Raw genomic sequence first — 72,089 nt, 5'->3', positions numbered from 1 at the left:
AATTCTCCAGGCCAGAAAACTGGAGTGGGAAATCTTTCCCTTCTCCAGGGATCTCCCCAGCCCAGGAATCGAACTCAGGTCTTTTGCATTGCAAGAAGATTCTTTACCAACTGAGACACAAGGTAAACCCTAGACAAACCTAGACAGCATATTAAAAAGCAGAGACATTACTTTGCTGACAAAGGTCTGTATAGTCAAAGCTATTGTATTTCCAGTAGTCATGTATGGATGGGAGAGCTGGACCAAAAAGAAGGTTGAGCCACAAAGAACTGATGCTTTTGAACTGTGGTGTTGGAGAAGACTCTTGAGAGTCCCTTGGACTGCAAGGAGATCAAACCAGTCCATCCTAAAGGAAATCAGTCCTGAATATTCATTGGACGGACTGATGCTGAAGCTCCAATACTTTGGCTACTTGATGCGAAGAACTGACTCATTGGAAAAGACCCTGGTGTTGGGCAATATTGAAGTCAGGAGAAGGGGACGACAGAGGATGAGATGGTTGTATAGCATCACCAACTCGACGCCCATGAGTTTGGGCAAGCTCTGGGAGTTGGTGATGGATAAAGAACCCTGGCATTCTGTAGTCCATGGGATTGCAAATAGTTGGACATGACTGAGCAACAGTTGCCAAAGTATTGAAGTTTCAGCTTAATCATCAGTCCTTCCAATGAATATTCAGGGCTGATTTGCTTTAGGATTGACTAATTTGATCTCCTTGCAGTCCAAGGGACTCTCAAGAGTTTTCTCCAACACCACAGTTCAAAAGCATCAATTCTTTGGTGCTCAGCTATCTATATAGTCCAAATCTTACATTCATATATGACTCACATCATCTAACTACAAATGGTAAAGGAAAAACAAATTATTGGTAAGATGAGAAGTAGGAAGCTCTAAGAAAATACACGTGTTAAACCTCTTCATTTTAGAGAGAAAGAGAAAAAGTGTGAGACAAATAGTGAATTTTCTTTAAACTTTACATACGTAGAGTCTGACATTTGTGAATCCAGAGATATAGAACTCTCAAGAATTCTCTCAGAGGTTATGTGACTTATTGGAAGTTATGAGTCTAGAAACAATGTCCTAATTTTCTTAATTTTATTTTTTCCTTTTTGGCCCTCATATGCAGACACATATCATCATTGGCTTTGACAAGGTCTTTATTTTGTTACCTTATTTCATATGATTCATCTTTCTACCTAAATCCCTCTACCACTTTCACATATGCACTTAATCTGCACTTTCCTTTCTAGCGTTTTTATTCATGTCACTGTGTATGTATTTTTTTAAAATATAGTATTATTTTGATATTTTAAAATATGTAAATGGTATTGGACATTGGATCTCTAATTTGTACTTTTAATAATCAATATTGTGTTTTAATAATTATTCTTGATCCTATACTTTAGAAGTTCTTAAGTGTTTTTGCTCTGGAGATGATTCTACAGTCTAGACTCCTCAGAATAATCTTTCATGGAACACTACAGACCATAATGTCTTTAATACTTGTGGTAGGTATACGCAAGTACAGTGGATTACAAAATAGACCAATTACACTGAAATATACTTAACAAAATAACAAAACAACAAATGTGTGGCATAGCAATATATGAGCTTACATATTAATACATTAAAGCAATACAATCTAGCAGCCAGTTTCATAACTACCAGCATTTCATTATGGTGACTAGGACATACAATATTTTAAGATGCCTGATATAAGTAATATAAAAATAAATGTGACTTCTGTTAGTGATAAGGTCAGTTCAGTTCAGTTCAGTTCAGTCATTCAGTCGTATCCGACTTTTTGAGACCCGATGAATTGCAACAGCCAGGCCTCCATGTCCATCACCAACTCCCAGAGTTTACTCAAATTCATGTCCATTGAGTCAATGATGCCACCCAACCATGTTTTTCTCTGTTGTCCCCTTCTTCCACCATCAATCTTTCCCAACATCAGGGTCTTTCAAATGAGTCAGTTCTTTGCATCAGGTAGCCAAAGTATTGGGGTTCCAACTTCAACATCAGTCCTTCCAATGAACACTCAAGACTAATTTCCTTTAGGATGGACTGGTTGGATCTCCTTGCAGTCCAAGGGACTCTCAAGAGTCTTCTCCAACATCACAGTTCAAAAGCATCAATTATTTGGTGCTCAGCTTTCTTTATAGTCCAAATCTCACATCTATACTCGACTACTGGAAAAATCATAGCCTTGACTAGATGGACCTTTGTTGGCAAAGTAATGTCTCTGATTTTTTAATATGCTGTGTAAGGTTGGTCATAAGTTTCCTTCCATGGAGTAACCATCTTTTATTTCATGGCTGCAGTCACCATCTGCAGTGATTTTGGAGCCCCACAAAATGGCCTGCCAGTTTCCACTGTTTATCCATCTATTTGCCATGAAGTGATGGGACCAGATACCATGATCATAGTTTTCTGAATGTTGAGCTTTAAGCCAACTTGTTCACTTTCCTCTTTCACTTTCATCAAGAAGCACTTTAGTTCTTCTTCTCTTTCTGCCATAAGGGTGGTGTCATCTGCATATCTGAGGTTATAGATGTTTCTCGTGGCAATCTTGATTGCAGCTTGTGCCTCATCCAGCCCAGTGGTTCTCATGATGCATATAAGTTAAATAAGCAGGATGACAATATACAGCCTTGATGTACTCCATTTCCTATTTGGACCAGTGTGTTGTTCCATGTCCAGTTCTAACTGTTGCTTCCTGACCAGCACACAGATTTCTCAAGAGGCAGGTCAGGTGGTCTGGTATTCCTATCTCTTTCAGAATTTTCCACAGTTTATTATAATCCACACAGTCAAAGACTTTGGCATACTCAATAAAATATAAATAGATGCTTTTCTGGAATTACCTTGCTTTTTCAATGATCCAGCAGATGTTGGCAATTTGATCTCTGTTTCCTCTACATTTTCTAAAACCAGCTTGAACATTGGAAGTTCATGGTTCACATACTGTTGAAGCCTGGCTTGGAGAATTTTGAGCATTACTTTATTAGCATGTGAGATGAATTCAATTGTGTGGTAGTTTGAGCATTGCCTTTCTTTGGGATTGGAATGAAAACTGACCTTTTCCAGTTCTGTGGCCTCCGCTGAGCTTTCCAAATTTGCTGGCATATTGAGTGAAGCACTTTCATAGTATCATCTTTTAAGATTTGAATTAGCTCAACTGGAATTCCATCACCTTCACTAGTTTTTTTCATAGTAATGCTTCCTAAAGCCCACTTGACTTCACGCTCCAGGATGTCTGACTCTAGGTGAGTGATCACACCACTATGATTATCTGGTTCGTGAAGACCTTTTTTGTATAGGTCTTCTGTGTATTCTTGCCACCTCTTCTTAATATCTTCTGCTTCGGTTAGTTCCATACCATTTCTGTCCTTTATTGAGCCCATCTGCATGAAATATTCCCTTGATATCTCTAATTTTCTTGAAGAGATCTCTAGTCTTTCCCACTCTAGTTTTCCACTATTTCTTTGCATTGGTCACTGAGGAAGAAGCCGTTCTTATCTCCCCTTGCTATTCTTTGAAGCTCTGCATTCAAACGGGTATATCTTTCCTTTTGTCCTGTGCTTTTCACATCTCTTCTTTTCACAGCTATTTGTCAGTCCTCCTCAACCAGCCACTTTGCTTTATTGCATTTCTTTTTCTTGAGGATGGTCTTGATCCTTGTCTCCTGTACAATGTCACGAACCTCCATCCATAGTTCATCAGGCACTCTATCTATCAGATCTAGTCCCTTAAATCTCTTTCTCATTTCCACTGTATAATCATAAGGGATTTGATTTAGGTCATACCTGAATGGTCTAGAGGTTTTCCCTACTTTCTTCCATTTAAGTCTGAGTTTGGCAATAAGGAGTTCATGATCTGAGCCACAGTCAGCTCCCAGCCTTATCTTTGCTGACTGTATAAAGCCTCTCCATCTTTGGCTGCAAAGAATATAATCAATCTGATTTCGGTGTTGACCATCTGGTGATGTCCATGTGTAGCGTCTTCTCTTGCATTGTTGGAAGAGGGTGTTTGTTATGACCAGTGAGTTCTCTTGGCAGAACTCTATTAGCCTTTACCCTGCTTCATTCTGTACTCCAAGGCCAAATTTACCTGTTACTCCAGTTGTTTCTTAATTCCTACTTTTGCATTCCAGTCGCCTATAATGAAAAGGACATCTTTTTTGGGTGTTAGTTCTAAAAGGTCTTGTAGGTCTTCATAGAAGCGTTCAACTTCAGCTTCTTCAGCATTACTGGTTGGGGCATAGACTTGGATTACTGTGGTATTGAATGGTTTTCCTTGGGAACGAACCAAGATCATTCTGTCATTTTTGAGGTTGCATCCAAGTATTGCATTTTGGACTGTTTTATTGACTATGATGGCGAGTGATAAGGTCAAGATACTGCTAACAGAGCTGTGATTTTTTGTCTTCATTGTCAGTTAAATGAAATACTAAAATCAGATATTTTTGAATTTGAAAATATAATTTTTCCCAGTTTAATTTCATTGACTCTCTGAAATCCCCCTGATTTTTAGTCAAGGTTAACAACTACTGCTCTAGTTTACAGGGTTTCTTTGCATACACCCCTTTTACTTTTTCATTCCCTTAGTGATGGACAAATAGGTTGCTTCTGACTTTTTGATTCCACAAGTAATACTAGATTTTATTCTTCATAGTTAAAAATGTAGTTAAATATTGAATTATGTAATGATCATTTATGTCACACTCAGAGGTTTGGGGTAAATTAAATAGGATGATATAGAGTAATGTTGTTGAATTGGATTAAAATGTGTAAATGGTTTATAAAATATAAAATGTTATATACAAGTAGGAAAATATCACTTCCTTTCCTCAAGTGTCAAGGTTTATTCAGTTAACCATATTGAATTCTTCTAGAAAACAGAAAAAAAAATACTTTTAATATAGTCATCATGCAATCTCTATTAAAGTTTTATATTGTCTCTTATAGATGATTTTCTTGAGATTTGCATATGTTGTTTACTATGTAACTCTTGCAGATATGAAAACCCAAACTAGAAAATTATAATTTAGGCAACTGCTAGACATAGATAGAATGAAGTATTTTAGAATTGAAACTGACACTGCGACCCTGAGGAAGAGGAAAGGACACTCAGACCTCAGGCATGAATATCACAAAATTCTAACAGTTTGAAAGCAGTGGAGCTGGCATATTGTACACAATAGTGTGCTGATTTTTTAGTATCATAAATACATATAATACTTAAAAATTAAAAATCTTGTCTCTGGAAGCACACCAGAATTTTCCTTTGGTTGAAATTAACAGTTATTAACTTTAAAATATACTAGAATAGGCAATTTTTGTATACCTAAGTTATATATCTCTAACTGGAAACTTCAGGAAACAGTTAGTTGTAAGACTATTCTATACACTACCATTAAAATATCATGGTAATAGAACTTGATAATTTTTATTTGGTAAAACTGAAACTTTCATTTTACCTATTTAAAACCCCAAGATTAGCAAATCGTGGGCAATAATTGAAAGCATGTGTGCCTAGTCACTCAGTCATGCCCAACTCTTTGTGACTGAATGGACTCTCTATGGATTTCTCCAGGCAAGAATACTGGAGTGGGTAGCCATTTCCTTCTCCAAGGGATCTTCCCAGCCCAGGGATCAAACCCACATCCCCTACGTTGCAGGCAGAGTTTTAACTGTCTGAGCTACCAGGAAGCCTTGGAATAATTGAATATCTATATGCAAACAAATAATAAAACTTTATAGCTCACACTAAACACAAAATATTAACTGTGTGTTTTCAACATCTACTACTATTAAAAAATGAAAAGACATGGATGCAACATGGATGAAACTAGAGATTATCATACTAAGTGAAATAAGTCAGAAAGTGAAAGACAAATACCATGCAATGCCATGTATATGTATATGTAGAATCTAAAATATGACAGAAATGAACCTGTCTATGAAACAGAATGAGAAGCCCTGACTTAGTGAATAGACTGGTGGTTGCCAAGTGGTGGGGGAGGTGGGAAAGGAATGGACTGGGAGTTTAAGATTAGCAGATGCAAACTGGTATATATAGAATATGTGCCGAAGCGAGCACATATATAGAATGGATAAACAACACAGTCTTACAACGCAGCATAAAGAACTGTATTCAATATCCTATCATAAACCATAATGGAAAATATTATGAAAAATAATGTATATATATGCCTGGAAAATCCCATGGACGGAGGAGCCCGGTAGGCTGCAGTCTGTGGTGTTGCTCAGAGTCAGACAGGACTGAGCGACTTCACCTTCACTTTTCACCTTCATGCATTGGAGAAGGAAATGGCAACCCACTCCAGTGTTCTTGTCTGGAGAATCCCAGGGATGGGGGAGCCTGTGGGCTGCCGTCTATGGGGTCGCACAGAGTCGGACACGACTGAAGTGACTTAGCAGTAGGAGCAGTAGTGTGTGTATAACTGAGTCACTTTGCTCTACAGCAGTGATTAGCACAACACTGTAATTTAACTATAAAAATAAATAACTCATAAAAGAACAAAATGAAAAGACCACTCACAGCCACAAAGATCATAATATGTAAAGAATCTATGTTATATATGTATGTATAACTTTCAAAGCTCAAGTAAACAATACATTTTTTAAATGGCAAAAGATCAGAATCAATATTTTACCCAACAACATATATATTTATGGCAAATAAGCACAGAAAAATATGATTAATATCATTAGTCATTGGGAAATGCAAATTAAAACCATAATGGGATACTGCTACCCACCTATTAGAATGGCAAACATTTAAATAGGTGATCACTTAAAATATGACAATGATGTGGAGTATTTGAAGCATGCAGACACTGCTGATGAAAATGTGTTATACTCACTTTGATAAAACATTTTGACAGATTCTTAAAAACTTAATATTTACCTACCATATGATCCAACCATTCCATTCATACATATTAAACCAAAGAAAATAAAGCATATATTCACACACACACACACACACAAAGCACTTATGACTGAATACTCACTAAGGCTTTATTTGTAATAGCAGAGAACAGGGAACAACTCAAATGTCTTTCAGAGGTTAATGAATAAACAAATTTTGGAATATCCATGTAAATCTAATCAGAAATCAAAACAAACTCCCACTATACATAACAGCTTAAATGTAACTTAAAGTGAAAATGTTGAATAAGAGAAGCCAAGACAAAAAAAAAAAAAAAATACATATGGTATTATGTTGCTACAAAACTCTAGAAAATGCATACTAATCTATAGTGACAGAGAAATGCATTAATGTTGGGAGGGCACTTTTTTGCACACCAGTAATCAGGGAGGCCTGGCATGCTGCGATTCATGGCATCACAAAGAGTCGGACACGACTGAGCGACTAACTGAACTGAACTGAACTGAATCTCACTAGTCTGATTAAGAGTACAGACAGGAATAGATTCAGCCTACTTTGAAGTAATTAGTACAATAAATCTCTTTCCTTTCCCTAATCATCTTTCTAATCCCTGATTCTTCTATGATCAAAAGGTCAGGAAAACACTTTATTTACAAGAACAAAGTATTTGTTGATTCCTCTATCAGTGCCTCAGATGAGAGATGAGCAAAAGCTTACTATTAAGCCCAATTTTCTAAACATCAGTGGAACCAAACAACTTATTTTTGGACATGGGAAATAGATGGGGAAACAGTGGAAACAGTGTCAGACTTTATTTTTGGGGGCTCCAAAATCACTACAGATGGTGACTGCAGCCATGAAATTAAAAGACACTCCTTGGAAGGAAAGTTATGACCAACCCAGATAGCATATTCAAAACCAGAGACATTACTTTGCCAACAAAGGTCCGTCTAGTCAAGGTTATGGTTTTTCCTGTGCTCATGTATGGATGTGAGAGTTGGACTGTGAAGAAGGCTGAGCGCCGAAGAATTGATGCTTTTGAACTGTGGTATTGGAGAAGACTCTTGAGAGTCCCTTGGACTGCAAGCAGATCCAATCAGTCCATTCTAAAGGAGATCAGCCCTGGGGTTTCTTAGGAAGGAATGATGCTAAAGCTGAAACTCCAGTCCTTTGGCCACCTCATGCGAAGAGTTGACTCATTGGAAAAAACTCTGATGCTGGGAGGGATTGAGGGCAGGAGGAGAAGGGGACGGCAGAGGATGAGATGGCTGGATGGCATCACTGACTCGATGGACGTGAGTCTGAGTGAACTCTGGGAGTTGGTGATGGACAGGGAGGCCTGGCGTGCTGCAATTCATGGGGTTGCAAAGAGTTGGACATGATTGAGCGACTGAACTGAACTGAGAATTTGCTTAATCTGAGTCTGGGTTTACACGCAAAATATTAAAGTGATAAATAATGACATTCACATTAAGAAGAAGGTTAAAATATATTTACTTTTAGAAACACAAACTGGAATCAAGGTTGCCGGGAGAAATGTCAATAACCTCAGATATGCAGATGACACCACCCTTATGGCAGAAAGTGAAGAGGAACTAAAAAGCCTCTTGATGAAGGTGAAAGTCAAGAGTGAAAAAGTTGGCTTAAAGCTCAACATTCAGAAAACGAAAATCATGGCATCCGGTCCCACCACTTCATGGGAAATAGATGGGGAAACAGTGGAAACAGTGTCAGACTTTATTTTTCTGGGCTCCAAAATCACTACAGATGGTGACTGCAGCCATGAAATTAAAAGACACTTACTCCTTGGAAAGAAAGTTATGACCAACCCAGATAGCATATTCAAAAGCAGAGACATTACTTTGCCAACAAAGGTTCGTCTAGTCAAGGCTATGGTTTTTCCTGTGGTCATGTATGGATGTGAGAGTTGGACTGTGAAGAAGGCTGAGCGCCGAAGAATTGATGCTTTTGAACTGTGGTGTTGGAGAAGACTCTTGAGAGTCCCTTGGCCTGCAAGGAGATCCAATCAGTCCATTCTGAAGGAGATCAGCCCTGGAATTTCTTTGGAAGGAATGATGCTAAAGCTGAAACTCCAGTCCTTTGGCCACCTCATGCGAAGAGTTGACTCATTGGAAAAGACTCTGATGCTGGGATGGATTGGGGGCAGGAGGAGAAGGGGACGCCAGAGGATGAGATGGCTGGATGGCATCACTGACTCGATGGACGTGAGTCTGAGTGAACTCTGGGAGTTGGTGATGGACAGGGAGGCCTGGCGTACTGTGATTCATGGGGTCACAAAGAGTTGGACACGACTGAGCGACTGATCTGGTCTGATCTGATCTGAAGTTGCTTCAGTCGTGTCCAACTCTTTGAGACCCCATGGACTGTAGCCCACTGGGCTCCTCTGTCCATGGGATTTTCCAGGCAAACATACTGGAATAGGTTGCCATTTTCTCCTCCAGGGGATCTTCCCAATCCAGAGATCAGACATATGCAAAATAAGTCATCAATGCTGATGTAGGAAAAGAGAGTAATCAGGGTGAATCCTTCTGCTCTAACTTAATGTTGACCTCATCATCCCAAGTTGGGTTCAGTGGCATCATACTGCTGGCTTTGGGGAGAAAGATAAACAGAAAAGGAAAAGCAAAGTTTCGGAAAATGAAAACTAGATCTCCATACTATCTGCTCCATCTATTCCTGACTGAGTCTTTACTTACCTCAAAGGGGTGGTGACAGGGAAAGGCTCAGAGACTCCCGAACTACTGAAATGGAACACTAGACCTCTGTAAGGTCTTCTGCTTGTAACACACAAGCCAGTTGCCCCTAAAAGTGGGGGCAGGGGTGATCGTTGAAGTCAATAAAGCACTCACCGTGGAAATTATTTTCCAACAGCATTGCCACCTCCTGGGAGAAAATCCTAAATGCTGTTGTTGATCCCAGACCAGCTGCTTCCTTAGTCCTTTCTTCTCTACCTGTGTAACCTTGGAACGTACATTGATTTAATGCTCCACATTATCCCCCTTACCCCTCTCTCTCCTTGCTGTCTTTCTTAATGAGAATCTACTACTTATTTAATACTTCTAAGCTTGAGCAGAGCCCTACATACCTGGCTTATTTGACTTTAACTTCTCTTAGGAGTATCACCAGGACTTCCCTGGTGGCTCAGATGGTAAAGCGTCTGTCTACAATGTTCGGGAGACCTGGGTTCTATCCCTGGGTTGGGAAGATCCCCTGGAGAAGGAAATGGCAATCCACTTCAGGACTATTGCCTGGAAAATCCCATGGACAAAGGAGCCTGGTAGGCTACAGTCCATGGGGTCGCAAAGAGTCGGACACGACTGAATGACTTCACTTTCACTTTTCTTTTCTCTTAGCAGTATAGGACTTGTTGGGCCCCTTTGAGATGGTTGACTGGCATCACTGATTCAAGGGATGTGAGTCTAAGAAAACTTCAGGAGATAGTGAAGGACAGGGAAGCCTGGTGTACTGCAGTCCATGGGGTAGCAAAGAATTGGACACGACTGAGCGATTGAACAACTAGAAGATGCTTAAGGATGCAAATAAATGGCATAAAAGGTAGAGGAATCTATGTGTTTTTGTGAACTAAAAATTCAGATGCATTGTTATAGTCTGATATTACTTCATACTGGATCCTTTGGGGTATGGTAGAGGATGCTGTGAAAGTGCTACATGAAATATGCCAGCAAACTTGGAAAACTTATCAGTGGCCACAGGACTGGAAAACATCAGTTTTCATTCCAATCTCAAAGAAAGACAATGCCAAAGAATGTTCAAACTGCCCCACAACTACACTCATTTCACATGCTAGCAAAGTACTACTGAAAATTCTCCAAGCTAGGCTTCAAAAGTATGTGAATTGAGAACTCTCAGATGTTCAAATTGGATTTAGAAAAGGCAGAGGAACCAGAGATCAAATTGCCAATATCTGCTAGATCACAGAAAAAGCAAGAGAATTCCAGAAACAAACAAACAATACAAAATGTTTGTTTCATTGACTATCTTAAAGCCTTTGACTGTGTGGATCACAACAAGCTATGGAAAATTCTTCAAGAGATGGGAATATTCTACCACTTTACCTGCCTCCTGTGAAACCTGTATGCAGGTCAAGAAGCAACATTTAGAACCGGAAAAGGAACAGTGGACTGGTGCCACATTGAGAAAGAAGTACGTCAGGGCTGTATATTGTCACCATGCTTATTTAATTTATAGGCAGAGTACATCATGCAAAATGCCGGGATGGATGAAGCACAAGCTGGAATCAAGACTGCCAGAAGAAATATTAGTAACTTCAGATATGTAGATGACACCACCTTTAGGGCAGAAAGTGAAGAGGCACTAAAGATCCTCTTGATAAAAGTGAAAGAGGAGAGTGAAAGAGTTGGCTTAAAACTCAACATTCAGAAAATGAAGATCATGGCATCTAGTCCCATCACTTCATGGGAAATAGAGAAACAATGGAAACAGTGAGAGACTTTATTTTCATGGGCTGAAAAATCACTGCAGATGCTGACTGCAGCCATGAAATTAAAAGATGCTTGCTCCTTGGAAAAAAAGCTAACAAACCTACAAGTGTATTAAAAAGCAAATACACTACTTTGTCGACAAAGGTCCGTATAGTCAAAGCTATGGTAATTTTTTAATGTATGGATGTGACAGTTAGACCATAAAGAAGGCTGATTACCAAAGAATTGATGCTTTTGAACTGTGGTGTTAGAGAAGACTCTTGAGAGTCCCTTGGACAGCAAGGAGTTCAAACCAATAAATCCTAATGGAGATCAATCCTGAATATTCATTGGAAATACTGATGCTGAAACTGAAGCTCCAATACTTTGGCCACCTGATGGGAAGAGCTGACTCATACAGAGTGAAGTAAGCCAGAAAGAAAAACACCAATACAGCATATTAACACATATATATGGAATTTAGAAAGATAGTAACAATAACCCTGTATACGAGACAGCAAAAAAGACACTGATGTGTAGAACAGTCTTTTGGACTCTGTGGGAGAGGGAGAGGGTGGGATGATTTGGGAGAATGGCATTGAAACATGCATAATATCATATATGAAACGAGTTGCCAGTCCAGGTTCGATGCACGATACTGGATGCTTGGGGCTGGTGCACTGGGACGACCCAGAGGGATGGTACAGGGAGGGAGGAAGAAGGAGGGTTCAGGATGGGGAACATGTGTATACCTGTGGCAGATTCATGTTGATATATGGCAAAACCAATTCAATATTGTAAAGTTAAAAAATACAATAAAATTAAAAAAAAAAAAAGAAACGACCCTGATGAAAGATTGAGGGCAGGAGGGGAAGGGGACAACATAGAATGAGATGGCTGAACGGCATCACCAACTCAATGGAGATGAGTTTGAGCAAGTTCTGGGGAGATGGTGAAGGACAGGGAAGCCTGGTGTGCTGCAGTCCATGGGGTAGCAAAGAGTCAGACACGACTGAGTGACTGAACATCAACAAGAGGATGCAACTGGAACAGAAACTCTCCCACCTCATTCTATATTTCAATGAGTTACCTTTGGCTTAGATGTTTTTCTTCAATGGAATCCCTTCCAAACATGAATCAGAAACATAGCTTGGGAAAAGTTCCATTCAAACACGATTTACAAAGAATGGGCTTAGTTCTGATGGGAAGCAGAAATGAGGCCACTCAGTCCCACTTTTTGTATCTTTACTTGCTTTTCATCTTGCTTCCTCCAATAATCATGTTATTAAGTTTTTGAAATGTATAAATGTAGTATATGTTCTTCAGTTGATGTACCTTCAGTCAATATATATACTACAGATGAACCAGACTATACACCACCAGATAACCTTTATCAAAGAAACCAACAACAAAAAAGTTGGTTGTCTTGTATAGGCAAAAAAAAAAAACAACAAACAAACAAAAATGTGTACATTTTTAAAGTCCTAACTCCTTGGCTAGGTATCAGCTTGGTCTGCCCTCATGGCCTCTATTTTTAACTATTTGTCTTTCTACAATCACTAGATAATCTATTTGTTTGATCCTTAACCAAGATAAGGGGATTTTCATTGACCACCTTTCTTGCAATCTACATTTCTTTCTAATTTCCATTTGTTCAATTATGCCTTTTCCCCAAGTAAACAATCTGCTTTTTCACCCTGAAAGACTTACCTATCTTTCAAGGACAAGTGAATTCCTTACATCTGATGTGAGGTCAGCTTAATTCCAGTTTATTTAGAAATTGGTTTTATGAAATTACCAGATATTCATCTTCTATACCAATTGCATTGTCATTAAAAAATACATGAGAGACAGCATGACAAACTGGAAAGGGAAATATCTTAAAAAAAAAAAAAATGTTTCAATTTGAACTCTGTTCAAATGCATGACTTCCTTTTCTTCATCTGAAAACAGGGTAATATCTTAAAACAACAAGAACCTTAGAGCACTATTGTAATTGTTAGATGACATATATATGTAAGCATCTGGCTTGAAGTGGCCTCAATTCTCCTTTCCTCAAAATGTTTTTCAGTTTAGTATCACAATGGTATTGCTATGCATAATTATCAGGCTCTGCTTTGGATTCTTAATTCTGATGTATCATTTTTCAAATCATATTTTAGTATCCTAAGGGTAATAATAACCAGGTTTATTGTTTAATATCTGTTTTATCTAATCCATAATAGTTTCTAATTAAATATTAATGTTCATTACAATATATTATCTATGAATGTCAAAGGGCTATTTGGAATAAAACTATAATTTCTCTACATACAGAAAATCATATGTTGATATTTCTTTTAGTAATTGTTTGATAGGGAATGTGAGTCAAATCTGCTCTTTTTTTCTCAAATCTTATCTCACTGGTCTTATCTTTTTTAAACATTTAAAATCTTTTTTTTTGTGCCTAAATCTGGCATCCCCAATGTTGAGTCATTCTTGGGAAATAGTAAAATGAAGTAGCCATATGGTCAATTCCAGATGTGACAGAGAAATTTGGAGAGGTTCTGATCAGAATTCAGTGAAGATCCTTCAAATTAGTCTGCTAACACTTAGGAAATCTTCTAAAATCACTTCATATATATATATTTCCCACCTTAACTCTCTATCTTTCTAAAGAGCATCTCAATATTGGGTCAGATTATGCATATTAAAGGATCTGCAAAAGCCATGCTAATTTAAGCTTTAAGCACTACGCATTATAAATGACCCACACTACTAAAGCCTCTAAGTCTCCGTGTGGTGACTCATCAACTTCCAGAAAATCAGGTCAGAGACCGCCCATTTTAGCAATTAAGGTTCTGCAATGGAACAATCGCCATGCAGACAGAATGCTTAGCAGAGTCACTGAACTGGACTTAGTATCACTGAACTGCAACAGATTTTAGTACTTGAGTCTTTTCCTCACCTTTCATCTAAAATCTAAGCAAGACAGTTCCTATTGGGTTTTTTTTGATGAATCATCAGAGAACACTTTGCCTCCCACCCTCAGCTTACTATGTATTATTCTGTTATCGAGATAGTTCTATATTCTTTCTTTGATTAATGCTATTAAAATAAATGTCATTAACTAGTGAAAAATCAAGATAAAGTCTGACCTACAGCCTGACATTCAAGGTCTTTGGCAATGGGACCCCAAACATCCTAACAATCAACATTACTTAAATATTTAAGTACATATTACATCCCTACCAGTTGTTCCAAGTTGCTTAGAGTCCAGTGGAAAGGACAGATAAGTACTCAAGAAAGTACAAATGTCAGGGCAAACAAATAGGAGATAAGATTAAAAATAATGTTAAAATAGTCCTGATGAAGGAGCCTAATGGGGGCTAGGGCTTAAAGAAGAGGATTTAAGATAAGATGTCAGCCAAATTGAATTTTGAAAGAATAGGACATCAGAGTGGTAACCGGTTTATATTCCATTCAGAGAGATGAATATATGCAGAGGAAAATATACCAAATATTTTAACTATTTTGGAAATTGTAATTAATTCAACAGAGTTAAAATACAGATTACAATGCCAAATTATCAAACAATGAAACTGTGTGTAAGATTAGCTTCTCCAAAAATAGCACCAGTGGTATTTCTGACTGCAGATACTCTTCCAGACACTTGTTTTTCTCCCATTAAGAACGAGAATCCATTTCCCACTCCTTGAATCTAGGAGGACTCGTAACTAACCCACATAGTGTAGACAGAGTGATCTCACATGACTGGAGGCTACATCCAAAAAGTTCATCACTTCTACTTGGCTCCCTTTTATACCTTGCAATCTTTACACTGTGCTGTCAGAAAGCCAAGTAGAAACTTGGAAAGTCTATGAGTAAATATTTTCACTGTCTGCTCCAATTGTGTGAGTCTTCCCAGCCAACCACCAGCATTGACCATAGATGTGTAAGGGAGTCTGCCCTCAGATGGTTCTAGATCTCAACCTTTGAGCTGCCTCAGCCCATACTGAATGAGCAGCAAAGATTTGTCCTTGCCCAACTCTACACAAGTTGTACTTTTTGAACAAAATAAACAGCTTTGTTGGTTTAAGCCACTAAATTTGGGGATGACTTGTAACACAGAAGTAAATAATTGACTCAGACTGGAAGATGGCTAGGTCCTGAACATTTTTAGGGTGTTAGTGATATGATTGCATTCTCCTTTTAGTACAATTCGTCTAGAAGCAGAATAGAGTCTAAACTAGACAAAAATGAAACGAGTCAGGGAGACCAGTTGTATGATAGTTCAATAATTCAGACTAGAAATATAAAAGTTTGAAATACTTTAGTAATTTTCAGAATGGAAATTTGGAATAGGTACATAATATCTTATAAGCAAAAACATACCAAAAAAGCTTGGCATCTATTACATATGCTGAGATTAATTTCCAATTTCTAATTTTCATGACAGGATGAGTGACAAAGTCACCACTTAGACAAAGAATACTAGATGGTAATCAAGTTTGGTGAGGAAGGTGCATGCTGAGAATAACATGCATTTGAGGTCAAGTCTAAAATTATATGTCAAGTGGAAATATTTCGAGGGAAACTGGATGTATGATCTATAATTCAGAGTATACATGTGGGATGGAAACACAGATCTGAGAAATATTAACATAATGGTTGTAAGTGAAGTCATGGGAATGGAAACAATTTTTGTAAGATATTTTATAAATGGAAAAGAGAAAAGGTCAAAGAAGATTACCGGGGAAACAGCAACTTTAAAAATGTAGAGAGAGAAAGAATATACACAAAAGGAACCAAGAAGCATCCAGAGAATGAGGAACGGGATCAGAAGAGAGTGTTAGGAAATCCAGGTGTAAAGGTTATATCTATTATTTTGTAAACAATAAACCAAGGGTTTAGCCAAAAACAATGCTAAGAATTTGTTATTTCACAATCTGTAGGTAAGGGTTTGGAAACAACTTAGCTGGTTGGTTTTGCTTAGCTCCAGACCTTCTCATGATGTTGCTACCAAGATGTCATCTGGGGCTGCAGTCATCTGGAAGCTTGAAAAGGGCTGGAGGATATGCTCCATAGTTTGCTTGCATTGCTATTGTCAAGAAAGCTTCTTCAAAGAGGAGAGGCACAGTATGGTAGTTATATTTTCTAGGAACAAGTGATCTAAGAAAGCAAAGAAAGAAGCCACAGCACCACTGTGACCTAGTCTCAGAAGTCATGCATTATCATTTCTACAAAATCCTATGAGTTATACACATCAGCTCCATTCAGTGTGTGGGACTGTGAAAGCACAAATATCACAGGATGGTCCATCTTGAAAGATGGCTCCACTCCAAGGAAGGCGACTGTCTACAGAAGAGAGTGGTCTTCAGTATAAAAGAAAAATGTTGTTCTACATGACCACACATGATTTTTCCATTCAAGTAGCTTATCCACTGTCTTAGACTGCATCATGACATTTTTCTGGACTATTATTCTTTTTCTGTTAACAAAAAGTTCTCTTCTTTATCCTCTACTTCCCATCACTAGTCTCTAAATCCTTTTCTACTTCCAGTCCAGCTTGTAAGCAAATCCCTCCTTGTTATTTAACCTAAGAATCCACTATGATCTCTTTTATCTCTGGACCATCCTGGCACTATGCATCTCACTTATCAGACATATACTTACAAATAGTTATTAAGCATTGGCTATATGCCAAGTCGAAATCTAGAAAGTAGATACAACAATAAATAAAAAGAAAGTCCCTCTTCTTGTAGATCTTATATTCTAATGAAGCAGAGGGTAATAGACTCACACAATAATTAAGGTAACCAATTTTTCCTATGATAAAAAAATAAAACAAAGTTATAGGAAATAGCTAGGTAGCAGTGTGTGACTTTAGATAGGATTGTCAGAGAAGATCCCTCTGAGGAGTTAAGTTTGAGAGAAGTCTAAATGAATTTAGAGGAAGAAAAGAATGTAGAAATAATAACAACAAAACAAAATTTGGTGCCATGCTTAGCTATTGCTACCTAATAAGCCACCTCCAAATTTAATGAATTAATATTTCAAATAATATTTTCTTTTCTCAGAGAACTGTAATTTCAGCAAGGCTTATCTGTGCTGTGCTAGTATCAGTTCCAGGAACTTGACTGGGGCTGGAATATCCATTTACAAGATGACTTGCTCATATGGCTGGCAAGCTGGTTCTGCTTGTCAGTTGTACCTTTTGGGTGGGAACCTTAGTTCACTCTACTTGAGCCTATCAGTGAGACTTTTGGGAACCTCTTATAGAAAGATGGATGGTTTCCAAATTCAAGTATTTAAAAAGGAAATGTAAACTTCTTATCTCTTAAAATCCATGCTGGTAAACTATTTAGCAAAGTCACTTCTATTGCATTCTATTGGACAAACAGCCACAAAAGGTACCAAATTCTAAGAGAAGTGATGTTTGGCCACTTAAAAATCTACTGCAACTCATCTTTATATCTTGTTACTTATAATTTCTAATCAGAAATAGTTCCCAAATTAAACTTTAAATATTTTGAAAGTAAACACTCTCTTATATTCTCTTTAAACGAGTACTGAAATAGCTTGGAAATCATATAGGGAATATTTGTTTAAATTAATATGAGTATGTAAGTTTCAAAAGGGTGCATACCTTAAACACGACTGTATTGATGTCAATATTCTTAAAAAGTATTTAGTAATATCTTATTCCAGTTGCACCTTACGGACAAATACAGGAGCATAGCTCCTGACATGCAAGTTCATCTATTAACAAGGTTAGATTCCAGTTACCATAAAAGCATAAACAGGGACTTAAAAACTGGAGATAGATTAGGATACATGCAAGGCATCACTTAAAATTAGTTACAAGGAGGGAATGAGGTCAAGGAAGACAGATTTTGAAAGTATTATTGTTTGTCTATAGTATACCCTATTGAGCTTATGTTGAGCAAAAAATATATATATATGTATGTTTTTTAAAGGGAAATTGTAGCTATGTAGACACAAAATATCTCTCCTGAATCTGTCTTTATTTTTCAAGCAAAAGATTCCTGAACTATGTTTTCTCAAAGTAGCACTATATTCGAGTTCTTAAACAACTTTTAAGGCTCCTTTAGCTTTAAATGAATTGTGAGATTTGTGTTCAAATCTTGATAATGATATTTACAATATCTGAGATATGGTAAAAATCCTTTAATTCATTGTTTTATAATTTTTGATCTGTGAGGTAAAAATTATGAGTCCTATCTTAGGGAATGAGAAAAGAAACAGAATGGTTAAACAGTGTGACTATTCTTCTAATCAACACTTCCTTTAGTCTTTAGGTTCATCTTCCCCAACAAGTCACATGTATGCTAATTGACTGAGCATGAAATTAAGTGCAGAATTCCCAAGCTGGTCAGGGTTCTTCCCAGGTTGACTCAATCCTACCTACACAACCTACAACCACAACATTCTCAAATTGAATGCTTCATTGTGTTTAGCCATCCTGTGCACCTGTGATGATAGCCTTTTTGAATCTAAAATGTTACACTATACAATTTAATTCTTAATTATCAGCAGTTGAAAAATTTAAAATTGAAAAGGTCCACAGAGATCTTTGTCATTTTCTCCCTATATTTTACAAATCAAGACAGCAAACAGTCTTATGGACTCTGTGGGAGAGGGAGAGGGAGAGGGTGGGAAGATTTGGGAGAATGGCATTGAAACATGTAAAATAGCATGTATGAAACGAGATGCCAGTCCAGGTTCGATGCACGATACTGGATGCTTGGGGCTAGTGCACTGGGACGACCCAGAGGGATGGTATGGGGAGGAGGAAGGAAGGAGGGTTCAGGATGGGGAACACATGTATACCTGTGGTGGATTCATTTTGATATTTGGCAAAACTAATACAATTATGTAAAGTTAAAAAAAAAAAAAGACAGCAAACAAAAATAAGAAGCTCAGATATACTGAGTTTTCCAAGGTCAAAAGTCTAGAATTTAAATCTCTTAATTCCAGAAACAGTGCTTTTTAAAATACAACATGCTGCCAGTCCAGGTTCGATGCACGATGCTGGATGCTTGGGGCTGGTGCACTAGGACGGCCCAGAGGGATGGTATGGGGAGGGAGGAGGGAGGAGGGTTCGGGATGGGGAACACACGTATACCTGTGGCGGATTCATTTTGATATTTGGCAAAACTAATACAAATATGTAAAGTTTAAAAAAAAAAAAAGGATTCAATGAATATTGACACTGCTCAGATGCTAATTATCTTTTTCTGTGTGGAAAAAATAAAAATCCAACCATTCATCCATAATAAATTATGTTTTCTCAAAAAAAAAATAAATAAAAAAAAAAAAAAAATAAATAAATAAATAAAAGAAATGTTAAATAAAAAAAAAATACAACATGCTATTGATCTCTATTTCTTGCTAGGGTTGTATGTAAATCCTTTCAAGTAAAAGTTTTAAAAAGTAAAATAAAATATATTGCCTGACAAATTTCTGTTTGACCTTTTATTTTAGAATCAAGTTTGTGACAAAATTATGGTGAATGATGCTGCAATATTAAACATCTGTACTCATGGCAGCCCCTACTGGTTCACCACCCTTCTTCAAATTATCTTCAAATAATATTGGCCTTTTTTTTTTTTTGCATTCTAGCATGAATATAAGCTGTTGGAATGTGGTACTGGGGAGTTTTGAGAAGGCAAGTTGTATTCTAGGGCTAGACACTTTTCTGAAAAACCCACAGGTACATCACCTGAGTGGCTATATGTTTGATCTCTACAATCTTTTAGTCTTCTAAAATATATTACTTCATTTTGAAGGAATCTCTGTTCCACACTGTGTATTAATATTTTTCCTCAGTCAATGAGGATGTGTGTGTGGTGCACATAAGCCTGGGGAGACTTGGGGGAAAGTTATTCCTGACACATGATCTTCCAGATGTTAAAGGAACCAACGACTAAATATGTAAGTCCTAACTAAACTTAGCTAAAGATAGTGTGCTCTCTCAAAACTGCTCAAGGTTCTTATTTCATCATTACATATTTACAGGCAAAATCATATAGTGCTTGACTTTAAAAATAAATTCTCAATCCTGTGAATGTTAATGAAGAATCAGGGATATGTTTTATAATAACTCACTTCCCCCTGTGGACAGGTACCTCGTTGATGCTGGCATTTCCAATTGCAGTGATTGCATTTATATGTTATTTTTAATCATGTTTTTAACACACTTGCTGCTGTCTTCCCTCCCCTGACATCTGCCATTTTGAAAGCCTCTACTAAAAAAACAATGAAATAGAATATCAGACCTAGAAGTTATGCTAAACATGACCTAATCATTCTTTACATTGTTATTTTTGTTTGTTTAACAGATTATCATATTAAAGACTGAAAAATCCACCTGGCTATGCGAAGTCCCATGGCCAAAATGAGCAGAGGGCAGAGGTGACTAAAAGTCAGGCTTCAAGTCCAAGTTTTCCACCTTTCAAGACAAACTGGAACTGCCTACAGTTTATCATCTGGGTTAATTCAACTTACTTTGCCCTCCTAGTCCTTCTTACTCCAAATAAATTCTATTCCACCTTTTTCAATCAATATGTAATAGTTATAATTATATACCAGACAAGGGAGTTATACCAGTGAACTAACAAGCATGGTCCTTGTTTCTGCGATTAGTAAGATTTCACTTCTGTGTCCTTATGAAGATCAAACAGCAAATCTCATGTTTTCCTGAGACACTCAAATTCATGCAGCCACTCCCTTCACCTTGTTCCTTGTGGCTTCTCCATCATCAGAAGGCCAGCCTCTTGCCTTACCTGCTAAGACACCCGCTCTCTTTCTGTCACTTATACAACCCTCTGTTGGTAGCAGTTGCTGGCAGCATCTTTTGCTCAGTGTATTGTGGTCTGCAGATAAATTAAAAGCATGAAAAAATAAATAAATAAAAGCATGGAAAAGTGCCTTGAGCAATGGTGGCTGCTGTTAAAGTGCTTTGGCAGTTTGTCAAGATTTAGCCACCTGCTTGGAAGTTTTACTCACCAGCGGATTCTCCGCTCCCTGGCACCTCCCTGCTTCGCTTCTCCAAAACTCATACACTTATCAGCAGTGGATCATTTCTGTATTTGTTCATTATAATCTTCATGAAAGTCAAAAGTGTTTGACTCAAAAAGTCACATGGCACAAAACCAGACTTTTACTTTTTTTTTTTTAATCTCCAATTTATTTTCTTCCAGATGACTACTTTCCAGTGTTCCTTCAAACATGGTCTCATCCATTGCCAGAACACCTGATGGTTATGAAAGGGCAAATCCAAGTGCAAACAGAGTCATCTTTTCTAATTCTTCTCTGTTTCCCAATGGAGGCAAAAATAAGTACATAAAAATAAAATCACACTGATGAAAAATAATTAAACCAAATCTCAGGATATTAGAAAGAAATAATTTTGAGTGATGCCAAAAAATTCTCCCATCTTGCCAAATTTCACACAAAAAATTTTGTTTACTTATTTAAAAAAAAATAACAGAGGAGAAGTCTCTTTGTAAAGTTGTTGATATTTGGAGGAAACTATGAAATTTCAAAGAAAAGGACAGATGTGGTTTGAAGCCTGGAACTCTTGGGTTTTATTAAGAGGGAGGTAAACAATGGAGCCCAACACTGGAGAGAAAGGAAAGTAAACATTTTAGAGTTGGACCATTCTGTAACCCTGGAAAATTAATTTGTGCTGTGTAGAAACACAACAAGCGTTCTATGCCAACACCTCTGTACTTAGAGAATCCGTTCATTAGCACAGCTGAACAGGCTGTACCAGCTCCACACTGGGTCATCTACCTCGTGGCCATGGTCTCACTGGGACTAATTTCACAGAGATACGAAAGAGGAACAAGAAAGGTGTAGTTTGAAAAGTATGTTTTGTGGCTTATGCCAGGAATCAAAGAAAGCTAGAGTGGCATTTGAAATCAGACTAGAAAAGAGAAGAAAACAATATTCTCCTTCCTTGAATGTTCAGTTTTAATTGTAATTTTTATCTTGAGATTGTAAATTCTTTGAAAGAAGGAATCACACAATGTGCTCATTTCATAATTCCCAGGTAAGCAGACTAACAATTTCCATGCCCAATATCTGGATGGTGGATCACAATTTTCAGTGTCACACATAAAAGGGCAGAAGTAGAAGGAAGCAAATGGATCCAAGAAGCAACTCCTTTGTTCTACAAGAGAAACCTGGCATGCACAAGGTGAGATTTTTGGCAGAACAAGGACAACCTAGACAACATATTAAAAAGCAGAGGCATTGCTTTGCCAACAAAGGTCAGTCTAGTCAAAGTTATGGTTTTTCCAGTAGCCATGTATGCATGTGGGAGTTGGACTATAAAGAAAGCTGAGCACTGAAGAATCGATGCTTTTGAACTGTGGTGTTAGAGAAGGCTTTAGAGTCCCGTGGACTGCAAGGAGGTCAAACCAGTCAGTCCTAAAGGAAATCAGTCCTGAGTATTCATTGGAAGGACTGATGCTGAAGTTGAAACTCCAATACTTTGGCCACCTGATGCGAATAACTGACTCATGGGAAAAGACCCTGATGCTGGGAAAAGGTTGAAGACCCTGATGTTGAAGGCAGGAGAAGGGGATGACAGAGGATGAGATGATTGGATGGCATTACGGACTCGGTGCACATGAGTTTGAGTGAGCTCCGGGAGTTGGTGATGGACAGAGAGGCCTGGCGTGCTGCAATCCACGGGGTCACAAAGAGTTGGACATGACTGAGCAACTGAACTGAACTGAAGGACAGATATTGATACATAAGTCTGAGGTTCATGCTTGTCCAATGCTAGTTTGAGTCTCTGGGCTGTACTTGACCCTACTCAAATGACATGCTGAATTTTACTAGCTAGTCTACTATTTTAAATGTTTCCCTTTCTGTTCCTATGTTTTCAAATCCTATTCATCTTTTAAAATCCAGGGGAAGCCCAATGTCCTCCCTAAATAATTCCACCATCAACCTCTCTATTCCAGCCATTCTTCACTAAAGCTGGGGGATTGTCCATGCCTCCCTGATAAATACTGCAGCTGCAGAAATTCACATTACCCACTGCTGTTTCCGCAGAGACCGGCTTCTCTTACATCTTGCTTTTCTTTGCCTTTTTATCTTTGCCTGAGAATCCCTCCTAATTCTTGCTGTGATTGGAAAACATTTTAAATATTAAGAAAACATTGCCTTTTGTCTTCCTTTTTGCCTGCTTTCTCCTTTCACTGAACTACTTCTCTGATTCTGCTATTACCATCCTAATGGTGGAAGGATGGAGTAGCCTACAGATATTTCTAAATTCTTAAAAAGTTAAATCTTTCAGAGCAGGTAGAATGTTCTCAAAGATCAAGTGAACGACATAAAAGAAGCACTTAGAAGAAATGTGAAAACAGAATTCACTTGCATCCTTCCCTGTAATAGCATATTTTCCTGAGCTGATTTGGAAAGTGGAGAAACAAAGTTCTGGAAATCCCACAACAAGGAAGATCTGGTCCTTGAAGACTGCAATATTGCTGGTTAATGGCAAGATCCCCCAGTTGGAAAGTCAGCAGAGTTTCTGAGTTCTAAGCACAGAATTCTCAGATTTAATCAAAATTTCCAAGTCCCAAGCATGGATCTGAGACAAGATAGAGCCTGAGAACTTGAAGAGGTCACATGTCTGGGAACCGTGGATGCCTTAGAAGTAACCTATACAGATAGATGATGGGGTTTCAGATATGCCCAAACCTTCAACCCATATGTAAGATCCTAGAATTCTGTATCACCTTAAGGAAATTCCAAGAACAACTAAACTAAAGGTTTGGACACCTGGTAGAATGGGAAACCATATTTAGAAATAAAGCTGACTGACCAATAAGTAAGAAAAAGGTATTTCTTATACAGTAGACTTGAAATTCGGAAATTCATTGCTCCACCTCACCTTGCTATATTTAGAATCAATTCAGACTTGAAGGGCCTGAACAAACTGGGAAAAAAGGGAAGTAATATCCTCTTAACAAGACCTGTGTTAGCAAATGTGTTCTGGTCTCAACACTGGTCTTCTCAGAAGCATTTCTGGGCCTCATGCCTTTGAAGAAACTGTCATCACTTCATTGCCTATGAAGCTCTGAGATCTCAGGTAGTGCCCCTAGTTTTCTCATCTTCTACACAAGAGATACTAATTGTCCTTATAATTTAGGAAGATTAAATGAATTAATCTTCATTTGTGTTGCCTTGTGGCTAAGTCATGTCTGACTGTTTGTAACCCCATGGACTGCAACCCACCAGTCTCCTCTGTCCAAGGCATTTTCAGGCAAGAGTACTAGAGTGGGTTGCCATTTCCTTCTCCAAGGGATATGCCCAGATTAGGGGTCAAACTTGCTCTCTTGCACTGGCAGGCAGATTCTTTACTGCTGAGCCACCTGGGAAGGCCAAATTTAAACCTGCAAATTACCTAAAACTCTAATTGTCACATAGTATAGGATCAGTAATCTGGAGTAGGAAAAGGCAATCCACTCCAGTATTCTTGCCTGGAAAATTCCATGGAGCCTGGTGGGCTACAGTCCATGTGGTCGCAGATAATTAGACACGACTGAAGCAACTGAACACACACATACGATCAATACAGATGAGTTATTTTTTATATTGGGCTTCCCCAGTGGCTCAACAATGAAGAATCTGCCTGGAATGCAGGAGACACAGAGGAAGTGAGTTTGATCCCTGGGTCAGGAAGATCCCCTAGGGGAAGAAATGGCAACCCACTCCAGTATTCTTGCGTGGAGAATCCCATGGATATAGGAGCCTGGAAGGCTATAGTCCATGGGGTCTCAAAGAGTGGGATACAATTTAGGGACTAAACAAACAAACCAAAGAAACAAATTTTTATGAGTTATCCTCTCGATTCTCTCCTTTCCTGGATTGGGATGGTGTGACTGCTTTTGTTCTTTGAAACGGAAATTATCATGTAGAGATATTGGCTTTGTCTATAGAGTCTAAAATACAACATGAAAAAGAACACTGAGGGGAGAGGAGATGGGTATAGAAGTAGAATCTTTTGTTCCACATCTTCCTTGCCTTCATATAAGGAGTTAAAAAGAAATAATCAGACCTTTAAAAATTCTTAAAAGAAGTATGCAGTCCCTTCCAGGATGTGATAAAAGGAGAGAAAAATGTGAGACCAATCCTGGGGAACAGCCAGAAAAAAAACTCATCCTTTCCTTGGAGGACATAAATGAAAACTTGACAGCCAGGAATCAGCCAGCCAGATGGAGCTATCCCCTCAGGGATGAATACAGACTGGTAGCCTCAGTTTCTCAAGAATCCTCACCAACCTGCTGTGACATCTCCCCTTTAAGCCTCAGCACTTACTCCTACATGTCTGCAGGCCCTGCCCTGCTGAATCACTCGAGTACAAATGAAAGGGACTCTGAGGACTTGGAGCTAAGATAACTCCCCTTCCTACATAGCAGCAGAGACCTGATCCTGGAGATGCAAATTTAAATTCTGAATGCATTACCCCATAGGAACATTGCTATGCTTTGTATTTAGTTTCCATACTGTTATTAGGACATTACTGTAGTTCAGCTACATTATGACTTAAATAGGCTTTTGTGAGTAGCTTAGGAAGTAAAACACCATATCTAAAACACATTTCTCTGGGAAAAATGCCTCCCAACTTCAAAAATGGACTTGTAAATCAAACTTCTTTTCAATATATGGAAAGGAAACTATTGGTAGTGTGTGTTTCATTTTTATTTGAATGAGTCTTATATTACAAACTCAACCTAAAATACTAAAAGGCAGATTTCACTAGAGATTCCTTATAACAGTGTACCTACACATATCATCCAAAATTGATACACATGTTCAGCATAGTATTTCTTACATAGATATTCAATTAATACTAGTTAAAACTGACTTCTTAGGCCCTCCAGAGCTGGCTTTTCTGAGCAAATACTCCGAGTCATCAAAGCAAATTTGTTGTTGTTGGCCAGTTGCTAAGTTGTGTCTGACTCTTTTGCGACCCCGTGGACTATATCCTGCAAGCTCCTCTGTCCATGACACTTTCCCAGGCAGATATACTTGTTGCCATTTCCTCCTCCAGGGGATCTTCCTGACCTAGGGATGAACCCGCATCTCCTGCATTGGCAGGTGGATTCTTTACCGCTGAGCCACCAGCAAAGCCCAAAGTATCAGTTCAGTTCAGTTCAGTTCAGTCACTCAGTCATTTCCGACTCTTTGCAACCCCATGAATCACAGCACTCCAGGCCTCCCTGTCCATCACCAACTCCCAGAGTTCACCCATACTCACGTCCATTGAGTCAGTGATGCCATCCAGCCATCTCATCCTCTGTCGTCCCCTTCTCCTCCTGCCCCCAATCCCTCCCAGCATCAGAGTCTTTTCCAATGAGTCAAAGTATAACTGTTAACTAATATGTTTTGACTGAAGTTTGTTTTTCCCAAAAGTTATGCTCTGTATTTCTAATACTCAGATGGAAACAAACAAATGAACACACACAAAAACTGCGCACCATATTTGCTAGGAACTACTTGCTTACAGTAAAGCAAGCACACAGGCAGCAGCAAGTCCTGTGTAATTGACACTGGCTTGTAGAAAAGACCACTAGGAATTATCCCTAATGATATTTCATTTCCTGTTCTTTTCCACAAGAGCAAAATCATCATGGAGGTCACATTAGACACACGTGTTTGTTTTTCCCTTCTCAGTGTTTGTCTCCATGATTGAGACCCAACCTCACCTCATTTCCTCTGCTCAACACCACCTCTCTTCCTCATGCTTCCCCTCCTCCCCTTCCTCTTTTTATTCTCCACCTGCCCCCCTGCCAACTTTGAAAACTCTAATGACTAGAATAAACCAAAATGTCAACATTTGCAATTCTGGAGCTTCATTTAAGCAATAAAAATAATAATTAAAAGGGTAAAACCTTAGAGAAATTCCTTCATTTTATATGGTTTGCCAGTGATGATAGAAACTCAAAAAAGCCAGTAAAAGAATTAATTAGAAACAGCCAAAGCTCGACAAGCTCTGCAAGTTAATGAAGCAGAGAGGAAAATGTCATCTCTGAGACCCAGAGCTGCACTGGCTTGGATAATATCCACTCCTGCCTTACTCTCCTAACTAAACCTCTTTTAATCTCTCCTTGAGAAATCAATGCTAATGACACGGATTTACCAAGAAATGACAGCAGCATAATACGCTGAGAGCTGCTCCTATTTAATGTAAGTTAGTTCTGATGGGAACACTCAGAGTTTCATTCTGACAGCAAGTTGTTGTTTTGCAGGCTCCTTATGGGACTCAAAATAATGAAAGAGTTTCAGTCTATTTTATTTTGATTCTTTCCATTGTGCGTTTGCTTCTTGTATTGCTCCCTCTAACCCTCTTTCCAAAGCAGATTTCTCTTCTCCAGCCATAAGACTCCCCTCCCTGCCATTCCCATCCACATTCTACAATCCAGTCTTACTTCCTCTATCTTTTTTCAGAATAGTTCTCTTAAGGCCACAGGTGGCATTGTTGTGTGCAGTTTTTTCTCCATGTCTCCCCTACAAAAGATAATTTATGTACCTACATCTACTTATTCATTTCTATTTCATTTGCTATTTGTGTGGTTGCTGTGGTCAATACAGGATATTGCAATAATATATGTAGAAAGCACAATTCATATAAATGAAAGAAATGTTATTAAAAATAAATATAATATTCACACTACATAACCGTCCTGTTCTTAGGCACATTGTTGTAACAGAAACACATTCCACTATTTATCGCACCTGTAAAGATTTAGAGTCATAAGGAACAAGTGTGTCTGTTTGGCCCCTTACTATATCTAGTAGTGACTTTGGGAAGGAAACTCAATTCTTATGAAGTTATTTTTTACCCTGTAAAGAGATGTAAGTAAAGTATCTATCCTATTTCCTGGTCTGTAAGTAGTAATGCAAAATGCCTGTCACATATCTGGTCCCCAATAATCCTGCTTTCTTCCTTGTTTCCTTCTATAATTTCTTCCTTTGTAGTTTTCAAAATACATTGCACCTCATTTTTGCATGGGAGTCCATCAGTCGTTTAAACACAAGCCACTGTGGTCACACAGGCTTCATTCCTCTGGGATAAATGTCTCAGTAGAAGTATCAAGCATCCCTCCAATGACACAGATATCAGGGAAAGCAATTTGTCACTATTTCCCCTAATTTGAAGCTTGTACAGATGGATTAATTAGTGTAAAATACAGTGTTTATTGCTATGGCCTTTCTAAGGATATTGTTAGGAGTAGATTCAGGTTTTGTGAGACCTAAATCTTGCACAATTAGAGGGTCCTCTTTTAATACAAAGAATGCAGGATTGGATACAAAGACATGGAGTAGTCATAAAGCTCAAGCTTCATTTAGTTTCATAAAAAAGGACAAATAAGATTCCTCTCACATAAACACCCCACCCTGCCACGTAGCCAGGTCATTTGAGGAACTCCTATAATTTAGTTGGAAGTTAGTCTGGTGAGGAGGGAAGAAGAGCCAAAAGTGTTCCTAAAGGTACTGAGGTAAAGTTTCTGCTTTTAAAACAGGAATAAGTTTGGTAATAAAAAAAAAAAAAAAAAAGGAAAGCAGAAAGCTCTGCTTTTTGAACAACTAAATATGTGAAAATAAAACCAGAGAGTCACACTACATTAGTAATTTGAGATAGGTTGCTATTGATGGAAAGGTTCTAGAGATATTATGAGTTTGGGTGAATGTGACTTTATATACTGGGATCAGGGAAATTAGTTTTCAGTCTCATAAAGAGTGAGAAGAGTTGGCTAAACCAAGAAGCAGGAAAAGGGAAGACCCAGTAGATCCAGTAGAGGAAACACATAGCACAGAGTCTGGTAGCCTGGAAAGGCTATGGAATATGAAAAGAAAGAAAGGAAGTTTAATGGTATCAGATGAATTTGGAAAGATTGTGTCCATTTATTCAACAAAATAAAAATTAAACAATTATAAAGTAAGTGAAAAGCTAAGTGAAAGTGGCTCAGTCATGTCTGACTTATTGCGACCCCATGAACTATACAGTCCATGGGATTCTCCAGGCCAGAATACTGGAGTTGGTAACCTTTCTCTTCTCCAGGGGATCTTCCTCGCCCAGGTATCAAACTCAGGTCTCCGCATTGCAGAAGGATTCTTTACCAGCTGAGCCACAAGAACAACCCAATAATACTGGAGTGGGTAGCCTATACTTTCTCTATAGAATCTTTCTGACTCAGTTCAGTTCAGTTCAGTCGCTCAGTCGTGTCCGACTCTTTACGACCCCGTGAATCACAGCACGCCAGGCCTCCCTGTCCATCACCAACTCTGGGAGTTCCCTCAGACTCACGTCCATCGAGTCAGTGATGCCATCCAGCCATCTCATCCTCTGCCATCCCCTTCTCCTCCTGCCCCAATCCCTCCCAGCATCAGAGTCTTTTCCAATGAGTCAACTCTTCACATGAGGTGGCCAAAGTACTGGAGTTTCAGCTTTAGCATCATTCCTTCCAAAGAAATCCCAGGGCTGATCTCCTTCAGAATGGACTGATTGGATCTCCTTGCAGTCCAAGGGACTCTCAAGAGTCTTCTCCAACACCACAGTTCAAAAGCATCAATTCTTCGGCACTCAGCCTTGTTCACAGTCCAACTCTTACATCCATACATGACCACAGGAAAAACCATAGCCTTGACTAGATGAACCTTTGTTGGCAAAGTAATGTCTCTGCTTTTCAATATGCTATCTAGGTTGGTCATAACTTTCCTGCCAAGGAGTAAGCGTCTTTTAATTTCATGGCTGCAGTCACCATCTGCAGTGATTTTGGAGCCCCCAAAAATAAAGTCTGACACTGTTTCCCCATCTATTTCCCATGAAGTGATGGGACCAGATGCCATGATCTTCATTTTCTGAATGTTGAGCTTTAAGCCAACTTTTTCACTGTCCTCTTTCACCTTCATCAAAAGGCTTTTGAGTTCCTCTTCACTTTCTGCCATAAGGGTGGTGTCATCTGCATATCCCAACTCAGGATAAGGCAAAAATCATAAGGCAAAAACATAAGCAAAAATGTACTTTGTTATCATTGAATCCACTAAAGTCTTATATGCATACTGTTTGCCTTTCTATCAGAAAGTTATGAGAAAAATCGGTACTAGATTTCAGGTCACGTATACAACTTTATTCATAGTGAATACAATGATCACTTAAAGCCCACAATCTCTCAAACTCAAGCTAACTGATTATTCCAATAGATAATTTTTAAAAACTCACTGATAATAACTGTAACACTTTTCAATATTTCTTACAAAATTAGAAAATTGGAATTGTTGGTGGGCATTGATGTTGCTTAGTTTCTCTCAGATTCTCAGCCTTTTAGTGCATCCTTTCATAGGTTATGTAGCCTAAAATTCAAAGTTCAAATGCCAAAGTTCCTTTAGGATCTTGCACGAGGCTGGGTCATCTTTAAAGTACAGTTATAGATAACTTCTATCAGCCAAATTTGGAATCTGGGGCTTGATTCCTCTTTTGCTGCTGTTGCTGCTGCTCAGCCGCTTCAGTCGTGTCTGACTCTGTGCAACCCCATAGACGGCAGCCCAGCAGGCTTCCCCATCCCTGGGATTCTCCAGGCAAGAACACTGGAGTGAGTTGCCATTTCCTCCTCCAGTGCATGAAAATGAAAGTGAAGTCGCTCAGTCGTGTCCAACTCTTAGTGACACCATGGACTGCAGCCTACCAGGCTCCTCCATTCATAGGATTTTCCAGGCAAGAGTACTGGAGTGGGATGCCAGTGCCTTCTCTGGATTCCTCTCTCAGAAGATCAAAGAGGCAGGGCGTATGAGTTACAAGGATGGGTATTAGTTTTACTCTGGAAAAAAATTAAAGAGCTCAGAGTATAATAGCATAAACATCATGTTGCAGAGATAATTCACTGTCTACAAGTCTCATGCTTTCTTTGTTTGTTGTTATGTTGTTGCTACTTAGTAGTTATCTATCCAAGGATTTTATTTCCCAATTCCCTCACTTCCACTCCCTGGTTTGAGGAGGGGTTGAGTGTTCTTCATCAATAAAGTATGAACATAAGTGACATCACTTCTGAAATAGGTTAAATAGCCAATGTATTTTCTCCTGCCTAATTTATTGCATAATAGAGCCACATTGGATAGTTACATGAGAAAGAAAGAAATGTATATTGTTTTAAGATGCTAAAATTTTGGGGTTTGTTATAGCATCTTGTATTGCCCAATTAATGTATAGGATCTTCAAAATTTTTGAGTTATAGCAACCTTTGTTAACTACGTATCTCACTAGAAGGGTAAAATTAAAGAGTTTTGTTGTGTTCAGTCATTGTTTTATTTTCTTGAATGAAAGAAGATCTGCTGGGGATGGCTAAAAGTGGCTCTCCTGAAAGGTAGGCATAGACCTGATTGAAATTGTAGCAGAATAAACCTGACCCCACATTGATTTTATTCCTTTAGCTGTACCTTTGTACTCTGTTGCTTGTGCTTAGTCATGCTGGCTCTGTATCTTTGTAAAAGAATGTTGACTATAGCCTGCAGTATACAATGTAGTCCATTCTCAAGGTTCTACCCTTTAAACAATTTTCTATTCATAGAGAGGTTTAAAAGTTACTGAATGAAGAAAAACTTCTGGCTTTTTGGAGATTTATAAAAACATTGTTACCAGACTTATATGGACAGCTGCAAGGACAAAGGATTCCAGCAGGAAGAAGTGTTAACATCTAGCCATATCACCTCCCCTTTTAGTATAAAAGAGGCCTAAATTCTATCTCTGGATAGAGGGTTCTTTGGAATACTAGTTGACCATCTTCTCAGTCCTCTGGCTTTCTGAATAAAGTTGGTATTCCTTGCCCTAACAACTTGTCTCTCAATTTATTGGGCCAGCATTCTTTTAGCAGTATGAGCTTGGATTCAGTAACAAAGTGACTTTGGAAGATACTACTTTCTTAATTAATTAATTTTTGATTGCATTGGGTCTTCATTGCTATGCATAGGCTTTCTCTAGTTGCGGCAAGCAGGGACTACCCTTCCTTCCAGAGCACAGGCTTTTCATTGCGGTGGCTTCTCTTGTTGCAGAGCATGGGCTTTAGGCGCACAGGTTTCGGCACATGGACTCAGTTGTGGGATCTTCTAGGACCTGGAATGGAACCCACGTCCCATGCATTGGCAGGCTGATTCTTAACCACTAGACCACTAGGGAAATGTAGAAGATATTATTAGAGAAGTAAATTACCCCAAATTCAAATTCATTCAAGTTAGCATCCCATAGGACAACAGAGTTTATCAAAGTATAGGGAGTATAAGAGAGAACGATGACAATTCTCAGTCCGTAATATGGTTGATAATAAACCTGAAGTGAACTGGGTCTTTTGGGTCTAGTTATGTCCTGGAAGATACAGAAATGAAAATGTGAACTATCTAAAATAAAAATGAGATCTGTCTAATTGTACCCCTTGCAGAGCATTTTGTTGCATTTAGTGTGAGTTGGACTGTCCTCCCTACAAAGTCATGCAGTGGTCTAACACAAGCAGGCATATTGTGTGTGATCAAATTTTAACAGCAATACCATGTCTCAGCAAGGAATTCTGTCAGTAGTGGACTGATCAGACCCCAGCTCTTCTCCAATTATAAAGTGAGAACTGAACACAGCCCCCTTTTAGGACAATTAACACCCTGAGTGTTGCTCAGTAGTCAAGAGGGAGACACTGGTGTTCTGTCAGTAAGGTAATTGAGGAATCAAATCATATATATATGTGTATATATATATATATATATAAAATCATCAAACATATACATATATATATGTATGATCTTCCCTTATGGCTCAGCTGGTTAAGAATACACCTGAAATGTGGGAGACCTGGGTTTGATCCCTGGGTTGGGAAGATCCCCTGGAGAAGGGCAAGGCTACCCACTCCAGTATTCTGGCCTGGAGAATTCCATGGACCGTATACTCCATGGGGTTGCAAAGAGTCAGACACGACTGAGCGACTTTCACTTTCACTTTCATATATATAAATATATAATGTAGGAAAATCTTTATATATATGTGAAGACTTTTCAACATGTAATATTTCTAAATTTGTATAACTTCTTATAGTTTATCAGGATTTTCACAAGCTTTATTTTATTTGACCTTCTTAGCAACTCAATAAGATAGATATTATCATCTCAATTTTATTGATAAGAAAACTGTGGTTCATGGAGATAAAGTAACTTGCTCAAGATTACACTAATATTAAGTTGATGAAGGCACAATTCAAATACTAGATTTTATCTAACCTGCAATCTTAAACTTTTACCTCAAAACCATGATGTAACTAACGGTAATCCAGATAAATGATGTATCAAAATTTGCTCTGAAGATTTTTGGTTGCTGCCTTATAGCTGCCTCTGTGGTTTTTCTCCATAATCTCTGCTGATTTCTTGCAAAGAAGCTACAGACAACTTCACTGTTCTTTCCTGCTTCATGTATTCCTTTCCAAAAGCTGGCTGACATCTAACTGCATTGTTTTAAGAAAGATGAAAAGCAACTTCTACCTACCAGAGACATTTGATTTTATACAAAATAAGTTAATTATTTGAAGTCTACATTGATAAATGATTGACAATTTTGTACCCTTGAATAAATTCAAAAGAAGCACCACCCAAATACTTAGGTACAGATTCTGTTATAATAGATTTGGATAATGTTCATGAAGGTGAGCATGTTGGCAGAAGGGGGAGAAAGCAAAAAGAATTTGTTTTACATCACACGGTTTCCTCCTACTGCTTCCTGAAGGCAGAAATTGAACACTCACAGGTTTGTGGCATTGGATCCTACAAAATCAACAATACTTTGCAATAGTTAAGTTTACTTCTTTAGGGTATTAGCCCCTGATCCTCCATTCTGATATTTTCATCACAGGGGTTACTTTCTATTTTCTTCACAAATTAAGTAGCTAAATATTATATATTTCTCATGTGACATGGGTGACCTAACTTCTGGGTGAGAAAACCGGGACATATACAGAAAAGCCAGTTTCCATTTATGTCAAAAAGCCAATGGGGACGTTTTTCTCCTCATTGGGGAAAAAAAAAAGTATTCCATGTTAGCTTCAGACTATGGTCCCCATGCAGCAATTTTCTCAAATAGTGACCCTTTGGGAAATGATGGTCATGAAACTAATTTACAAAAGCATGAGATAAATATTAAAATAGAAACACTGAAGGTTTTAGCCTCCTGCAGGTTCTAAGAAACTTGAAGTAAATATTTACCTTGACTTTTCTGCCATGGAATTACTTTGTGAATCTCACCATGAAGAAGATGACTTTTTCCCAGTTATTCTCAATAGCATTTCTCTCAGGGTGATCACTGCCTTTTCTCTTTCAAACTCTAATATTATATTGAAATATTTTGAGCATGCTCACATACTGTTGTGAATTCAGAAGGGTACTTATAACAACAACAAAAAAAAGACATTTCTTTCCCTGTGGCTTCCACCACCCTTACTTGAGTAGCTGATAAATTTGTTCTTTATGAAGGCTTTCACATGAGAAAAATAAAAATGTGGAGATTTATGAGATGGAGGTTGGGGAGAAGTCTTGTTTTAATAAAAAGACTATTTTCATCTAAGTCTACAGGACAACAACCCTGTTACCTGCAAAGTGAAAAGCCCAAATTTGTCAGACTGCTTTTTCTGTGTCTATAAGTTGCCAGACACCCAGACTAATGGATTTTCCACACTGAATAGATTGGTTGTCTTGAAGTTAGGGACAGCAGTGTGCTATCTTTGGATATTTGGTCATCTTATCCATATGTTCATCATTTACACCTTTGCACAGAAATGTATAGGAATATGGATCTACTGTGTACTTGTTTATGTAAACATTTCATCTGCCATGTATATGTTTACCTTTTTGTTTGCCTTTTCATTTGTTCCTGATACTCTATGGTTCCTTAAGATGAGTTCCCTATGAAAATGAGTTAGGCAATTCAAAGAAATTATCACTTTCTAACCAAATGAAGCATGCAATAATACTGCTTTTATATTTGTCAGTCAGTTATTAAAATATAATTTATTCAAACATGCATCTCTCAGTGTTCTGGAGAGAGAAAAGAAATTTTCCCCAGACTTCAATCAAACATACTCCTTAGCTTCTTATCTATAGGTACCTATTATTTTTAAGAACCAAGGTTGGGTGTACTTGCCTTTGCACAGTAAAGTCAATCTACCCGTGGATGGTTATGGTGAAGGAAAATGCAGTGTTTATTGCAGAGCACCAAGCAAGGAGTGCAGGCAACTAGTGTTTAAAAGACCCAAGACTTTCAGGAAAAGGTTTCAAAGAGAGGTTGAGGAAGGAGCATTTTGGGTGTGGGAGTAGCTTATGGACATTCTACTGATTGGCGGTGGTAAGGTAATTGAGACTGAACATCATCAGCCATCTGCTTCCAACTGGTCTGGAGTGTACCTGCTGGTGGGCAGCATACAGTTAACTTCTTCCACCCATGGGAGTTTCAGTATCTGCAAAACAGCTCAAAGGACTTGGCTCAGAATGTTATCTAGAGAGCTTGAGTATGGATGTTAGAGTTGGACTATAAAAAAACTGGGCACTGAAGAATTGATGCTTTTGAACTGTGGTATTGGAGAAGACTCTTGAGAGTCCCTTGGACTGCAAGAAGATCAAACCAGTCAATCCTAATGAAATCAGTCCTAAGTATTCAATGGAAGGACTGATGCTGAAGCTGAAGCTCCAATATTTTGGCCACCTGATGTAAAGAACGGACTTCTTGGAAAAGACCCTGATGCTGGGAAAGATTGAAGGCAGAAGGAGAATGGGACAACAGAGGATGAGATGGTTGGATGGCATCACCATCTCAATGGGCATGAGTTTGAGCAAGCTCTGGGAGTTGGTGATGAACAGGGAGGCCTGGTGTGCTGCAGTCCATGGGGTCACAAAGAGTCAGACATGACAGCAACTGAACTGAACTGAGCTGAGGAGGAAATAAAGGTCCTTGACTTCATTTAATGACTAAACTATTATTTTGTCTTACTTGAGTATTTTCCTTTTTTTTTTTATTTTTTACTTTTTTTTTAACTTTACAATATTATATTGGTTTTGCCATATATCAACATGAATCCGCCACAGGTATACACATGTTCTTGCTTGAGTATTTTCCTTTTTGTATTTCCTCACTTTTTCTATAGACAAAAGGCAGACTGAGGACGTGTAGAAACAGGTGGTCTGTTCTGGGAAGGCGCCATGGGATCCTGCTTGGTTACACTCTCAGCACTGAAATGAATCAAGTAACCAAACACAGATAAATTTTATGACACAGCTGCCCTTAATCTTTGCCTAGTTAACCCATACATGTCTCAGATGGCATTTAACTCCATGACTATGACAATTGTTTTCATAAAATGTTTTAATAGTTTTGTATCTAGTAAATCCAATAAATGTATCTTTATTGTCTTCATGATACTATTTGAAATAAAAAAAAATTACCTTTTTCTTGAAAGACCTTTATACCTTTGGAATCTATTTCTCTAAACTGTACTTATTTCTTCCCCTCTATTTCTCTGATTCTACTTTTCAATTTCCTTTATTTTCTCTATTCATCTGCTTATGGGTGTGTAATATATTACTCAGGGTTTTCCTCTCCCTCTCTAAATACTTACTCTGGAAAACCTCAAATCTACCACCACTGAGTCAATTATTACTTTTCTTATTTTATAAATATATCTTCCAAAATCTAATCTCATATATATATATGTGTGTGTGTGTGTGTGTGTGTGTGTGTGTGTATTTCACCTTTCAACTGAATCTATACACTTGAATATTCTATGACACTTCAAACCTTACATGGTCTTCTATATTCTCCTCTTCTTTGTTTGCTGTATGTTAAGGACTAAATGCTTGTGTCCCCTGAAATTCACATTGAAATCCTACCCCCCTACACATTGGTACTATATTGTGGTACCTTTGAGGGTATTATGATTTGATGAGGTCATGAGTGGAACCCTCATGATGATGAGTGCCCTGATAAGAGTCATGAAAGAGTTAGCTTTCCTGGTTTCTGCTTTCTACCTTGTGAAAAGATAATGTGAAATTGGCAGTCTACACCTGAAAGAAGGTGCTCACCAGAACTTGACCATACTAGCACCCTGACCTCAGATATCTAGCTTTCAGAACTGTGAGAAACAAATTTCTGTTGTTTGCAAGCTGCCTAGTCTGTGGTCTTTTGGTATAGCATTCCAGGAAGACCAAGACACAGTTCCAGTGACTAACCTTCTATCCCCTCACACATACTGCTTCTTGGCTATTCATGTCTGAGACCTAGCTTACATATTACTTCCTCTGAGAAGATGCTTCTGATTTATCTAGATGAACACTCTTGTGTAGGGCTGTCCTAACTCTGTGTTCACAAAGTTGATATTCTTGCCTGTTTCCTCAACTGAGATGCAAGTTCTAGAAGGAAGACCCAAGAACCCCTAAAAATCCTGACAAAAAACCCCATATTAAAAAAAAATCTATAGAAATGAATGCATCCTTAAAAATGTTTATGACCCCACTGTTTACTATAAATACCCCTATTATACAGGTTATGGGCAAGCTGTGACTTGCTTGCTAAGTTGCTTCAGTCGTGTCCAACTATTTGCAACCCTATGGACTGTAGCCCACCAGGCTCCTCTGTCCATGAGATTCTCCAGGCAAAAATACAAGAGTGGGTTGCCCTGCCCTCTTCCAGGAGTTCTTCCCAACCCAGGGATCAAACCTGCATCTTTTATGTCTCTTTCATTGGCAGATGGGTTCTTTACCACTGTGCCACCTGGGACGCCCAAGCTGTGACTTACGACTATATATTTTGTAAGTCTCTTATTTTATTGCCCCTTATCTCCTAGTATAGTGTATAGTTTAAAAACAAAATAACTGTATCTCATTTGAAATGATAAACTACTCTAAATTAAGTAAAATGTCTGAGAATTCTTATTACTTTGGAAAAAACTGATACAATTTATAATACCATTCTTTTCTTTGTCCTTCTTCCCACCTCCATAATTTCTGTTTCCACAAGACTCCCATAATAGCTGCATTATTAGTAAAGACCTCATCTGTATGTTCAGTTTTCCAACTGATTCCAATGAAAATAAATAGCTTCTCCTTTTCCAGGACTGTTTAATCCAGGACTTCTTAATCATGGAAAGGGAGGCTATCTCTGCAAATATTAGTGGTTAATTTCATAGTTTACCAGTTGGAACACTCAGCCATTTTTATTACCTGTGTTTGGATATAATCTGAGTTATTTTGGAAAATGGTTACCAGTAGAGCTCTGTTACAAAGAAATCTTTTCAGTGAATACCAATCTTCTCTTGATAGCTGTACTTTTTTATGTAATTAGTTTAGCTGTTGTTGTAGAATTTTAAATCTAGGAAGAACTTCAGAGAATATTGTAATTTTATTTTTCTCTTAGATTTTTCCTCATTTACAAGTAAGTAAACCAAAAGCTTCAGAGTATGAAGTGTGCACTATCAGTGCACACTGGCAAGACTGAAAGTTTTACGCTGACACCTATGACACTAAATTCAGATTCACTTGCCCTTTTTCTTGACTTTTGAGTACCATTCATCTGATAGACCATTTACCATTCCTTCGGTCTTAAAACAATTTTTTCCCTTAGCTTCCATTGTTACATTCCCTGATTTTCTCACAACCTTCCTAATTATTGCATCCTATCCCTTCTTGTCAGAGAAGGCAATGGCAACCCACTCCAGTCCTCTTGCCTGGAAAATCCCATGGATGGAGGAGCCTGGTAGGCTGCAGTCCATGGGGTCTCGAAGAGTCAGACACGACTGAACGACTTCACTTTCACTTTTCACTTTCATGCATTGGAGAAGGAAATGGCAACCCACTCCAGGGTACTTGCCTGGAGAATCCCAGGGACAGTGGAGTCTGGTGGGCTGCCGTCTATGGGGTCGCACAGAGTCGGACACGACTGAAGCGACTTAGCAGCAGCATCATACCCTCTTGTAAGATTTTATCCACTTCCCAGCCAGGAAGTTGGCTTTCTTAAAGCTCAGTTTAGTGTCCCTCTCTTTTGGTCTTTCACAATTGCCTTTGGTTTATTACTTTTTCAGTGATTTTGAACTTGGCAATGGCAATGTGGTCCATCCAGTTACACAAAGCAGAAAGCTTAAGATTTCTTCTTCACTCCATTTTCCTCTTTCTTCATATCTAACACATCACTGATCCAGTTGGCTTTAAGTTTTTTGTTTGCTTGTTTGTTTGTTTTTTAATTTTATTTTATTTTTAAACTTTACATAATTGTATTAGTTTTGCCAAATATCAAAATGAATCCATCACAGGTATACATGTGTTCCCCATCCTGAACCCTCCTCCCTCCTCCCTCCCCATACCATCCCTCTGGGTCGTCCCAGTGCACTAACCCCAAGCATCCAGTATCGTGCATTGAACCTGGACTGGCATCTCGTTTCATACATGATATTTTACATGTTTCAATGCCATTCTCCCAAATCTTCCCACCCTCTCCCTCTCCCATACAATCCATAAGATTGTTCCATACATCAATGTCTCTTTTGCTGTCTCGTACACAGGGTTATTGTTATCATCTTTCTAAATTCCATATATATGCGTTAGTATACTGTATTGGTATTTTTCCTTCTGGCTTACTTCACTCTGTATAATAGGCTCCAGTTTCATCCACCTCATTAGAACTGATTCAAATGAATTCTTTTTAATGCCTGAGTAATATTCCATTGTGTATATGTACCACAGCTTTCTTATCCATTCATCTGCTGATGGACATCTAGGTTGCTTCCATGTCCTGGCTATTATAAACAGTGCTGCGATGAATATTGGGATACACGTGTCTCTTTCCCTTCTGGTTTCCTCAGTGTGTATGCCCAGCAGTGGGATTGCTGGATCATAAGGCAGTTCTATTTCCAGTTTTTTAAGGAATCTCCACACTGTTCTCCATAGTGGCTGTACTAGTTTGCATTCCCACCAACAGTGTAAGAGGGTTCCCTTTTCTCCACACCCTCTCCAACATTTATTATTTGTAGACTTTTGGATCGCAGCCATTCTGACTGGTGTGAAATGGTACCTCATAGTGGTCTTGATTTGCATTTCTCTGATAATGAGTGATGTTGAGCATCTTTTCATGTGTTTGTTAGCCATCTGTATGTCTTCTTTGGAGAAATGTCTATTTAGTTCTTTGGCCCATTTTTTGATTGGGTCATTTATTTTTCTGGAGTTGAGCTGTAGGAGTTGCTTGTATATTTTTGAGATTAGTTGTTTGTCAGTTGCTTCATTTGCTATTATTTTCTCCCATTCTGAAGGCTGTCTTTTCACCTTGCTGATAGTTTCCTTTGATGTGCAGAAGCTTTTAAGGTTAATTAGGTCCCATTTGTTTATTTTTGCTTTTATTTCCGATATTCTGGGAGGTGGGTCATAGAGGATCCTGCTGTGATGTATGTCAGAGAGTGTTTTGCCTATGTTCTCCTCTAGGAGTTTTATAGTTTCTGGTCTTATGTTTAGATCTTTAATCCATTTTGAGTTTATTTTTGTATATGGTGTTAGAAAGTGTTCTAGTTTCATTCTTTTACAAGTGGTTGACCAGTTTTCCCAGCACCACTTGTTAAAGAGATTGTCTTTAATCCATTGTATATTCTTGCCTCCTTTGTCAAAGATAAGGTGTCCATATGTGTGTGGATTTATCTCTGGGCTTTCTATTTTGTTCCATTGATCTATATTTCTGTCTTTGTGCCAGTACCATACTGTCTTGATGACTGTGGCTTTGTAGTAGAGCCTAAAGTCAGGTAGGTTGATTCCTCCAGTTCCATTCTTCTTTCTCAAGATCGCTTTGGCTATTCGAGGTTTTTTGTATTTCCATACAAGTTGTGAAATTATTTGTTCTAGCTCTGTGAAGAATACTGTTGGTAGCTTGATAGGGATTGCATTGAATCTATAAATTGCTTTGGGTAGTGAAAAGCATATCCAAGTAGATTTTCTTCTCTTTATCTCCACCATTGCCAAACTATGTCACTATTACAATATCCTGGTTGATATTGGTCCATCTCCACATTTGGACTGTGGCTATCCATTCCCAATAGGGAGGTCAAAATAAGCTGGACACCAGTTAACTTCATAGGGACAAACATACACTACATGTACATAAAATCCTTGAACGGCTTTCCATCATCTTCATAATATGAATACAAATCCTATTATTCTTTAGTTCTACTTGGCAATACAGCTGTCTTCTTGGTTAAAAACGTTGTCTGTAATCAGGTAGATAATATACAAATTTTATCAGGTAGATAATATACAAATTTTAGTTTCACCACATGATAGCTGTTTGACTATGGATAAATTATTACACTTTTTTTCTCTAATCTCCTCACTTGAAGTATGAGGATAATAACATTAACCAATTCTTAGAGTTTACTATGAGGATTAAATGGGTTAATTCACAGAAAGTACTCAGAATGTTTGATACTCACAAGTATTTGATACCTATTTGCATAGTATCATCATATTACCATTATCATAAATCATCATACTGATCATCATCATCTTCATCACCTGCGTGTAAGAATTTCTGTTAGAAACCTTCCTTGACCTCTAAATCAGGTTTTCTTCTCCTTACCTCTACTTCATAGCACTTGTCACAGGTGATGAAAGCAAAGGTCTATTTCTCCCTTACCAACCCATATTCTGAAGGAAGTTAGTTATCATATCTTGGCACATTTAGAGCACAAACTGGATATGCAATAAGTGTACATTAAATGAATGAAGTCAAACTATCTAAACACTAGTAGTGACATACATTGCAAACCAATGTTTCATATATGTCTCTAACACTTCATTGCCTTCTGATAAAAATATCTCGAGAAGTTTCAAACAATGGAAAGTGTCAAAGGTCAAATGGGGAAATTATTGATTATATGGGAGCTAATTAAAATGTATTAATGCTCATCATTCATAAAATTTAAAAAGTAATAGAAAAAAAAGCCTTTAACTCTGAATTAAACCAGAGCACTAGAATGAGAGTAAGCACTGCTGTTCCCTAAATCTCGAAATAAAAATATAATAAATTATTGTATTGGCAATTTTCAGAATTTAGTACATATATGAAGCTTGGTTCAAAAATAATACAAGCTAACTGCACAAATTTAGATTATTTTCAGGTATAACCATGTATAGTGTGCTGCATGCTAAATTACTTCAGTCATATCTGACTTTTGTGACCCTATGGACCAGTACTCTGTGCGTAGGATTCTCCAGACAAAAGTACTGGAGTGGGTTGCTGTGCCCTCCGCCAGGGAATCTTCCTGACCCTGGAATCAAACCCCTCTTCTCTTCTGTATCCTGTGTTGGCAAACTGGCTTTTTAGCACTCGTGCCACCTGGGAAGCCCACGTGCAGAGTAAACACTCATTGATAAGTGACAAAAAAGATGAATATTTAGAAAGACATTTCCATTTTAAAGAACAGCCTGACACTACCACAAGTCATGCCAGAATGGTCTGACAGCATTCCCCAAAATGTCGTCATCACACTTCTATCTCAATTTTTTAAAATTGCAATATGTACTCCCAAAAATTTATCTTTGTACTTATTTATATGCATTTTATTATAAATATTATATACATTATAAAACATATTCCCTCAATATACGGTAAGATGAAAAATGAACTGTCAAGTTTTAATAACTTACTGTCACACCCAAATGGATTATGTTGCAAATTGCCTCCTCTTGGTGTACCCTGCTTTGAAGACTCCTGCTGTAATCCATGTAACACGGTACAGGAACGTGTCCCTGAACTGATCCTGAGTGACTTCTTTTTCTTTTTTTCTCTACCCTTATCATAGCCATTTTTTAACAGAATCTTTTCCAAAAATATTAATTCCTTCATTTATTTCTTAGCTATTCCAACTTTCTACTTGTCTCTAATGAAAAAAGTCATTTAAACTTGAGAGCTATGGTACATTTTATTCAATATCAAGAATTTTTTAAAAAGTATCAAGCCTATACTTTCTTCAAATTAAGATACTCCTTGTGGTTCATTTCCAGTGGTAGGTAATCCCCATCTCAAATCACTTTGCTAAGAACATTGATATTTGATAAATACATTTTCAGGGAGCAGTTATCCTCAAACTCCACTTTCATCAGGCATTGTCCCACCACAAAATATGATCAGAGATTAAGGACTCTGGGGACTCATGGGCTCTGAACTCATCAGCCTCAAATCCTACTATAAATTATCCAAATGAGGCACTTGGCAAGATTCTTAACTGATTGTGCTATTCGGAACACCTCCATTTCAATTAGAGGTAACCATGATACATGACAGCACAGAACAAAACTAATAATTTTTACTGATGTCAGGAAAGGTTATAGGACTTCAGGGAATTACAGCAAGTATTTCAAGAAATGCACGTTCACGGCAGCTTTCCTGGTCCATGTGTCTGCTTCTTGAATGAGAGGGTTTTATCTTAGTTTTCTGGTTCATGTCAAATAGATTCAGAGAATATTCATATATAAAAGTCTGGTTGGCAGAGAAAATTGCTATGCTAAGGACTAAAATAGTCAGTGCTGAACCCCTGAATTTTGAATCCTTTAGGAGATGAGATGTATCTTCAATTTTAATCCTGGCCTGGGTAAGCAATATGCAAGCAGGTGAAACACCTAACACTCAGAAGAAGTGAAAAGATTCAGGGGTCACAAATATCTACTCTTCCTGGATCAGTAGAAATCTTTAAATCCCTCATTAATGTTCTATCTTAAAGCCAATTTTAACTGAGTATATCTGAGCAGTATACCACATCAGCTAACATACGAGGTTCCCTAACTTTAAAGATTGTACTGAAGATTTATTTCTCTGAATTTTGGAGTTTTTGCTGAGCAGGAAACTAATAAATTCCATTCTTGGAGCAAACTGTGGGATATGAGGAATTAGGCATATCATAATGTTAGAAAGCAGTTAGAGTCAATGATTTTGGTACAAATATGAAAGTCACAAAAATCTGGGGTTTTTTGTACTAACCGGACTAATTACCAACTTTATGGCGTTGACCTCCTTTTTCTTACTTTTATTAATTTTTTTAATTTGGGTCTTGGTTGACAGACGCTCACAGGCTCAGTATCTGTGCTGCTCAGGCTTAGCTGCTCTGCAGAGTGTGGAATCTTACTTCCTCGTCCAGGGATTGAACCTATGTTCCCCGCATTGCAAGGCAGATTTTTAACCACTGGACCACAAGAGAAGTCCTTTCTCCTTCTTTCTGACTCATTTAAAATTTTCCACTCCCTATCCTTTTCTCCAGATAAGAAATATTGTAAGAATTTATTCATTATTCCTTTTTTAAAATTAATTCAGAACACACATATTGTGTGCATTCTAAGTCACTCAGTCATGTCTGACTCTCTGCAGCTCTAAGTACTGTAGCCTGCTAGACTCCTCTGCTCATGGGATACTCCAGGCAAGAATACTTGAGTGTGTTGACATACCCTTCTCCAAGGGATCTTATCAACCCAAGGATCAAAACCTGCTCTCTTACATCTCCTGCGTTGGCAGTGGGTATTTTTTTTTATCACTAGCACCACCTGGGAAGCCATTAACCAAGATGGAAGGATACAAAAATGAAAAAGTTCTTCCTCACCTCAAAGAGCTTTTGCATAGTCTTGCTGAAGAGACAAATTAAAGCTAGCATTCCCTGGTACAATACAATGAAAAGGGCACTTCACCTTCATTTTATTCCTCCTCAAAATTCGTATCTTCGAGTTAACCAAGAGAACAACATCAAACCCAAATTGAAGGACAGTTTATAAAACATCTGACCAGTTATCCTCAAATTATCAGGATAACGAAAAATGAGTTAAGATTGAGACACTTTCACAGACCAGAGTAGACTTAAAGAGCCAATGATAAATAATGCAGTGTGTTATTCTGGATTAGATCCTGGAAACACACACACACACACGTTAAAAGGCATTAGTGAAAAACCTGGTGAAGTCAAATAAAGTCAGAAGTTTAATGTACCAATAATGGTTATCTTGTTTTGACAAAAGTCATGATAATGTCAAATATTTACATCAGTGGAAACTGGGTGAGTGTTATACAGGAACTTTTGTACTACTTTTGCAAACTCTTCTAGAAATCTAATGTATGTATGTGTGTATATGTTCAGTTGTGCCCGAGTTTTTGCAGCCCCATGAACTATAGCCCGCCAGGCTTCCCTGCCCATGGAATTTTCCAGACAATAATCCTAAAGGGTGCCGTTTCCTACTCCAGGGGATCTTCCCATCCTAGGGATTGAACCCATATCTCTTGCATCTCTTCCATTGGCAGGTGATTCTTTACAACTAGTGCCACAAAAAAATCTAAAATTACCCCTAAATAAATGCTTACAGAAAAATAAAAAAGCACAAGAAAACTATAATATAATCAAAATATCACAATATCCATTTAGTTCAGTTCAGTCGCTCAGTCGTGTCCGACTCTTTGCGACCCCATGAATCGCAGCACGCCAGACCTCCCTATCCATCACAAATTCCCGGAGTTTACTCAGATTCATGTCCATCGAGTCAGTGATGCCATCCAGCCATCTCATCCTCTGTCGTCCCCTTCTCCTCCTGCCCCCAATCCCTCCCAGCATCAGAGTCTTTTCCAATGTGTTAACTCTTCGCATGAGGTGGCCAAAGTACTTTGTTCCTTCCAAAGAACACCTAGGGCTGATCTCCTTCAGAATGGACTGGTTGGATCTCCTTGCAGGCCAAGGGACTCTCAAGAGTCTTCTCCAATGCCACAGTTCAAACAATATCCATTAGATAAGAACAAAGTTCTACTAGACTCTGGAAGTGAGGGATAATATTTTTGCATGAATAAAAGATGACTGCTTTTGTAGAAACCTGCAACAACTATTGCAGAAGCTAACCCAAACTTATGCTACATCCCTTTACAAAGACAAACAACCTTAGGGGTCTATTCTATGGGTCTAACCTTAGACACGGAGAAGGTAATGGCACCCCACTCCAGTACTCTTGCCTGGAAAATCCCATGGACGGAGGAGCCTGGTGGGCTGCAGTCCATGGGGCCACTAAGAGTCGGACACGACTGAGCGACTTCACTTTCACTTTTCACTTTCATGCACTGGAGAAGGAAATGGCAACCCACTCCAGTGTTCTTGCCTGGAGAATCCCAGGGACGGGGAAGCCTGGTGGGCTGCCGTCTATGGGGTTGCACAGAGTCGGACACGACTGAAGCGACTTAGCAGCAGCAGCAGCAGCAGCAACCTTAGACACAATGCAAAAATATTTTTATAAGGTAAAAGACAGAGTCTCTGTTTTCCTATAATTACAAATATACAGAGTTGTGGGGGAAGGATGTTTTAGGACATATGCAGACAAGAGGTGGTATTCTTTCCCCAGAAATTTTTTTTTTTAATAATAACAGCTTGTTTAAAATTTGACATGCCTTTTATTATCACCATGCACCAGCAACCTTATACAATATCAGTGGCAACATGCTTCTCCTCATTGAGCTGGACATCTTTAGCCATCACCCTCCTGCCTTTGACACTTCATTCTAGGCAGTTATGTCTCTGTAATATAGAGTCAGACTCTAGTTTTTGATGTCTGCCTGCTGACAGCTATGAAGCCTCACCTTTCCCTTTTCTGCTTATGACCTACATTTGGGCCAGCTGATATAAAAGCTCAGGTGTGCCCTTCTTTGGCACAGATGGGAAGTTGAAGGTGGGTAATCATCTGCACATGCATGCGAGGCCTCATCCCAGATATATCTCCTGAAGAATGTGAAAACCTTAATGAGTCTCCTTTTTTGATCTCTCAATCAATGTTCATATCTTCTTGAGAGCCTCCTTACTCTCCCTAGAAAACTTGATCATGTGAGAAATAATTTTTTTCATATTCTCTTAGTGTGTATGTGACGTCATCAGCTTTGACAGAAAAACAACTTTTATGTGAGGGGTCTATATTTTTTATGTAAAGTATCCACAACAGGTTCACAGGGTCAAGAACTGAAAATATCATTTAAGACATAATTGATTGAGAACTGTCTTAGAGTAGGAATATGATACAAAAAGGGAAAAACAAAAACAAAAACAACTATTACTGTTGTTAGCAGCTTCTATTTCATTTAGAGTTTGCTTCCCATGGGTGCCCAGGGAAGCACTCATCCTTTGGTCAGCCTTTCTCTCTCCTTTTCTATGTAATCTTTGCAGGAACCCTGCTTAATCATGTCAATTCCCTTCAGTCAGGTCTATTGTGCCAGGGCCCTTGTAGTTGAACAGATAATTTCTATTCATCCTAAAATGACTTCCCTGGAAGGTCAGATGGTAAAGAATCTGCCTGCATTGCAGGACACCCAGGTTTGATCCCTGGATCAGAAAGATCCTCTGAAGAAGGAAATGGTTACCCACTCCAGTATTCTTGCCTGGATAATTCAACGGACAGAGGAACCTAGTGGGCTACAGTCCAGGGGGTCTCAAAGAGTTGCACATGACTGAATGACTAACACTTTCAAATTATTATCACTTCAGCAGGAAGAACATTAGATCTTAGAGAACAGCAGGAAGAATATTAGAGGAGACCTTATTATATTTATACAATTTCTACAATTTCTAGAATAGATAGTAATAACATTTAATTGACTAAAGTTTCCTCAGTTGTCATTCAGGTAGGTTTAGACAATGAAATGAGATGCTATCTTTTACATACTTTGAATTGCTAGTACTGGATGAGCTATCCAAGAGGATCTGGAAAAAGGAAAAATGGGTAGCTCAGCAAGTGTACTCTAAAATAGATGTAATGCCAATAAGATATATATATTTTCTATCTTAAGGCATTATAGAATTGAAGGAATACCATCAATTTATCTAAAATTCTATGAGGAGATGAGAAATAGCAATGCATAAAACGATACTACCAATTATATGACACTCCTTGTCATTTTAAAATATCTTTAAGCAAAAACTTATGTTATATTTGTTCAACAAACTTGTCTTGGAGGATAATACCAACCTCAATTCAGTTCAGTTCAGTTCAGTCGTTCAGTCGTGTCCAACTCTTTGCGACCCCATGAATTGCAGCAATACCAACCTATTCCTAATTAATAATAATCAACCTTAAGTTTGGATTGTTCCAAAGCTCACCCTGTGCCCTTTGCTACACAGTTTGATGAAATTTGACTGTCTAGAATCTACTGGGTGTGATGAAGTAAATGCAAGCTTTGTAAGTGACGGTATTGACCTTTGTGATGACTTTGTGTTAGACTTCATAAAGCTAACTAGACTTCACAGACGGCACAGTTAAACCTTACTCTCACAGCACAGATGAACAAAAAAAATAAATAAAGGGAGGCCTAAGCAGTTACAGGGCAGGGATGGAGGTGGGGGGAGGCATAAGTGGATGGCATGCTTTCCTGAGTCTGGGCCACATTCAAACTCTGCTCAGCTCTGCACACTGCCACATGCCACTGTGCTTTTCCGTCCCCCGTTCACACCACTACTGCAAATGGTATCATTTTGCAACTAATTTACTCGCTTAGTTTTGGCCATTAGTCATTCCCAATATCCTCAATCTGCAGGTAATTTTCCACATTATTAGTTACCCACCTGTCTTATTAAACTGGACTTTCTGAAACCCTGTGTGCCTGCATTTTCTGCACCTTTAGATCAAGCAAATAATTGCCCATACCTGGATGGAAGAATTTAATAGGAAGATTATAGTTGATTCCAAAAGTTAATAACTATAGCATCTGGTTTCCCTTTTTAACATTTAAATGATAAATTCAGTGTTCATGGAGAGAGAGAATAGGAATGAGTCAGCTCACCAGAGTCTAAAATCTTCTTAATCTTTTGTGGTTAGGTTAAATACAGATGAGCAGAAGGTAGGTTTTAATCTCTCCTCTAATGTACTTCATCTTTGACCCTAAGGGACCCATCTTGATCATATTAAAAAAAAAACAAAAAACAGAAGAAGAAGAAGCTTTTTTCATTGATAGAAAGTTTAGTCCTGATAAGAAAGATGGCCAAGTCCTCTGTTTTCACGCAGTGTCTCTGATGTCTTTGGTTGCTCTGAATGAGAGACTACAGCTGCTTTGAGACATCTTCAACTCATTTTCATTCACATCTCCATAAAACCATCTGCACAGGATTCCTTTTTAAATATTGCTGGGTGAAACTCAGGACATTATTTTCTAAACCAGGTCAGGAAAATCTAGCACAAAAAACCCAAACTTTCAGCACTGAGGGCCAGGATTGCAATTTGCCATAAGTCTAAGGAGAGTGCCTCATTTGCAATTAAATTGACATTTATTTTTATCAAAAATAAATGTGCTGGCCACAATATTTGCTGGGAGTTAAGGTTTGATTTTTAGTCTGAAAGGAGCTCCATATTCACTCGTAATAAAAACAGAAAGCCTACATTTTTCCAAGAATCATCCTACATGGTTTTCTTAAACGAAACAATCATCAAACTCTAAGGCTCATAGGTCTGCCCTGAGATGGGCAAAATAGAGAAAATGGCAATTACACAAACTTCATATTATGGTATTTTCAAGTCTATTTAATCATCCACTTAAATTTCAGAAATCCTTGATTTTCTGTACCTCTCTTCTAGACCTTTTCTGCCCACCTCTTTTAATAAAAATGTACCCTTGTGAGACACACTTACCAGGAGTGGAAATCTGCTTAACACAGAAGAACCTATTAATGATGATGTGTTTTAGGATTACAGAATGTAAAAGAGCATCCGTGATTCTATCCAAGGCTCAGGTAAAATATTATTATTATTCTCAAGTATTGCTTGCTCCGCTGAACTTTTGTATATCTTATTAGCTCTACTGCTGATTTTTTTTTTTTCAAGTTATTATCTTAGTCTCTATACATGCCTCCATATCTGCCCAATAGGACTATGAACTTAATATAAGCAAAAATCTAGGTCAGGAATGAGCAAAGTAAAGACCACACACCAATCCTGTTGGCCATTTAGTTTTATAAATAAAGCTCTATTGAAATGTAGAACCAGGTATTTGTTATGTATTTTCTACGACTGCTTTTCTGCTAAGACAGCAGAGTTTATTAGGTATCCCAGAGGCTGCAGGGTAGCCAGCAAAGCCTAAAATATTTACTTTCTGACCCTTAACAGTGAAAAAATAAATAAATAAATGTTTGTTAATCTCTAGTCTAGACTGCTTGGTATTGCTTGGTATTCTTTCAGTGACTGATGTAATGATCTGTCCCTAGGTATTCAACACATTTTGAAGACACATTTTAAGGATGGGCTGTGCCATGCTAATCACTTAAGTCATGTCTGATTCTTTGCAACCCTATAGACTGTAGTCCACCAGGATCCTCTGTCCATGGGACCCTCTTGGCAAAGGAATGGGTTGCCATTTCCTTCTCCACATTTTAAGGATAGGCATTTCTAAACATTATCTATTGCTACAGGATATTTCCTCCATGCTAAAGGATTACCTCCAATGTTTTGGGTAATGTGGCAAACTTTTAAACCCAACCCTACTTCAGGTTGATGGGAGTAGTTCCTAATACTGTTAGCAGTGTCAATACCACTACTATTGTACTTCCCAAGGCACTTTCCTTTAGTCAGGTATCCATGTGATAAAGAGAAGAAGGGCAAAGAACATATCAAGATGGCTTATCATCTTAACCTTGGGACTTATGAAGGTCTGTGATTTTATTCTTGTAAGCTACTGAATAAAAGGGGGAAGACAAGAGATCTCTTCAGGAGAATTGGAAATATCAAGGGAACATTTTGTCCAAAGATAGTCACAATGAAGGACAGAAATGTTAGAGACCTAGTAGATGCTGAAGAGATCAAGAAGAGATAGAAAGAATACACAGAAGAACTTGTACAAAAAAGATCTTAATGAACTGGATTACTACAATGGTGTGGTCAGTCACCCAGAGCCAGACAGGTAGACCTTAGGAAACACTGCTGTTAATGAAGTTACTGGATGCAATGGAATTCCAGTAGAGCTATTCAAAACCCTAAAGGATGACGTCATCAAGGTGTTACATTCAATAAGTCAGCAAATCTGGAAGACCCAGCAGTGGCCACAGGACTGGAAAAGTTCATTCCTCATTCCAATTCCCAAGAAAGGTAGTACCAAAGAATGTGCTAACCATCAGATAATTGCACTTATCTCCCATGCTAGTAAGGTCAGCCTTAAAATCTTGCATGCTAGGCTTCAGCTTTATACAAACCAAGAACTTCCAGATGTCCAAGCTGAGTTTAGAAAAGGAAGAGGAACCAGAGATCAAATTGCCGACATTCACTAGATCATAGAAAAAGTAAAGGAATTCCAGAAAAACATCTACCTCTGTTTCATCAACTATGCTAAAGCCTTTCACTGTGTAGATCATGACAAACTGTGGAAAGCTCTTAAAGAGATGGGAATACCAGACCATCCTACCTGTCTGTTGAGAAACCTGTATGTGGGTCAAGAAGCAATAGTTAGACCCCTGTATGGAATAACTGATTGGTTCAAGATTGAGAAAGGAACACAATGGGCTGCCTGCTGTCACCCTGTTTGTTTAATCTATATGCTGAACACATAATGAGAAATGCCAGGCTGGATGAGTTACAAGCTGGAATCTAGATAGGTGGAAGAAACATTAACAATCTCAGATATGCAGATGATACCACTCTAACAGCAGAAAGCAGAGAGAAACTAAACAGCCTCTTGATGAGGGTGAAGGAGGAAAGTGAATGAGCCAGCTTAAAACTAAATATTAAAAGAACTAAGATCATGGTGTTCAGCCCCATTACTTCATGACAAATAGAAGGGGGAAAGGTGGAAGTAGTGACAAATTTCCTCTTCTTGGTTTCTAAAATCACTGTAGATGGTGACTGCAGCTATGAAATCAGAAGACGGTTGCTTCTTGGCAGGAAAGCTATGACTAAAAACCTAGACAGTGGATTGAAAAACAGAGACATTACTCTGCCAACAAAGGTCCATATAGTCAAGGCTATGGTATTCCCAGTGGTCATGTACGGTTGTGAGAGCTGGACAGTAAAGAAGGCAGAATGCCAAAGAAGAGGTCCTTTGAACTGTGGTGCTGGAGAAGACTCCTGAAATTCCCCTGGACAGCAAGGAGATCAAACCAGTCAGTCTTCACTCATTGGATGGACTGATGCTGAAGCCGAAGCTCTAATATTTTCATCATCTAATGTGAACAGCTGACTCATTGGAAAAGTCCCTCATGCTGGGAAAGATTGAGGGCAGAAGAAGAGGGCAGAGGATGAGATGGCTGGCTGGATAGCATCACTGGAGCAATGGACATGAACTTGGGCAAACCTCAGGAGATGGTGAGGGACAGGGAAGCCTGGTGTGCTGCAGTCCACAGGGTTGCGAAGAGTCAGACATGAATGGGTGACTCAGCAACAACAAAAGATACTGACACTTCTTCAATTTGGATTCCATACATGAATGAGCATTGTCGAAAGGTAAAAATTAAGTCTGTTATGGGACATCTTGTCCTCTCTTTTCAAGCATTCACCAATGCCGTTGTCCTTAAAGCTTGAACATAAATAAACATATAGTTCAGAGTCACACCTAGAGTTTTATTTAGAAGTATCTGGAAGCATTGTTGTTGGTGGTGTTTTCTCAAAGATATTCTAACTCCACTGGGATGGGAGCAGAGAAAGAAAATACAAATGTCTTGTCATTCAGATCCTTTTCATGCAAAGGCAGTCTCTAAAGTGAATATGGACTCCCCCCCACCAGTCAAGTCCACACTACCTGTATAAGCATCTCTGGAATAAAATTTCAAAAATGAAATAACAGAGCCCTTATGGCACTAATTACCCACCTCCCGCACCTCAGCAAAAGCATCTGCAGGGGTCCCCATGTCAATTAAAATGTCGGGAACATAAATGTTGAATTTTGGCCTGCATTTTATATATAGCTTATGATTAGGCTCTATCCTTTCTGATCCATAAAGCATCAAATTTGAGTTTTCTATCTCTTAGGAGTTTATGGCTAATACTCTTTTAGTTATTACACTTTAATGCAATTAATGTTATAACTTAATGCATATGACTTGAGGTTGTTAAGGCATTTGATTACTTGGCTGAGTACATCACATGAAAATTTAGTTGCAGGACATTGTTTAGATGTTGTTACACTGTGTAGTTTTGTTAATTGATGGGTATGAACATATGCCTAGAGCTTATAAGTTTAGGCTATCTCTCCCTTCGTTCAGACTCATAGAAATATTGGGGACCAAGAACAATGAACAAAAATTCTGTTCATCTTTCTGAAGATGCCTACATAGAAGTCTCCCTCATCTTTAAAATAATGCCACCCTTATTCCTGATTTTAATTCCTAGAAATACGTTCTATTTCCAACTTCTTCTTAAACTGAGGCAACCTGTAGCAAAGAAACCTCTGACATCTTGCCAGCAGAAAAACCTGAGCAACTGTCAGCCAAAAACTGGGAGGAAAAGAATAGAACTTCAAATGAGAAAGCAGTTGTTTGGAGCCTTTGGGACTCCACTGGCATGGAACCAGATGAACTAAAATCCACAGGTCTGTTTCCTGCATAAACAGGTGAAGACAGGGCTGGGAGAGGTGTGAAAATAGTTCTTCAGCCATACTTTATAATATACAGTTCCCAAGGTGCCCTCCTACATCTGTTCTGCATTTTGGCAGGAAGGCATGCCAGGCACTGACATTCTACAGTACAACAGGCAGTTTATATAAGGAAAAAAGTAGTGAAATCTCGATCATTTCCTTCTTCAAAATGAATGAGATATAATTCTTTTGAACTCTTTCATTTCATTTTATTTCAAATGAATTCAAACATAGAAAAAGTGAATTATTACCATCCAACTTCTGTTGGGTGGAAATTTCAAGGTAAAAAAGTGGAAACTTCAAAAATGAAATTCAATTTAAATGTAAAGCCATGGGTTTAGATATGCCCTGCTGTCTATAGTCTTTTGGGAAAATGTTGTAACTTGATGGCAAAATATTTTCCACTTTCTTTCATTTATTTCGTTCATAGAGAAGAGACAGGCAGAAAGACAGAGACAGTTATAATATCCTGTGCTAGAGTTGTATGAAAGGTTATACAAAATGGAAACCCACAGCCCATGTTCTCCAGTACTATAAAGTCATTGAGAGCTGCAGTTGGGAATTCCCCCCAAGTTATTGGTTTTCGCTGGTGGTTCAGCTGATAAAAAATCCACCTGCAATGCAGGAGACCTGGATTCAAACCCTGGGTTGGGAAGATTCCCTGGAGAAGGGAACAGGTACCCACTCCAGTATTCTGGCCTGGAGAATTCCAGACCATATAGTACATGGAGACGCAAAGACTCAGACACAACTGAGCAATTTTTACTTCACTTTCACTTCCACCTAAGTTATTTCAGCAGCTCAAAAGAGCTGCTACAACAGTGTGTCTGAAAAAAAAAAAAAAAAAAAATGAACCAAGCCATTAACAGTAAAGTTGGGAAGGAGGAAAACAATTTAAAAATATTTATCCTGTTTTTGCTTTGTATAAGCAATACATGTTAGTGCATGTTCATTGTAGGTAAGGTAGACAATAGATATAAGCTAAACAAAATGAAATTACCACATTTCACCACCTGGTATACAGTGTGTCTATATGAGTCTTTTAGAATCTGTATTTAAAATAGAAATGTATATGAATAGGAATTGACATGATTAGGATTAGATATGCAGATTGATGTAGAGAGAATGATCAAAGGTGATTTGTTATTATTAACTGAACCTGAGTTGTAAACAACATAGATACAATCAGTAGGATTTTGTTTTTCGTTTTTTGTTTTTAATCAGTAGGATTTTGAAGCATTGTTTTATCCTAAGTATCACCAGACCATGATATCTATAATCTATCTAAGGAGAAATAATAGCAATAATATTAATGTCAAGGACATATAATAGATGTTGAATATCTACTACATGACAGGTGCCTAGTTAAACACTGTCCTACATTGATTCAACTAATCCTCACAATAGCCCTGCGATTATAGATGCTGCTTTGTTTACTCTGGAGATGTGATGAATACATAAGGATGCATGGCATAAGCATACACGCTTAGCAAGTGGTAATCCTTTATTTCTATGTGGGTAACTGTCCTTTAAGGTCCAAATTCTGAATTGCTATGCTTTATGGCCCAGAAGAAAGAGGAGAATGAAAAAGTTTGCTTAAAGCTCAACATTCCGAAAACTTAAGATCATGGCATCTGGTCCCATCACTTCATGGGAAATAGATGGGGAAATAGTGGAAACAGTGTCAGACTTTATTTATTTATTTTTTTTTTTGGCTCCAAAATCACTGCAGATGATAATTGCAGCCATGAAATTAAAAGACGCTTACTCCTTGGAAGGAAAGTTGTGACCAAGCTAGATAGCATACTAAAAAGCAGAGATATTACTTTGCCAACAAAAATCCATCTAGTCAAGGCTATGGTTTTTCCTGTGGTCATGTATGGATGTGAGAGTAGGACTGTGAAGAAGGCTGAGTGCCAAAGAATTGATGCTTTTGAACTGTGGTGCTGGAGAGGACTCTTGAGAGTCCCTTAGACTGCAAGGAGATCCAACCAGTCCATCCTAAAGGAGACCAGTCCTGGGTGTTCATTGGAAGGAATGATGCTGAGGCAGAAACTCCAATACTTTGGCCACCTCATGCAAAGAGTTGACTCACTGGAAAGGACCCTGATGCTGGGAGGGATTGGGGGCAGGAGGAGAAGGGGACGCCAGAGGATGAGATGGCTGGATGGCATCACCAACTCGATGGACATGAGTTTGGGTGAACTTCAGGAGTTGGTGATGGACAGTGAGGCCTGGCGTGCTGCGATTCATGGGGTTGCAAAGAGTTGGACACGACTGATCGACTGAACTGAACTGAACTGATGGCCCAGAATCACAAGTACTTATATTGTTTCATTTTCCTTTCATTCTTATTCTCTAGTATTATTGAGTAATTTCTGCCCAGGCACACTGTAAGCTCCTACATTTCACAGACCGTATTCTATACTTATTCTCTTCTTCTCTACTTCTACATGACAGAGTTGAGATTTTGAAGGATTGATCTATTATTGGTAAAAGGTTAAACATGAGTGGGATAACGACAGAGAATCTAGGAATTTCAGTTTGACATTTTAACTGCTGAATAAATGTTATCATTAGTTAGCATTTTACTCTTATTATTATGCAGCATGTACTGCAACAGAAATCTAGGTTTTCTGGTAAGTTCAACAAATGGAAATAGAATGCTTAATTCAAAACATGAAAGTATAAGAATTTTGAGAAGTGTTTGCTTTCACTGATGACATTCTGCAGGCAACCTCCTGGCTTTTATTTTAAGTTGGTCAACATAACCCCAAACTCCTAAAGGATTGAAATTAAAGCACTGTTTCCCTTCTCTGAGTCTATGGGTGCCTCTAGGGTATGAGGGCAGTGTCTCCTTGGGCACAGTAAGGCTTATGCCCAAAGCAGGGTCAGTGAATAACCCTCCTCAATCTATTCTGAGACTTGCAGGAAGACAGTCAAAGGGATAAGACTACATGAGATCAGACACCCCATTCTGCTTATTGTCACTTTGGTGGTATTACTATCCAAATATCCAATAATCCCCAAATAGGCATTCTTAAGTATGATTCATTGCAATCTAACATTTAGATATATAAAAAGCAAGCAAGTTACCCAAGTTTCCTAAGGAAATACTGATTTTGGGCTAATCTCACTGCTAGTCTCATTCATGGATGCAGTCTGCATAGGTGGGCCTTTCCTTTTTACTCATTTGCCTCAAATAAAAGCTCCAGGGCTAAATCCCCCTACAGGCTCCTCATGTCGGCACCTTGACTGCTCCACATCTAAAAACACCTCTTGCCATCCAAGAGCCTGTCACCTCCTACCTTGACGGCAGCTGCTCAAGTTGGGAGCACAGTATTTAGTAGTGAGATGCTGATGAATACTGGGAGGAACAGTGACAAGCCTAAGTGCTGTTTTACACCCCATTTAACCAGGGGAGACACATCTGTTTGTTTTCTTTCAGGGGAAGCACAAGGTTTAGTCTTTGTGACAAGGTCATGAGTCCAGCCCTAGGATTCCTTGTGGAGAGATAACCAAACTTCTCCAGACACTCAAATAACAATGCCAACTGTGAGTTCTTCAAATAGAGATCCAAGGACACAATCGTGTCTGGCAAGGATGGAATGGGCCCAAATAGAGAACAAGCATGAATAGTCCTCTTTTGTCTGCGAGCTCACAGTCTGTCCTGCTGCTAGACCTAAAGTTCTTATCTGGCAGGAAGCCATGTTCCTACTTCATCAGGGCCAATATTTTTCAAATGCAGCAAGGTATAACGTTGACTAAAGGAAGAAAAATAATAAATCTCCCTTTTCCACATTTTGATTAAATATGTACTTCTCAAAAGTCACCTCTCTTCAAAGTGCTTAAAATTCCTCACACTCAGAGTTTAGTTGCCAAATGCACCTTCGTGACACTACACAGTGAGGCTCTGTTCCCACCGGGATATAAGGTCTTCACTCAAGAAAGAAAGGCATGAAGTTGGAAGTTTCTCTTGTGACAGAAAAGTGCACAATCCAAAAATGTGTATAGAGTCAATTTTTCTCTGAAAACACTTAAAAAGTGTTTTACCCAGACCCTGAACAGGGTGTACACTGCCCTCTCAGAGTTACAGCTTGTCACTGTGTTTGAGGCTATTTTTATCTTCCTGCTTCACCACAGGATCAGATGATGCAATTATACCACATTCAAATGAGAGAATTCTTCAGGGCCCTTTCATCCAAGAATCTGAGGTGCTTAATAAACATTAATTAATTCTACCAACACCTATGTTAGGAGAAGTTTCTATTTTTCATCCTAGTGAAATGCCACCAGCATTTAGAGAGAATCCAGGCTATAGATCAAGCCCAATTTTTTTTTTTTTTTTTTTGTATTAAGGAAAAAATCCCCCTTAATTGGGTCCATGTTTAGGAAGGTGAAGAAAAGTATAGAGGGGTTAAATGTGTCACAGAAAGGAGTCAAAGCAAGAATCACAAATCCTGGGGCTTCAGCAACAGAGCTCGGTTTTTTCAGGGTGCCATTGGTTAAACATACAACTGAGTGGAAAAACCATAAACAATTTACTGAATCAGAAAAGAGATAGAGTCCATTTCAGAGCACATTCTAAACCAGCATTTCCGTAACCACCAGCAGTACCTCTGTTTTGTGAATTCTGATTATTGCTGTTGAATATAGTCTGAAAAGCCCTCTCGTTTATTTCCTTGTATAATAGTGATTTTTTTTTTTTAAGATTCTATCTTACAGTTTTCCCTTCATTCTCTTTCTCCCATACTGAATTCTACCAATTGGCCTCTCTGCAGTTAATCTTACAGATTAGTTAGTGTGATCGGTACTTCGGAGAAGGAAATGGTAACCTACTCCAGTGTTCTTGCCTGGAAAATCCCAAGCACAGAGAAGCCTGGCAGGCTTCAGTCAGGGGTCACAAAGAGTCAGAAATGACTGAGTAACTAAGCATGCATGCACATGATCAGTATTACAACTTCTAGGAGTTATCCTTAGAAATTTTTAATGTATCTTAAGACAATCTCTCCTAAATGGGAGGTTATATTTTGCCAAAAATGTTAATAGCCTTCTTCTTAGTTATGGTAGAGATGGCTATGCACAAATTGGTGTCTCCTAAATGAACCAAGAGAAATGTCATCGTTCAAACTGCTACTCATAACTTTGCCTGTACCAATTCCTAGATTAGCAAGTAGTTAACGGGTAGAGGGGAATAACTCTATTCCAAGAATGAATGAACAGACCTAGAAGGTCATAAGAGTAGATGCATATGTTTTTCTGTAAATTTGAAACAAATGAGAATCTTAGGTTTATATTTTTTGAGAAGCACTAAGAGCTTTCAGAAAAGATCAAAGAATAAAATACCTGAGTTCCAACCCACTCAGCCCATAGTTAGTTATATCTAAGTTTCTCCATTTATACAGTGTATTATCTCACATAATTCCATGAAACTATATTTTTAAGCATTTAAATAAGAATAAAGTTTATATATATATATGACAGTATTAAGTGGTACAGCTATGACTTAAGCAATTTGCAGTGTATATAAAGAAAAAAACAAAAAAAGAAACAAAAAAACAAAAAACTGAATCCAGAGCCACAGCTTCTACAGAAAAAGAGTATTAATCTCTGGAGACTATTAGATATTAAGGTGAATTTCCCAGTATGCCATATCCCCACTACATCTCATTGTAGTGTTTTTGGCATTAAATAGTACAAAACAAAGTGATATAAGTGCATTCACAACACTAGACAGGACATTGATTCGATCATTTCTCCATCTCTTTTAACTACAATAATATAGAAAGTTCAGTTGTGACTACTTTTCTAGAACTTGACAACTGTTGGAAAATCCAGTGACATGTCTACCAGTCAGTGATATCAGAACCAGGAAGAATGAGAATTCATCTCCCATAAAACTCAAAAAAGGAGCAATAAAAACCATACAGGGAAGTATTTGTGTCCTTTTATTGTTCATTGTTAGCATATAATATTCTATCCTAAAGACAAGGCACCTATTGTTTATTGATGTTTTTCCCTGGCAAACATGTCAGCCCTCAAGCAGGGTCATCCATGTATGACCAGAGTACATCATTTTGTATCTATTGCCTACTGAAAGTAAACTTAATGGGATTCAACCCGATGGACCAGGGAATTCATAACTCTGGTTAGATAAAAGGTCAAAATAAGGGAGAGAGTTTGTGGGTTACTCCCATAGATTCCTCATTTGGGTCTAACAAGTTGGTTTGAGAAAGCTTATATTATAGACGGTCTCATTTCTCTGAAGGGTTGTGAGCTTCATCTCTTTAAGGTTATGCCACATAACTTTGCCACTGACAGTTTTTATTCCATCCCATTATTGACTAGTATCAGAAGGATATTGGGCTGAAGTTCAAATAACTTGCAGACAAGTTCTGGCTATCTCACCTTGATTTATTTGTCTCTCACTTTATCTATCATGTGTGGGCAGGGATAGAGAACTAAAGCAACCTGGGGTATATGTGCCTTCATCAATCAACTGTATGCACAGTTAGAGTGAGTCAAGGGCATTCATACTACCAGTTGAAACTGCTTGTTTAGAGCAGGAAAAATCATTTTCCAAAAGAAGATGATAGACTTGAGACCCAACAGAGGATGTATATTATAACCATTTCTGATTCCCTATGACTCAACTGAGAACTGATTGAAACAGTAAAAGTTTGCAGAAGATTTTGCACCAACAGAGGGGAATAACTAAATGCTATGACATAGATCTGGCCACATCTTCACCAGGTTGATTTCCTGATTCACCCTTGTTCTGCTTTCTCTCTAGTCCCATTGAATCCAAGTCCACAAATTTTAAAGACCAAGGCTTAACTATAACTACTGGACCACCAGGGAACTCGCTTGGTAAACACTGAATATTATCCATGTCTCTCCACTTCTGAGTTCCGCTAAATTGAGAAGTTCTTTCCTCTCTTGTCCAAGTTTTGTTTCCTTAAACTCAGATCTCCAGGCCTGGTATTGGCTCTATTCCCTATCATCAAGGAAAAATCTTACCCGATAACCTCCTAACAGTATGTTATCTAAGAATAAGCTCTAAGATTTTAAAGTACCTCTTGTATGAAACAGTTCAGCTCAGCCTGCACTCAATAAATGTGTCACTCATGACAATTTTTAAAAAATCATGATGTGAAAAGTATTGTCCCCTCTAGCTATATTCATATTTTCTGCAAAATACATTCACCTGGAAATACATACACATTCATAGGCACAGGGCTGTCTAAATACAGATTTGGTAAGGAATTTTTTAAAATATGTTGAAGGATATTTTTACTAAAAGATGTATCTAAATAGTACATGGGACATTATATTCTGAATCAAAAATGTGAGGTCATATTTTTATTATATGATTTATATTTGAGTACTGAAAAGTCCATGACACACATTTCCAAAAGTTGAGGGAGTGGCTGAACCAAATATAAATTTCAGTCCTCATTGGAAAGGGAAACATTTCTGATGAAATTCAGTAGCTGTTACCCAGCTTTAAAAATACCCATGAATAAACTCTACTGTTTACTGAGTGCTAACTATGCCAGATATTGTGTATTGTACTAAATGCTTTATTTGGATGTTCAATAATAATAATAATAATCACAAAAGCACTGTAAATTATAAGCAGTTATATCAATTATATATATTATATAAAATAAATTTAGAAAGGTTTCAGTTCAGTTTGGTCGCTAAGTCTTGTCCGACTCTTTGGGACCCCATGAATCGCAGCACACCAGGCCTCCCTGTCCATCACCAATCCCCGGAGTTCACTCAAACTCACGTCCATTGAGTCAGTGATGCCAGCCCCTTCTCCTCCCACCCCTAATCCCTCCCAGCATCAGAGTCTGTTCCAATGAGTCAACTCTTCACATGAGGTGGCCAAAGTACTGGAGTTTCAGCTTTAGATCATTCCTTCCAAATAACACCCAGGACTGATCTCCTTTAGAATGGACTGGTTGAATCTCCTTGCAGTCCAAGGGACTCTCAGGATTCTTCTCCAACACCGCAGTTCAAAAGCATCAATTCTTCAGCGCTCAGCTTTCTTCACAGTCCAACTCTCACATCCACACATGACTACTGGAAAAACCATAGCCTTGACTAGATGAACCTTTGTTGGCAAAGTAATGTCTCTGCTTTTGAATATGCTATCTAGGTTGGTCATAACTTTCCTTCCAAGGAGTAAGCGTCTTTTAATCTCATGGCTGCAATCACCATCTGCAGTGATTTTGGAGCCCCAAAAAATAAAGTCTGACACTGTTTCCACTGTTTTCCATCTATTTCCCATGAAGTGATGGGACCAAAGGTTTATTGTCTTAAAAATTACTAGAAATGAATTGTGCTATCAGAACTAGAATCCAACTCTTTTGACTGAAAGTCCATTTTCTTTACGAAAACTAAGAGTGACAATCATATTTATTTTTTAGATGAAATTCAGAGTCATGCATACAAGTTCTTACAAAGCAAAATATACAAACAGCTGATGTGATTTTGGTTACAACTTCCATTCACTTTTAAATAATTGGAAATAATTTTTATCTTCATAATATCTAATCTTCCACTTAAAACCATGTTAGGTTTATCCATTGATTCAAATATTTTACCTTTAAATATATTCAAAATTGGCTTTTGAAAAATTTTTAAACTAGATTTAATGCCCCTATGATATAATCTATCTTGATATATGTTTTTGGGCACCACACAATAATTAATCTGAATTTGTTTGGTGGAGTGCTCTGCTTATGCCAATTTAATACAATGAGCAAATGCTATTTTATTCTGTGTTCTTGCTGATTTTTTGTATAGTTGTTCTTTCAATTGTTAAGAAAAATAAATTGCATTTTTATGCATATATATATGTATTTTCATATTTTTACTTTTTATAATTTATTCCTCCTTTCAGACCTTTCAGTTTTAGTTTCACATATATTGTTAATTAAACACAAATATCTGTTAATTCTTAAGCAAACATTTAGAAATGCTATGTTATCTTCATTGACTGACATTTTTTAAAACAAATGTAATCTAAATTTATTTGTTTTGTTTTGGTTTTTTTTTGCACTTTATTTTTTTAACTGAAGGGTAATGCTTTACAAAATTTTGTGATTTTCTGCTATACATCAACAAGAATCAGCCTTAGGTGCACCTATGTCCCATCCCTCCTAAGCCTCCCTCCCATCTCCCTCTTCATCCCACCCTTCTAGATTGTCACAGAGCCCCTGTTTGAGTTCCCTGAGTCATATAGCAAATTCCCATTGGCTGTCTATTTTACATATGGTATTATAAATTTCCTTGTTACTCTCTCCATACATCTGACCCTCTGCCCATATCCAAAGACCTGTTCTCTAAGTGTGTTTCTTCATTGCTGCCTTGAAAAATAATTCATCAGTACCATCTTTTTAGATACCATATGCATGCATCAGAATATGATATTTATGTTTCTTTTTCTGACTTACTTCACTCTGTATAATAGGCTCTAGGTTCATCCACCTCATTAGAACTGACTCAAATGTGTTTTTTATGGCTGAGTAGTATTCCACTGTATTTATATGCTAAAGTTTCTTTATGCATTCACCTGGCAAGAAATATCTAGGTTGCTTCCATGTTCTAGCTATTGTAAATAGTGCTGCAGTGAACACTAGGGTACAAGTGGTTTTTTGGTTTTTTTTTTCAATTTTGGTTTCCTCAGAGTGTATGCCTAGGAGTGGGATTGCTGGGTCATACGGTGGTTTTATTCCAAGTTTTTAAAGGAATCTCCATACCATCTTCCATAGTGGCTGAATCAATTTACATCCCCATCAGCAATGCAAGAAGGTTTCCTTTTCTTCACACTGTCTCCAGCATTTATTGTTTGTAGACTTTTTGATGATGGTCATTCTGAGTGGTGTGAGGTGATAACTCACTGAAGTTTTGATTTTCATTTCTCTAATAATGAGCAATGTTCTCTAATAATGAGCATCATTTCATGTGTTTGTAGCTATCTGTATGTCTTCTTTGGAGAAATGTCTGTTTAGTTCTTTTCCCACTTTTGGATTGGGTTATTTGTTTTTCTAGTATTGAGTTGTATGAGCTGCTTGCATATTTCAGAAATTAATTCTTTCATTGCCTGACATTTTTATCATTATAAAATGTTTCTCTCTTTCATTGGAAGTCTAATATATCTAACGATAATATAGTCACTCCAACTTTCCTTTAGTTAATGATTTAATGATAGGTCTTTTGCTTTCAGTCTTCATATACAGATGGTTCCCAATTCATGATGATTTAACTTGGGCAATTTTTCAAGTTTACTCTATGAACCACATTTCAAATTTTGTACTTTGATTTCTTCCTGGGCTAGTGATATGTGGTATGACACTCTCTCCAAAAGATAGACAATGGCATCAAGCCTCAGCTCCAAGTTAGTTACACTATCATGAGGGTAAATAACCAACACACTTACAAGCAGTCTGTACTCATACAACCAATCTTTTTTTTTTTTTCCCACTTTCCCAGTGTAGTATTCAATAAATCACATGAGGTATTCAAAACTTTAGTTTAAAATAGGGTTTGAATTATATGCTTTTGACTATCACAGTCTATCATGGAAACAGTGACAGACTTTCTTTTCTTGGACTCCTGCAGATGGTGCAGGAGCCACAAAATTAAAAGACACTTGCTCCTTGGAAGAAAAGCTATGAAAAACCTAGACAGCATATTAAAAAGTAGAGACATTACTATGCCAACAAAGGTCCATCTAGTCAAAGCTATGATTTTTCCAGTAGTCATGAATGGATGTGAGAGTTGGACAGTAAGGAAAGCTGAGCACTAAAGAATTGATGTTTTTGAACTGTGGTGTTGGAGAAGACTCTTGAAAGTCCCTTGGACTGCAAGAACAAACCAGTCAATCCTAAAGGAAATCAGTCCTGAATATTCACTGGAAGAACTGTTGCTGAAACTGAAACTCCAATACTTTGGCCACCTGGCGTGAAGAACTGACTCATTGGAAAAGACCCTGATGGGTTTTTTGAAGGCAGGAGGAGAAGGGGATGACAGAGGATGAGATGATTGGATGGCATAACCAACTCAATGAATGATGAGCTAGCTCCAGGAGTTGGTGATGGACAGGGACACCTGGCTTGTTGCAGTCTATGGGGTTGCAAAGAGTCAGACACAACTGAGCGACTGAATTGAACTGATCATAGGCTAATCTAAGTATTCTGAGCACATTTAAGGTAGGCTAGTCTAGGCTATAAGCTATAGGTGTTAAATCTATTTCAATTTATGATATTTTCAATTTACAATGGGTTTATTGGAATGTGTAACTCCATTGTAAGTGGAAGAAGATCTGTATTCTTATATTTTAAGTGATTTTACTATAAGCAATATGCAGTCAGATCTTTTTGCTTGATCCACTGTGCCAAATCTCTGCCTTTCAATTGGAATATTTAGGCCATTTACATTTAATATAATTATTGATATGGCTTAATTTTGCTACTTTTTTTTTACAGTTTATGTTTTTCTGTTTCATTTTCCTACCTTCCTGTAGATTACTTGAAATAATTTGAATTTCTTTCTGATATGTCTATATATATTTATATACCTTTTTACTGAATTTTCTCGGTTACTTTATATGGTTGACACTTAAACAACATGGGGTTAGTGGTGCTAACCACTAACCTGTGGTTACTGCAGTTTAACCTGCAGTTAGTGTAGTCTGTGCATTTTAAAATCCACATATAACTTTCCAGTCAATCCTCTGTATCCTTACTTCTGCCTCCATGGGTTCAACCAATCATGGAGCATGTATTACTATACTACATATTTAGTGAAAGAATCCTGATGTATGTAGATCCATGTATTTCAAACCCACATTGTTCGAGGAGCTACTATAAAATGCAGTTTACTACAGTCTACTAGTATTGTAATTTTACCAGTTTAAGTGAAATATAGAAATCTTGCATCCTATTATATCTCTCTACCCTTCCCTGTTTATAACATAATTTTCTGATATGTTTTCCCTACATATTTTAGAACCACATCAGACATTGTTATACTTTTTGCTTCAACCATCCAACATAATTTGCAATACTCAAGGTGAAAAATCAATGACACTTACCAAGATTTTTGCTTACAGTATTTTCTTCCTTTTGCATGTACTAATAATCCTTCTTCTATGACTCTTTTCCTGTTTAGAGAATTTTCTTTGCCCATTTTCTATAGAAAATCTGGCTACAAGTTCTTCTTTATCTGACTGTGCCTTGATTTCCCCTTGATCTTGGAAAACATTTTTTATAGGCTTATGAATTAATAGTTCTCCCCCTTCCCCCAAATTTAAAAATATTGTGCCACTTCCTTCAAGACTGCATAGTTTCTAATTATAAAATCCAGTATATTTGAATTGATGCTTTTGAACTGTAGTGTTGGAGAAGACTGTTGAGAGTTCCTTGGACTGAAAGGAGTTAGAACCAGTCAATCCTAAAGGAAATCAGTCCTGAATATTTACTGGACGGACTGATGATGAAGTTGAAGCTCCAATACTCTGGCCATCTGATGTGAAGAACTGATTCACTGGGAAAGACCCAGATGCTGGTAAAGGTTGAAGGCAGGAGAAGAATGGGAGTACAGAAGATGAGATGGTTAGATGGCATCACTAACTCACAAACTCTGGGAGTTGGTGATGGACAGAGAAGCCTGATAGTCCATGGGGTCACAAAGAGTCAGACATGAATAAATGACTGAACTGAACTGAATAGTTGAATTATTTTTTTCTTCTATCAGTATGGTATTATTTTTTTATCTGTCTGCTTTCAAGTATTGTTTCTTTTGTCTTTAGTTTTCAGGAGTTTAATTATGATGTATTTTGTCTCTACTTTCTTTGAGTTTATTTCATTTGTGTTTGTTTATCTTCTTGAATCTGCACCTTTATGTCTCTTGCCAAACAATGGGAAATTTTCAGCCATTATTTTTCCTATGTACCTTTTAAGTTCCACCTTATCACATCTTCTGAAACACTTTTTACCTGAGTATTATATCTTTTGCAATAATTCAACAAGTCTATGAGACTTAGTCTATTTTTTTATTCAGTCAATTTTTATTGTTATTCAGATAAGGTAATTTCTATTGTTCTATCTTTCAGTTCATTCATTATTCCCTCTTTAGTTTGCATTCTCCTGTTGAGCCTATCCACCGACTTCGTACCTCAGCTATTACATTTTTAAGTTCAAATTTCTGTTGGGTTCCTATACATATATTTCTTTGCTGCAGATTTCGCTTTGTTCACTTTTTTCAAGGATGTCCATAACTGCTTATTGAAATACTTCTATTATGACTACTTTAAGATCTTTTTCTGATATGTAACATCTTGGTCATATTGATGTTGGAATTCATCTATTGTTTCTGTGTTCCCCCCTTCAGTTTGAGATCTTCCTTCTTTGTATGGTGAATGATCTTTTTTTTTTAACTGATATTTTTGCATAATATCCTAAGACTCTGAATCTTATTTAAACCTCCTGTTTTAGGTAGGTATCTATGATACTTCTCTTGTAGAGGAATAGGAATATCTTACTGCTGGTAGGTAAAAACATAAGTTCAGTTTTGCCCATTCAACCTCTGATGGCTCATTGATAATTTGATTCTGGGTCCCTTTTTAAATTCACATTTGGTACAACTGTTGATGTGTAAAACTGCTCACCAAATTTTCAAGTGGTGACAAATATTTACCAACTGTGGTTCTACTAAAATGATAAATATTATCATAATTTTGCTTCCATATTTTGTGACATGGAATCAATGATTAGGTAAAAACTTCTATCTCCTATATGCACAAAAATCAGACACTCTATATTTCTTCATATTCTTTAACACTCTATTTATGGGACTGTGTACTTCCTGGGATGATATATTAACATTTCACCCTCCTTTCCCATACTGCTAACTGTGCTGGTTTTCAAGGAATTTTATCCTCTGAATGGATAGAAAACTGTGACAGCAAGCATAAAGCAGCACAATGGACACTCAGAAGTACCAGAGATAACACCTACAATTTTTTAGTTCTGTTTGACACAAACCTTGTTTTCTGTGCTAGGGACAACACATTGATGTGATGTGGATTTTCTTCATATCTTCTTACCCACAGACATAGACATGTTATTTCAGAAATGTATTATAGGTAGTCTCGAACTGCTTATCTATCTTAATAATCTAGTTTTCCAATTCTCACTCACCTGGCAAAAGATTTATTACTAGTGTATATGTTAAGCTATAATATAATTTTTAAATTTTTTTTTGCTCTAATTGGCTTTCACATTTTTGTTTTGCTTTGTTCAATTTTAAGGACATTAAGAGCATCTGCACCAGACACAATTAGACAAAAGGCATTTTTAATTTAAATAATTTCTGATGCAACAATGTCATGGCACACTGACAAAGAAAGAATAATTTAAATGCAATCATATTTAGATGTTTTTATATCTAAATCAAGGGCAGAAGGGATATATGTAAACATCCATTGAAGATGGCTAGTTGTTTAGGTAAATTTTCCAATAAGGAGAATCACTACATCCTCTTTAACCACACTTAATGTGTAAAGGTTGAAGACTAGGAAAAGAAAATAAAAGAGTCAATATGTTATTTGAGAAACTCACTCATGTTTTAACTACTGTCAAAAACCATACAAATCTGGAAATGCTCAATAAAGGACTACAAAATCCAAAACATAGAACATATTTCTTTGCAATTAATAGGACAAGGTAATAAAGTAATTTATTAAGACCATGTGGCATAAAATATATATTTTTTTATTTTTCAGTTTGAAAAATTGAATATTGAAAGTAAAGAGGATTATTTTTTATTAAATGATAAATTGTGTTTATATGGTGGTACATGTTAATTTTACTTGACATAAATAATAAATGCAAAATTATATTTAATATATATTTGTAAAATCTATATTTATATTATATATAGTAGAATGTATCCTCACTGAAGAATTGATGCTTTTGAACTGTGGTGTTGGAGAAGACTCTTGAGAATCCCTTGGACTTCAAGGGATTCAACCAGTCCATACCAAAGGAAATCAGCCCTAAATATTCATTGGAAAGACTGATGATGAAGCTGAAACTCCAATACTTTGGCCATCTGATGCAAACAACTGACTCATTTGAAAAGGCCCTGATGCTGGGAAAGACTAAAGGTGGGAGGATGAGGGGACAACAGAGGATGAGGTGGTTGACTCAATGGACATGAGTTTGAGTAAATTCCAAGAGTTGGCATTGGACAGGGAGGCTGCCATTCTGCAGTCCATGGGGTTGCAAAGAATCAGGCATGACTGAGTGACTGAAGTGAACTGAATTGATCCTTGCCTTGGTTTCCTTACCTCAAGAACCTTTTAAGCAATATGAAAAGGCAAAAAGATAAAACACTTTAAAATGAAACACCCAGGTCTGTAAGTGTCCAATATGATACTGGCGAAGAGCATAAAAATAGCTCCAGAAGGAATGATATAACCCACCAGGCTGTTCTTTCCATGGAATCTCCAGAAAAGATTACTGGAGTGGGTTCCTATTCCCTTTTCCAGGGAGTCTTCCTGACCTATGGATCGAACCCAGGTCTTCCACATTGCAGGAAGATTCTTTACCATCTGAGCCACCAGGAAGCCTGAAAGAACGAAGAGGCCAGGCAAAAGCAGAAACTATGTTCAGTTCTGGACGTGGGTGATAGTGAAAAAAGTCTGATGCCGTAACCTATAATGATAGGTCCATGAATCAAGTAAATTTGGGTGTGATCAAATAGGAGAATGCAAGAGTGAACATCAGCATTTTAAGAATCAGTGAACTAAAGTGGATAGGAATGGGTGAATTTAATAGAGATGACCATTATATCAACTACTGTGGGCAAGAATCCCTTAGAAGAAATGGAGAAGTCACCAAAAGAGCCTGAAATGGAGTACTTGGGTTCAATCTCAAAAATGACAGAATGATCTCCATTCTTTTCCAAGGCAAACCCTTCAAAATCATGGTAATCCAAGTCTATGCTCCAACCACAAATGCTGACGAGAACAAAATTGAACAGTTCTATGAAGACCTACAAGACCTTCTAGAACTAACTAACCTACAAGACCTTTAAGAATTAACATCAAAAAAGATATCCTTTTCATCATAGGGGAATGGACTGCAAAAGTTGGAAGTCAAGAGATACCTGGATGAATAGGCAAGCTTGGCCTTAGAATACAAAATGAAGCAGGACAAAGGCTAACAGAGTTGTGTCAAGAGAACACACTGGTCATAGCAAATACTCTCTTCCAACAACACAGGAAAGGACTCTACACATGGACATCACCATATGGTCAATACTGAAATCAGATTGACCATATTTTTTTGCAGCTGAAGATGGAGAAGCTCTATACAGTCAACAAAAACAAGACTTGGAGCTGACTGTGGCTCACATCATAAGCTTCTTATTGCAAATTTCAGGCTTAAATTGGAGAAAGTAGGGTAAACCAGTAGACCATTTAAGAGTAGGAGTGTTAATCACTCAATTATGTCTGACTCTGCAATCCCATGGACTTTAGCCTGCCAGATCTTCCGTTCATGGAATTTTCCAAAAAAGAATACTGGCATGGGTTGCCATCCCTATTCCAGGGGATCTTCCCAACACAGGGGTTGAACACAGGTCTTCCCAAGTGCAGGCAGAATCTTTAGTGTCTGTGCCACAAGGGAAGCATTTAAGTATGCTTAAATCCATTATGATTATAAAGAAGAGGTGACAGATTCAAGGGATTTGATCCCCTAGACAGAGTGCCTGAAGAACTATGGATGGAGGTTCATAACATTGTACAAGAGGTGGTGAACAAAACCATCCTAAAAAAAAAAAAAAAAAAATGGTTGTCTGAGGAGGCCTTACATGGAGCTGAGAATAGAAGAACAGTGAAAGGCAAAGAAGAAAGGGAAAGATATACCCAATTGAATGCAGAGTTCCAGAGAATAACAAGGAGTGAAAAGAAAGTTTTCTTAAGTGAATAATTTAAAGAAATAGAGAAAAACAATAGAATGGGAAAGGCTAAAGATCTCTTTAAGAAAATTGGAGATACCAGGGGAGCATCTCATGAAAAGATGGACTCTTTAAAGGACAAAAACAGCAAGGACCTAACAGAAGAAGAAGAGATTAAGAAGAGGTGGCAAGAATACAGTAGAAGAACTATACATAAAAGATCTTAATTACCCAGATAATCACAATGACGTGGTCACTCACCTAGAGCCAAATATCTTGGAGTGTGAAATCAAGTGGACCTTAGGTGGCATTACTATGAAAGAAGCTAGGGGAGGTGATGAAATTCCAGCTGAGATATTTCAAATCCTAAAAGATGATGCCATTAAAGTGCTGCACTCAATATGCCAGCGAATTTGGAAAATTCAATGATGGCCACAGGGCTGGAAAAGGTCAGTTTTCATTTCAATCCCAAAGAAAGGAAATGCCAAAGAATGCTCAAACTACCGCACAATTGTGCTCATTTCACAAGCTAGCAAGGTAATGTTCAAAATCCTTCCATCAAGTCTTCAACCAGATGTAAAACCTGGATTTAGAAAAGGCAGAGGAACCAGAGATCAAATGGTCACCATCTGTTGGATCATAGAAAAAGCTAGAGAATTCCAGAAAAACATCTACTTCTACTTTTTTGACTATGCTAAAGCTTTGACCATGTGGATCACAACAAACTGTGGAAAATTTTTAAAGAGATGGGAATACCAGACCACCTTACCTGTCTCCTGAGAAACCTGTATGCATATTAAGAAGCAACAGTTAGAATTGGACATGGAACAATGAACTGGTTCAAAAAGGAAAGGGAGTATATCAAGGCTGTATATTTTCACCATGCTTACTTAACATATGTGCAGAGTACATCATGTGAATACCAGGCTGAATGAAACATAAGCTAAAATCAAGATTGCTGGGAGAAATAAGAACAACATCACATACGCAGATGATACCACTCCAACAGCAGAAAGGGGAGAGAAACTAAAAAGCCTATTGATGAAGGTGAAAGAGAAGAGTGAAAAAGCTGGCTTAAAACTCAGCATTCAATAAACTAAGACCATGGCATC

Source organism: Bos grunniens, chromosome 24 (genome assembly GCF_055505025.1).
Source record: "Bos grunniens cultivar Pamir isolate PY7600 chromosome 24, Bosgru_T2T1.0, whole genome shotgun sequence".
Classification (NCBI taxonomy): domain Eukaryota; kingdom Metazoa; phylum Chordata; class Mammalia; order Artiodactyla; family Bovidae; genus Bos; species Bos grunniens.
This window is presented reverse-complemented; position numbering follows the sequence as displayed.